This window comes from Neltuma alba, unplaced genomic scaffold (genome assembly GCF_004799145.2).
Source record: "Neltuma alba isolate B1F8T4 unplaced genomic scaffold, ASM479914v2 tig00010146_pilon, whole genome shotgun sequence".
NCBI lineage: Eukaryota > Viridiplantae > Streptophyta > Magnoliopsida > Fabales > Fabaceae > Neltuma > Neltuma alba.
In genome coordinates this window covers 1-64,174 of record NW_021635093.1, presented here as the reverse complement: position 1 = coordinate 64,174, position 64,174 = coordinate 1, and the positions used below count along the sequence as shown (strand labels likewise).

Sequence of the window (64,174 nt, the reverse complement as noted above, 5' to 3'; positions counted from 1 at the left end):
AGCTGGAGGAATAAATAAAAGTAGGCTTTAAAGAAATGAAACGCATCAAAGTTCCAAAAATATATTGGGACTATACACGTACTACTGTGCTGACAATGGAGTGGATAGATGGAATTAAGCTTACTGATGAAACACGCCTAAAGAGAATGTTTCCTTGAACAAAAGAGAACTCATTGACCAGGTATAAAGGACAAAATTGATCTTGGATACATGCTTTGTCTCTTTACATATATGATATATCTATTACATGCCATTTCTTTATGTAAACACTTAAAACTAAAGATGCCAATTGTTGTGCCCTCCGTCTTCCATGGGTTTTGTAGGGATTGTACTGCTCTTTGATGCAACTGCTTGAGGTTGGATATTTCCATGCTGATCCACATCCAGGAAACCTGGTGGCAATCGATGATGGGTCACTGGCATATTTTGACTTTGGAATGATGGGGGATATTCCTAGGCATTACCGGATTGGACTTATTCAAATGGTGAGAAATATTTGTTTGATGGTTGATGGATGATATTTACTTTGTGTAGGACTTAAATTGATTGGTCCTTAATAAATTTTAGCTTATTCTTGCCAATAAATATGGTTGAAGAGGTTCAATTGCATTCATATTAGACATTTTCAGTTGACACAGCTTTCTATTATCTCTCCGTGAGATGTGTTAAATTATGTTACTCTGGGGTTTTAGTGTTAGATTCTGCAAAAGAGAGAATAAGAATGGGGAGATAGAAGGGAAGAGAGGGGAGAGAAGAGATGAGAAGGTAGGAGAGAGATGTGTGTTATAGAGAGAGAGAGAGAGAGAGAGAGAGCCTAGAATCAGTATCTGAAATCCTAGGAGAGAAGAAGATGGAAATTCCTGAATAATTCCTGAATAATATACTTCATTCACACCTAATGTCATCGTACAATAGATTTAAATAGGCTGAAAACATAACTGAGAATAACTGACTAGTAACTTCCTAATAACCTCCTACATTCTAGGATAAGGATTATCAATAACTGACAATAACTAATATTTAAATAATCCCACTGTAATAGTCTCAAAGGATAACTGAATATAACCACCTAAAATTGAAGATTACAAATAACTGAAAATAACTAATTTGTAAACTGCCCCTGATATTGGACTCTATCATTACTCTCCCCTAGGAAATACGCCTTGTCCTCAAGGCAAAATGTGGGAAATTGGGTAGCTTTTAATGATGGGTTCGAATCTGGGGCTCTTAGATGAGGGTCTTCCACTTCCTCGGTAATCTCCATGAGTTTGAGAGAAGCAGGTTGGCACTTATGCCCAGGGACAAATTTATCTCCACACTTAAAACACAGCCTTTTGTCTCTAAAAAACTTCCTATCATGGTCTGAAATTGTTGCGTTGTGGGTCATTCTTTGGGAAGTTCCAGTAGTAGTTGGTAATAGTTGCTTTTGGGTGTTGAAACTTGACATAACAACTGGTGCGTTCACAAGAGCAGAGTTTGAACACAGCCTGGGAATGTTGGCGTCTTTATCTTCCTTGAAATTGACACTGCTCTCACTGCCACATGTAACTCCAGATCGCTGTCCATAACGACTCACATTCTGATTTTGTAACTTGGCTTCAAATTCAAGAGCCAAGCTTGCAGCCTTGTAAACAGTTCGGGGTTTCTGAATTTTAACATCTGACTGCAGTTCTTCCTTTAAACCATTGATGAAAACACTAATAAGCAATGCTCAGGCCATCCATGCACTCTTGAAGACCTTCTAACAAATTCCTGCCTATATTCTTGCACGGAACCCAATTTTTGATGCTACAAAGGTACACATCAGGATTCTGAAATTCAGCAGGGCCAAAGTGCTCTTGAAAAATTTGAATCAAGTCATCCCAATAATTGATAGATCTTCCAGAAGAAACCCATGTGTAAAAACATCTAGTGCATCACCTTCTAAGTTCATGGCTGCCACATCAACTTTAAGGTCTTCAGGTGTTTGATAATACCTGAAATATTTTTCTGCCTTCATAACCCAGCCTCTAGGATCACCTCCTTCAAACTTAGGAAATTCTACTTTAGAGTGTGGGCGTTTAGAAGGATTCTTTTTCCACCAAAGGTTGTCATGTTCTTCATCATCAACTTCATGAATCTGTTTCCCACTATGGCTTTGGTTTCCTTTAGGTGCTTGAAATGACTTCTGTTGCTTCAAAGTAGTCATTTCTGTATCTAAATTATTTAATTTGGCCATAATGGCTGATAGTTGTTGGGAAAGCAGTTCTGTAGAGGGAAGGTCAGAAGAATTGGTGGGTGTAGACACACTGTGAGAGGGGTTAGGATTTGGCAGGAGAGGCACATTGTTAGTGTTTGATTGGCGTGTGTTCACCATAATATCCAACAGGTCCAGAAAGTTTGGGCTCTGATACCAAAATGTTAGATTCTGCAAAAGAGAGAATAAGAATGGGGAGATAGAAGGGAAGAGAGGGGGAGAAGAGATGAGAAGGTAGGAGAGAGATGTGTGTTATAGAGAGAGAGAGAGAGAGAGAGAGCCTAGAATCAGTATCTGAAATCCTAGGAGAGAAGAAGATGGAAATTCCTGAATAATTCCTGAATAATATACTTCATTCACACCTAATGTCATCGTACAATAGATTTAAATAGGCTGAAAACATAACTGAGAATAACTGACTAGTAACTTCCTAATAACCTCCTACATTCTAGGATAAGGATTATCAATAACTGACAATAACTAATATTTAAATAATCCCACTGTAATAGTCTCAAAGGATAACTGAATATAACCACCTAAAATTGAAGATTACAAATAACTGAAAATAACTAATTTGTAAACTGCCCCTGATATTGGACTCTATCATTTAGCCTTTTATGTTTTAACGTGGATGGTTTATGTGAGATTTCAACGTTGTCTTGATGTATGCGGTGGTGATCAAGAAGACTCTGAAGAACGAGTTAGATATTGACTGTTTTGTGAGCTCTTGTGTGTAATTGAAAAACTACATATTTAGCATCACTTTTTCATGGAAGATATCGATCTCTTATTTCTTAAGTCATAGTTTCTGAAATATGATTTTTTTTTTTCTCACTGGAATTTGATCATCTAGTAAATCATATTCTCTTGGATGGAATTTTCTTCGGTATGCTTTTTTTTTTTCCAATCTTTTTTCCTCTGTCATTTGTTTTGTATGCATTTTCTTAACCTTTAGTGGGATAAGACTTGTTTTCCTTCAGTTTCTCATCATTATTTGCCCTCACCCCGCCACAGATGAGAGAATTTTTCTGGCAATTTCCTGCTTTAATAAGATTTTCTTTCTTTCAGCTTGTGCACTTTGTTAATCGTGATTCTCTGGGTTTGGCAAATGACTTTCTTTCTTTGGGATTCATTCCTGAAGCAGTTGATGTATACGCAGTTTCTGATACTTTGAAAGCATCCTTTGCTGATCGAACCAGTCAATCACGAGATTTCCAGGTTCTTCCCTGTGCTTTTCCTTCCTCCTCCTCCTTCTGGGGTTTGTGGTGATTTCTTCCTGAAAATGCAAAACGTAAATTGTCACCTTAGCCTTGTCATTTCATTTCGTTTAATCTTGTTGCTGATGAGATATAATAATGTAACTATCACATATTTAATATTTTGGTTTGGTTCCTCTACGAAGCTCAAGTATCGGAATTGTGGTACTCAATTTCTCAATTTTCATTCTCACCTTGGATTTCAGGGAATTATGAACCAACTTTATGATGTTATGTATGAATTTAACTTCTCCCTCCCACCAGACTATGCTCTAGTGATAAGAGCATTGGGATCACTTGAGGGCACAGCAAAAGTTCTGGATCCTGATTTCAAAGTCATTGAGAGCGCATATCCATTTGTCATTGGGAGACTGATTGCAGACCCAAGTCCTGATATGAGAAGAATTTTGAGGCAACTTCTCATTTGTAACAATGGAGCTATTCGGTGGAATCGACTAGAGCGCTTGGTATATCTCTTTCCCTCTCTCTGTCTGTGCGTGCACGTGCGTGTGTCTACCTCTCTAGATTGCGCTACTTGCTATTTGCTTCATCATAATCTAATCATCTCATGTAACACTACTCTTTTAAGTTTTACATCTTGATGAACCCTTTTTTTCACTTGCCCTTGGATTTGGAAGTTTGGAACCCTACATGGGTGGCATAACCAAATCTGTGTGGTTGCCTTTACGCTGCTCTGGTTTTCCTTGGGTATATGAATGACTATATCTCTTAAATTGCATGGTCTGATCAGCAATCATTTAGCTGAATTTGCTTTTCTGCAATCAGTCCTCCCTCCCCACCCTCCCCTGCCTTACCTTTTCTGCAGGGGTTTGTGGTTAAGATGTTGCATGGGCAATGGTCTATATTTTCTTTAGAGCTACTTATAGAACCTGTGCACAATGAGCTTAATGTTCACTTGTTACATGCTGCCTAGTTAAAATCAGATAAAAATTTTGCACGTTGATTATGTCACGCTCCCTCAAGAATGTGTAAGCATGACTTCTTGAGGCTGAAAGCGCAGGCCCATGCTAGTAATGTTTTGGGAGGATCGCAAATTTTGCACCCATCTATTGCTCCACTCAAGTTTAAATACTCTCGGGCATAGTTTTCATGTTATGTAATATTGGTCTAAATTTTGTGCGGATTCAATTTTCAGATAGCAGCAATATCTGAGCAGGCTTCTGAGTCAACTGAAGACCCTAGTTCTGAGAAGTCTTCAAGTCCTTTTGGTTGGAAATACTTTGACATGCATTCTGTTGTTGATGCCACTGAAGATCTTTTATTGTTCCTTTTATCGGACAAGGGTCTGAGAGTGCGTCTTTTCCTTCTTCGAGACATAATAGAAGCGGCTGATTTATTCCTGCAAGATGAGATCATTGATCATTTGTTAAAGGAGACGCCTCAGGGCAAAAGCAGATTGCTATTTGAGGTAATATTGAAGTTTGTCTCGCTGAACACATCAATCATGGATTTTTTTTTTTTTTTTTTTTTAACTACAGCATTGCTTGATGCCCTGCTTAAAATGACTTTTATAGTAGTAATCACTAAAGGAAGGCTTCTGGCATAAGCTTTAAAGGTTGAATTGTACGCTGCTAGATGTAAAACACATGTAAATCTATGAATACGTTAATCAATATCTTATAGAGGGGTAAAGCATTTTACAGTAGAGAAAATCTTAAAAGGAAGAATGAGACTATGACGGCCCTTATGTTTATCTGCCTTTGAGCGTATTTGTGCCATAGATGTTTGCACTTTCCGTCCGACTTTGCAAGTGAGGTGTCAATATGTTGGAATGTAACATTCTTGTCCATGCAGGAGCGAATTGTTCTCAATAGGATTGGAAAAGGCTTTCAGTACTTTAATGAGGTGATTAGGCTGGCGCCAGATGAGTGGACAGCCATGCTTCTACGGATGGCTGTGAAACCTGATGTCCACAAATTTACTTTTGACATTATTTCAGCTCTAGTTTATCATTTTAACCACAGACTGCAAGAAGCGTCTTGGCTTTGTTTATCAAAACTTCTCCACAAATGGAAATAGAGGTACAGCTGTTAGCATGTGGCAGTTAAAAGTGAGCGGACTTGGTCTCAAAATCTCCTTCTTGTAGCTGCTTTAAAAGCTCATGAAGGAAATAAAACTCAAGTTAATCTTACCAATTGACCAAAATGGCTTGTGAAAGGGAGTCATTCTTTTGTACCTATTGGATTCTTTTTCAAATATTTTTTTTTTTCAGTTATATGTTTTTTTAATATATTGATGTATCGTTATGTTAAAATTTATTGACTATTGATAGTTATTCGGGGAATAAATGGATTGATAGAGATGTTGAGTTTATTATTTATAAATGCAAGGAACGTATATGTAGTGCTTACGTTATCTTTTGTTGATTAATGTTTCATAAAACACATTTTGGATAAACATGTTGAACGAGATGGTTTCCTAAAATAGAGTTTCTGGCGGGTGTATTTTATTTGTGTATATATATATATATTTATACATACCTCTCTCACTGTTTGCCACTTGGCTACCATTGCATATGTTCCCGTCTTGGGAGGGCACTAAACGCCAACCAGACGAATTTAAGAATTTGCAATAAGCCGATCACATATTTATTCGTTAATTTAGGTGACAATCATTCTTGGGGGTATTTTCGGCCAAATTTATTACGTGGGCTTGATGCTATGTGAATTTCCTTCCCCACACTGCCCTTTTAAGCATCATTTTTCCTTCTGCTTCGTTCAGATTCGATTTATCTAGCGATGTCGGAAAAGAATTTTTAAGTTGTTACGCGATGTAGCTAGTTACAATCGAATCACACGTCTTTGATCCTCACAAACAACTTCAAACAATAATTTAATCAAAGGACGCAGGAAAAAAACGTCTCAATATTAATATAACATGCTGGTCAACATTAATACATCGTAGTCGCACGCAGGGGCGGTGGTGTATACTTCGAGTGTAGAGGATAATTTCGTTGAGTATAGGCAATCAACAAGCCCCACAATTTTCTGTGAGGAATATAGAAACAAGGTTGACGCCTATCCCACCCAATTTCAAAATAATTTCTCTTATATAATATTTGGCAGAAAAGCCAATCAAGCGGTCGCAATTGATGCTTTCACGTACCTGTCTTGATATCTAAATTGTACTCGATAAATCAAGCAATCTAGTCTCATTGGCTTCTGCAGGTCCCAAGATCCAATCATGATATAATCAGAATTAGACACGAGCGGTATTAAAAGAAGTTGGTACCCAAGCAACAAGCACTATACGATGAAAGACAAAAGTGCCATTAGAGATTGAAAGAATACTAATTGCCCAAGATTTCTGAAAATGCTATTTAACTGTTCGACAACCAAAATGCATGCGAGTATGAATCGTCGAAGCTTAGGTGAACATCCTAGCCGGAACTCCTAATTGAGAGGTTTTAAGTTTCTAATTCTCCATTGCATGATGGATCGCGAAAAAACGGATCTTTGTTTATTCGCAGCTGATTTCAAGGTACCGACAATTAATTAATTCCTTAATGAGTCTGCTTAATGCTTTAACACTAATTTTTACTCTCTCCATTCCTTATTATAAAATCCTTTTAACTAAATTAAGTGGTTTAAAAAAACAGTTAAAATTAGTTAAAAATAATTAATATGTGGTAAAAATAATTTTTTTAAAATATACCCCTATATATAAATAGATATATGTGAGAGAATAATAGTGAGGTAAATGAAGAAAGAGAATGTATTAAATATATTAGATTAAGGGTAAAATAAGTAATAATGCATTAAATGTTCAGACAAATTTAAAAAAGATCTTACAAAAAAGAACAGACCCATTCAAAAAATTAGACCTTATAATCATGGTATGAAAAACCCAGCCGAAAACAGGTGAACCGGCCAGGAAATTGATTTGGTTAAACTTATAAACAGGGGTCACTTTGACTCAGTGTGACCCGGACTGAACCGGGACAAACCAGTAATGACACCATTAACCCATCCAGTTTGATGGGTTAACCTAGTGTCCTTTTTAAAAATATATTTTTTTAAATTTTTTTAAAGCTATTGATAGTTAGGACTTAGTTATTGAATAGTTATAAGGAGAAATATTTTATTATCATATATCTATTTTGATATTTTATTGAGATGAATATTTAGTGATTTTAATAGTATGATATTATAAGAAATTGTGAGTACATAATTATTTTACTAGTAATTCAAGATATTAAATTGATATTTAGTTTCTAGTGAAATTTTAAATTATTTTTTATTTTTTTATTCTCACAGGTTTGACTCCCGGTTTGATTCCAGTCTGATTTACTGACCTTTGACTCATTATTTTGACCAGTTTAATTATCGGCTTGGTTTTTAGTTGCCTTGCTTATAATACGAAATGAAAGGAGCATTGATTTTAGTTGGACTCGTAGGATCCAGTGGTGGTGGTGGTCGGTGGATTCTTTCTTATAACCAAAAGGCCAAAATTCATCGTTGGAGCTTTTAGCAGTAAAAGAAGGGAATCATTTGCCGGACACAATTACACCGTACACACATTAGGCTACGATGTCGATAAAGTCCAACCTACGATGACTTGTCACCCTTCAATGATGTAAAATTTAAATAACTGCCGAAGGGGCAGTTAAAACGTGAGTCATCACCAGGAAGAGGCCCGTGTCTCCTTCTGCATGTAAACCTACATGTGTCAGCTCCACCGAATTAGATGATTTTTTTTAATGGATGGATAGAGTTCTATTTTCGCCTTGACTCTGTCCCACCTTAAGCCACCACATCCTCCGGCGACGCGTATGCGAGGCACCGTACTATTTTTAGCATTTGAAGAAACGGCCATTGAGCTCAATTAAAGAACAATGATCAAATAAAATGGCAAAATTAATGAGAGAATAATAATAATAATAATCGTCAAAGTAAAAAATTTTCCTTATTTTCGGTTGATGATACTGTTTGTTTTTTTCTAAAAAAAGATTGAATTGGTTTTGTCCTAATTCTCAACTCTATTGTTGAACAAACAATAAGCTAATTTGACCAACAAATTTAGTCTTCATGGTAAATATATGAGGATTTAATTTGGAGGTAATTTGGAGGTTCCGAGCTGTGCACCAAGAAAAACCATAAGCTAATTTGAACCCGATTGAAACAGAATACCCCCGGTTTTCTTCCTCTTTCTTCCTTTTCTCCTCTATCGTCTAAAACTCTCTGTCCCTCCATGTCATGGCATTTCGGCTCTATTCTTCTTCCTCAGGTACCTTCTGTGCCTAATAATGATTACCCTCTTTCCTTGTGCAATAATTCCTACAAATTATTAACCTTCCTGCTTTAGATTTAGCATCTTTTGCTTGGTAGCTGTAAAATACAAGATCAATGCACGAAGTTCGCATCTTTGCGCAATTTATCGCGTCTTGTGAAATTATTTACAATTTCTCCCCTGTGGGTTTTCTGTGAAGGTTAAACTTGACAGCTATTAAGTTCTGAGTGACCCCACTCATGTCATGATAACTTGGAATCATTGGCACGCAAGAATCAGCTATACATACGCAATACAGCTTTTGTTTCTTCACTTTCTCATATTGGTCAAGGAAAGAGTATCTGGGTACCCAGAATATTCAAGCTATAATATGGGCTATCTCAATTCAGTTTTGTCCTCTTCAAGCCAGGTTCATGCTGCTGAAGATGCCCCTGTGAGCGGCGGAGGCCTCAGGTTAACTTCTTTGAGCATATCGATCCTTTTCTTAGATCTAGAACGGGATAAAAATGGTAGCTTTTTCTGTGTGTTTAATAGTCAATGTTGCAGATTGATTTCATCCATTGTTGGCCGTTGTATTAAATCTTTGTCATTTATATCCGCCGCGTTATATTACTCCTTATTGCGTTAAGTTGCATATTCATGACTTTGCTCTGTGCGATTCATGAATGAGCTTGAAAATCACGGAGCGAATATTTTGGAATTATAATGTATTTATCATTAATGAAATTTCCGATTAGGCATCTATAGATCCTATTCAGCCTTTGAAGTGTTTACTGCTAAATAATGGTTCTGTATTGTGGCTTGCCCATTGGGTATATCTCTACCATGGTTACTTGATAATATGTAAAGTTGGATAAATGCCTTATACCACTATAAGGATTCCTCTTTGTATAATTGTAGTTCGTATAACTTGTATTCTTGTTCAGTTGGGTTGATTTTTCTCTATGGTTCATATACGCTTTTGGTTCATCCTTATAATGGAATGAGCGGAGAAAATTCAAGCTCTGTTCCGATGACTATAGGGGAACTTTTCAAGTGATTCATTCGTTCTCCCTAAACGGCCTTGTCAGTTAGATTCAGTCTAGTTGGGTAATTTAACCCAAAGTCACCAAGCTAACATTAAACTTTTCCCCTGCCGCTCCCTTTTCCTGCGAGATTTTGTTTATCTATTTGCATATTGCTAGGTTAGAAGGCTTTAACATGTGTTCCTTTTGGGTTTTCTGTCCTCTGGTCGGTTTCAGTTGATCTCTCATGGGAAGCAGCTAAAGTCTAGTGTCCATGAAAAGCACATGTAGGCAAGTGTCGATAAATGTCAGCTAAGTTGGCCAAAGTGCCTCTCATGTTTTGTGGCAGTTTTTTGTTTTCGCATTTGTCATGTTTTGGCTCAATGTTTCTGACATCTAGTCGAGTTCCATGCCTTGCTTGTTTGCTGGACATAGTTCTCCCCACCCTTGCCAAGAGCTAGAGCAAGACAAAGCAACCAAACTAAATTATCGAACCATACACAATTTCAAGCCGAGTATATTATGATGAAATACTACCTATCATAATTATGCTGATAATTAATTAATTATTGTAGCTTTTGGTTATTATATAGATTATGCTAATGGATGGTTTGTTTAAATCGGTTTTTATGAATTATAAGTTGAGCCTAACGCATAACCCAATATATAGTAGACATTTTTCCTGTTCTTTCAGGAGAATATCTCTAGAAACAAAAAGGTTTAATTAACATTTATGGTGAAAACAATATTAACTAAATTGTATTTTGACTTATGAGGTCACAGAAAATTAATGTTATCAGAGGGCACTGGATGTGCATTAAAAATACCTAAAATATGTCATTAGATTGCCGATATAGCAAGTTCCCCGGGACATATAAATTCAACCATGGTATTTTCCCTGTTTTTCCTAACTATTTCTGTGTTATTCTCCCCTGTTATTAGACTGAGATTATTCTTGGTTTTTTATCCCTTGAGCAAATATAGAGGAGGTTGCCATAGTATCGAATTGAATGTTCCAAATCTGAGTTGGGTCTTAGCTTGTTGCATCTCCATGCTCAATACTGATTAGAACAAATAATCATGTATATTTTATACTGCTTTACAATTTTATGGCTTGACAAAATTTCAAATTCTCTGGAATTTTCTTTCATTGCAATGTACAAGAATGAGACTTTGCGAGATAATTTTGACACTTACTTCCATTTTGTGTCAACAGTCAGAACGGAAAGTTCAGTTATGGATATGCTAGCTCTCCTGGCAAGAGATCTTCAATGGAAGACTTTTATGAGACGAGAATTGATGGTGTTGATGGTGAAATTGTTGGCCTCTTTGGAGTTTTTGATGGTATATTTGCAAATACCTTTCCTTTTCCCCCTCCTTGTACATGGCAAAACTTGATTTCCCCCCCCCCCTCCTCTCTTTATCAATATATTCCTATCCATTTCCATTTTAAAAATAATGAGAAAGCAATTCTTCCAAGTGATCGATAATGCCATTTGCTTATTTTACTCATATATATATATAACTACATCGCAAAAGGGTCCCCACTTTCAGGCTAGAATTACTGATACGTAGATCATTCTATATGGCTAAAGTATTGTTTTCGTCACAGCAGGGTGAAAATGTGTCTGGAGTTTGGCCATCTAGGAAAAAAATATTGTATGGGAATAGCATTCCGATGCCTCAACCTCTTCTTAAACTCAAATTTTTCTGCTGATAAGGATTACATGCTATTTTCTGTTGTTTCTTATGAGTACTTTACAACCTTCATTTAGGTGCGTAGTGTTTCTTGTTTGGTGTGAGAAACTATATGTTGTTTTCTTTCTTGTTTGACATGGAAAGTCTTGTTCTCTTTATCTAACGAAATAGGAATGATTATTTATTGACCGGATCCAAATTTTCATTTATTTAGCATATGCGTGATGGCCTCCCCCCCCCCCCCCCAAAAAAAAATTTCGGTCCACTCCAAAATGTATAATGTAGCTGTAAGCGCATTGGTTATAAGATTTTAATTCTTTCAGGTCATGGTGGCGCACGGGCTGCTGAGTATGTCAAGCAAAACCTCTTCAGTAATTTGATCAGACATCCAAAGTTTATTTCTGACACCAAATCAGCTATTGGTTTGCCATCTCCTACCTTCAGCTTTACCATCCTTTTGTTTGATGCTTTCTGATATGCTAAGTCCAGAAGATAAGATTGTTTTTCCTTCCAAATTTTTCTTGTCTCCAGCTGATGCATATAGCCATACCGATTCTGAATTTCTCAAATCAGAAAACACTCAAAACAGAGATGCTGGATCAACTGCTTCTACTGCAATTCTGGTCGGTGACCGTTTGCTTGTTGCAAATGTTGGGGACTCCAGAGCTGTTATATGCAGGGGTGGTAATGGTAAGGCTAGTGGCTTTGTCTGCAGTTATATACATTCGTAGAAAGTTTTCACATGAATTTTAGTTTTGTCGTATATCAGGTTCATAACAATTCATTCTGTCAGAAGTTCCTTTTCTGTGTGGTTCCCATTACAGTTGCCTCTGCTTGTCAAGTTCTAGACTCGTCTGTTTTGAAGCATGAACAGCATAGTTAAGGTTATTTATTGTCTCAAGAGATCAAATTTACTGTCTTTTTCTGCCTTGCATATATTATGTATGTCGTAGTTTCTTCACTTGTTTATGAATTCCTTTCATTTCTGACATGCTAGTGTGAGGAAATATCAAATTTGTGAGAAAACTAAGTATATATAAGATGAAATAGTCTGCTGACCATTTATTTCTAGTTTATCTGCTGATACTGTCACATTTGCAAATTCTAGATGATACATTCATAATTTTTATACCAGCCTTTCCTCTTATCATGTATCACTTTTGAGAAATTTGTCCTACGACCTAGTGTCTGATGAAAGGCATTTTTGTGGAAGCTCCACTTATACTCCTGAGAAGCCTATATTTATGTATTGGTAAGATATTATACCTTGGATGCATTAGGTTTTAATATTGTACTCTTGGTGCATAAGAGTGTGAGTGTCTACATGTATTTATGAATGTTTCTTATGCATTCATTTAAAGATAATTGAATTGGTTTAACCTTCCCCAATCAAAATAGTGACATAAATGCTTCCTTTTGTGGTTTCCTCTAGCCATTGCTGTCTCTCGAGATCATAAGCCAGACCAAACTGATGAGAGGCAAAGGATTGAAGATGCCGGGGGCTTTGTCATGTGGGCTGGTAAGTTAATCTCCTAGTTATCTTTCTTGGTTTAATTTTGTGATCTAGCTGGCTTATGGCCATTCAAAAACTTAAAATCATGTTCACAGGAACTTGGAGAGTTGGTGGTGTTCTTGCTGTTTCTCGGGCATTTGGTGATAGACTCCTGAAGCAGTATGTTGTTGCTGATCCAGAAATCCAGGTGTGTTTCTGTGATGGTGACATCCTTTTTTTTTTTACATAATTTATAGATTTATCACAAACAGGGGGTGGTATAAAGTCTCCATTGAAAAGCATTCTATTAGTTGTTGGAAGATTGGATATTGTGCCTGAAAGGACAATTCTTATAAACTGCCTAACATAAATGCATTTGGTCTTGCAGGAAGAAAAAGTTGACAGCTCTCTTGAGTTTCTCATATTGGCCAGTGATGGGCTATGGGATGTTGTCACTAATGAGGTCTGGAGTTTTTTGTTTTGTTTTGTTTTTTTTTTAATTTCTTCTCCTTTCTTTTCTTTCATAACCATTCTGCATCTCCATCATTAAAATATAAGCACGTTGAAATGAATCAGGTTCTGCTGAAAATAGTTGGAATGTTACTATTTTTTTCCACCTATATTTAGTTGCACAGAATCATGTGTTGGTTAGGCAAAGTTGATAAATTAGTTTCTGGAAAGTATGAGTGAAACATTGCCTGCAGGCCTTGCACTAACATATTGAAAGAGGGGAGTTTTATCCTTCTTCAAAACAAGCCAAGAGCTGACGTGATGTTGGTTTCAAAAAATCAAATATCTTTTGTTTGGTAGAGAACTCGTTTTCCGTAAAACACCCGTTAGCTAAAACAAACAAACTCAATTGTTAACTCTCGATATTGTCCTTCAGGAAGCTGTTTCTATGATAAAACCAATTGCGGATGCAGAGGAGGCTGCAAAGAGGCTGATGAATGAAGCATACCAAAGAGGCAGTTCTGACAATATAACTTGTGTCGTTGTTCGTTTCTTGACGAACCAAAACGGCGGCGCTTCTCGAAGTAGCATGCGTCCTTCAGTAGAAGGATAGAAAGAAGATCAAAATCCCTGCTTGGCTATGCGGTTTGTGGCGGATTGAAAGATGGGATGTGTCAAAATTATGCTTTATATAGTTCATCATAGGTATTTCATATAGTCATGTATTATGTTGCACGAATAGAAAAACAATAATTAAAACTCATAATGATCATCTAGAATGGAGCTGTGCGTGCGTAACCAGTGGGGGAATATGTGTAAAGAGTTTGTGGCCAAAGTTTCCCCACCCAGAAAGGGTCATGCCTTGGTTGTTGTTGAAGTTCTCTTTTAACTTGTTCCTGTACTGTGTAACTTTATTTTACATGATTCATGGTTTGTATCAAGTGTAGTATTTATAATCCTATGAAAGACGTCGTGTGAATGGTAGCTATGTCGAAAGTATACTATTGATTCAGTGAGCTAAATGCATCTGGGCGGTGAAGTTGCGAAGTCGAACAATTAGGGTATGTTTGGCTCAATAAGAGGAAAGGGAGGGGAGGGATTTTAATGGAGGGAAGGGGAGGGGAAGGGAGTGGAAGGATTTTAATATTATCTTATTTAGATTTATAAAAAAAGAGGGGAGGGGAGGGAAAAATATTTTAATATGAACAATTTTGCTCTTATTTTATTTAAGACGTGGGTATAATGGTAACAACATGATAAAATATAGACATAATGGTCATAACATGATAAAATATGGGCATAATGGTCATAATATGACAAAATATTACCCTTTTCCTCCAAATCCTCCCAATTTTGGAGGGGAGGTTGAAGAGGGGAAGGGAGGGGAAATTTTAAAAAATTTTCCCTCCCCTCCTAAAATTTGTGTGTTGCCAAACAAGGGGAAATGATTAAAATCCCTCCCCTTCCCTCCCAAATCCCTCATGCCAAACACACCCTTAGGATCTGGAGTGGATGAGGAATTGAAGAGTCCAAATCGATTCGAACACAGAAGACACCATGATGCTTTCTTTCAAGTTTTGATCACGGATTTGATCCGTTTATAATCCTAAGTCGTTAGTGCATATATTTTTAATTTTTTTAAAGAGAGAGAGAGAGAGAGAGAGAGAGAGACAAAAGGATGGCAAATGAAGGTAGGAGAATGGAAGGGGACGCAGTCCAATAATGGGTGTCAATTTTCATTCAACCTCAAATCGTGACAATGCGAGCTTACTAGAGAAACCGTGCATCACCATCCATCTCCGAGGATAATGGCCAATAAAATGACTCCAAGTGGATGTTCCAGAAGCATCTAATACATGCTTATGCGTAGGCACCACAGCCGCTTGAGAAAGGAAATATTAATATTTTATTGGAAAATAAAAAATTCTCCAGAATGCCATTCTCAAGCTATAGCCTATAGGTGCTCCATGCATTTTCAGGCATGTTATTTGAAATCTTGTCTCTTACTAATTCGTAAGATATTTTACGGGGTCCGTATAAAAAGTTAATTTTAATCCTAAATATAAAATCTATTTTTTATATTTATCAATGTTTTCTAAATTACTTTTATAGATATTTTCTCAATCATAATTAAGTAAATAAGGAATGGAGAATATTAAGAAAGATGATTATAAACTTATAGTGTTTTAGAAAAAACATGTCATATTTCTTATAATTAACTAACTTACTTAACTTCTTTAATCTAATCAAATTAGTTATTAAAAATTAGAGGAGTAACTTTATTTAAACTATCCGCAGGAGAATATTAGTTATTACTTACCTCATTTTACTATACCTAACAATAATTGGTTGTCCTAAAAAATGGAATATTAACTACTCCGCTTATCGTATTTAGACCAAGAAAAATCTTAAATTTTATTAACTCTTGTTTAAAATTCAACAACTTTTTAACTTTATAATAAATGAAGGGTGGAATTATATATCCACACAAAAAATTCCTCTTGTTGCCCTATAAATAGATCAAAAAATATCTTCTCCCTCTACCGTAAAACTAAGACCGGAAGAGTACCTATCTGTTTTACTGATTTATATGTGTTAATTAAAAATAGACTAAAACATACATTTGGCCTTTTAATTTTATATAACATTTTAATTTAATCTATTAATTTTAAAAAGTATATATATATAATTTTTTATTTTTAAAACTAATCTTAAGCGATATTTTTTATAACAGTTGTTTTAAAAAACTAAATTTAATATTCAAAATTTCAATATCACAATTTTTCATTAAAAGCATACTTTAGCAATAAAAATATCTTATAAATAGTATTAAGAAAATACTCCTCGGGTCCTAAATATAAGACCATTATACAGGTAATGGTCTTATATTTAGGACCGAAGGAGTAATTAGTAGTACTAAAAAATGAAATAATAACTTTTTTTCGCTTTTTGCTAGCTTCCTGTAAAAATACACGTGTTCACATTAATAATTGACAATAAAATGGCAAAGATAGTTAACTAAATATGACTGCAAAATGCAATTTACTCCTCTGGTCTTGTTGGGAAAAGAAATTTTTTGATTTTATTTATAAAATATTAAAAAAATTTATATAAATGTATAATTTTATTTCTTATGTATTATTGTATTGATTTTATTTACATATAAGATATAATATATATTAAATAAAATTAAAATTAAAAAATTATTAAATTTAAAATTCTTCTTGATCTGAAATATGCTAAAAATACTTATAAATGGAAGCAGTGAATATATGGATAAGAACGCACCGTTGGCAACCAAAAAACGAAAGAAGAAGAACGGGCCAACTGAAAATTGACTTTCTTATATGCAATAGTTGAAAATTGATGTCGGCCACATAAAAAGAAGTTGAAAATTGACGCCACAGCGTGCATAATTTAATGCCATCATTCACTGGAGAGCCTCCCACAAAATGATGACCAAAAAGGATGCCGAGCCTGAATTATTTATTATTTCCATTCACGGACACAACAAAATCTCAGAATCATCCCTTCCTCATCCATATTACTACTTGGTTACAAATTAATTATTATAATCTCAGTTGAAAATAATAATTAAATCACTAAGAAGCCAATAGGATCCCAGATTTTGATACGCTTCACCTTCTTGTGCCTCCCTTGCGGCCGTCACCATGCGTTGCTTTTCAATTTTAATATAATATCTCATTCCATGTTTCCTCAAATCAAAAGCCAAACGAGGAGCTATCGATTCGGTGATTCCAATACTATATCATCAACCACCAAAATTCATAGCTACATATTTATAATCACACTCACAGATAAGAAGTTCAAATTCAAGAACAGAAAACAACCACAACAAAAAATATATACACGATTGACTGCTTGATGATATGCAGTCACCGGAAAGCTCAACAGCTTGGTACGACGCCGTATCCTCCGAAGCGGTCCACCTCCGATCGTTTTGCGAATCTGCCTTTGATTCTGGGTCTTGTTTCCGCGTACGCTTTTCTGGAAGCGTACCGAATGGTCTTCTCGAACTTTCTGTTCTTCCTCTTCTCTCTGTACCTCAATACCCTCGCTTCCCTGTCTGCAGCTGATATCTGCACCGGCTGATTATCACTCCCTATAATCGTCTTGCTGTAACCGTTTGATATCGCATTCCCATCAGGAACCACCCCGACATCCATGGAAGACGACGACACCTGAAACCCGCTGATGTTAGTTAAAAGTCTAAGGTTCAAATGTAATGAATTATAAAATTCCAGAAAGAAGGTCTTACACTCTGGCTCAGGCACTGGCTGCCGTTGTAGCCGCAGGTGAAATTCTTGGACCCAGTCAATTCCATGTCGTAGTAGTGGTCGTTGAGGGATGGAATCTGTGCACTCTTGCTCCGTACCGGCACAACACCGTCTGTGCCGGAACTGTTCTGCTCCTGAGATTCCACCTTCGGATCCACCGGCCCGAAATCCAGATCTAGGCATGGCTCCATTTCGGGAAACACGTACTCACCAGAGTTCAGATCTGGGCTCTCCACGGCCTTCGGGTTGGAAGGGTTAGGCAGCAACCAGGAAGCCGCTTCCGCCTCTTCCCTGCTGACATCAGCGTCTGCATCGGCGTCGGAGAAGTAACGGTCATTGAGGAAGTTGATGGCAGCGCCAGACGGGACACCAACGGAGTGGACGGGATCATAGAAGGGAGTTACGGGGACGCGCTCGTGACGACGAGCGAGTGGATTAGCAGAGTGGATGTCATGGTCGCAGGTGATGCAGAGAGCAGCAGCGTCTGCCTTGCAGGTGACGTGAGCAGGGGCTTGCTCACAGACCTCGCAGACCCAGACACGCGCGTGGCGGGAAGCGAGCTTGTTGGCGGCATGGACCTTGGAGTCACAGCCGACGCAGAGGAAGGCGGAGTCGGCGCGGCAGAAGAGGGTGGCGGTGGCGGACTTGCAGGAGTCACAGAGCTTGGAAGCCATGGGAGGATGTTAAGTTTGAAAGTTGGGTCCTCCCTCACAGAGAGCAATTGTATGAACTCAACGAGGAAGTGTTGAGCACGAGTGGTTGAGGAGGAGGCGTGATTATTCGAAACAAGTCTGTCTATCTATCTGGTGGGGTCAGAGATATCTGGGCAACCACCAATTAGGGAGTGACAGGTGGGCAAGGCTTAGCCAAAAATACTACGGAGCAAAATATGGGGGTGGGGATGAAGCAGCAGAAAACAGTCGTCCTGGTAGAAAGTGGACCCCACCTGGCGTCCTTAGAGGTAGGGGGGTGTTACGGTGCGGCCCGCCAGGCTTTTGGCATCTTATGTCCCTTTGTCACCTTCATTTTCATATCACAAATTCACAATACAGAGTGTTATCCCCCCCCCCCCAATTTTGTCTCCTTTTTCACATGAGGTTTGCTCATATGGACTCGTTCTAAACTTCTAATCTCGCTAGGACGGAATATATCTCCGACTGACTAGTTTTGAGGGTTTTGAATTGAATATCGAGTTTATGTAGTCACGAATTCTCTAGGATATACCTTTTTGTCTTTGTCTCGCAATTATTCACTTTTATCAGCTGAGCAATTCCAATTTTCTTGTCCGGCTCGAACTATCGTTTACATGTGGGCTGTAATTGGTTTGCCGACTTGAGAACAATAAATTGCAGTAGATAAAATAATGGCCACGTTGGTAATTTCCTTCATCAATCAATTGCAATTCAAGGAACTATTTGCTTCGTCCTTTTTAGGTCAAGTCCAGCGCTCCAATCTCCGACAAAAAGCTGCCCACAAAATGTCAAAACGGTCATTTTCTTGGATAGCGACTGACGGCTTGGGCTCGTGTTATGTGGCTCGCTTCAATAAACATTTCTGTATTGTTGCAGCTCTGAACCATGAAGGCCTCAAATATGGGCTCAGCTGAACAACCCAGCGTTTTTCAGAAGCCCTACTTGGCCTTTTTCTTCGAACCTCTCCCTCACTAAGGCTTTGAATTCCCACTAAAAAAAATATTCACATTTAATGTTTGATAATACTTCAAATAAAATTATCTCTAATAAAAGAATACTTATATATGGACAAGAAAAAAAACCTTCCTTGTGGAGACTAAAAAAAGCTGGGTCTAATAAAACAGGTTAGTCCCTGAAAAACCAACATTCAAATCTTCACTGAAAGATATGATAACGTTTGGTGGTTAACAATATTTCGAACATAATTGTCTCTAATAAGTGAGTCTTTATACAAAACATGAAAAAAAAATACTACCTAATAAGAGAGAAAACAAACCCCATTAAAGGCTACCCATCCCAGACTAGAACCCGGGGCTTCCTTTTTTTGAGAGGCTGCCACTAGACCAAGATGCCTTTAGCACCCTACTTCGCCTTTCAAGGCTTCTTCTTGCATTACTCTTTACATGATTTCGTGAATTATACAAATTGTATGGGAAGAAAACATATTGTCCTTTAAATAAATGGTTAGGGTTTGATTTCTGACCTTTGTACATAAAGCAAACATAATTATGAAAGTTCTCATCTTTTCCTTCTGTGCTTCACGGGAAATGACTTTTGCAGTAGGTAAAAAATGTTACCGGACTCATAAAAAACAAAGAAAATAAAATATAAAAGCGCTCGTAATCACAGCTGATGCTCCCAGTTTGTTTCGTCAGTGCTTTAGGGAATAGCCACCACCAATGCTAATAATTACGTGGCGTTTCTATTTTTCTCGCTGACCGGTCACTTGAATTTCTTCGTATTGATAAGCCACTGGTTAAATTAAAAACAAGCCACTCTACCGATTCCTTGCATTATAAATTGAAAAGAGTAAAAAATTGCGGTAGAAAATAGGGGGAAAAATACTATGTACTTCTCCATTCCTTAATATAGGACATAATTATTAAGTTAATTTTGATCCTAAATATAAAAATTATTTTTTATATTTATCAATTTTTTTTAAATTATCTCTACGGATACTCCCTCAACTATAATCAAGTAGAAGAGAGGGAGAGGATATTAAAGAAGATGATTATGATGTTTTAAGAAAAACACATCATATTTTTTATAATTAACTAATTTATCTAACTTTCATAATCTAATTAAATTAATTAAATAAGTTTTATATTAAAAATAGGAAGAGTAATATAAATAGCACCAATATATGACATAAAGTTTACAGTAACGCTTCTGATAACTTATCAAACACTGACACACTGATATTGTATTGTTCAGTTGTTCTCATCACTAGACCGAAGGCAGAAGGTGGCTAAGCTTGAAAAGAATTTAACGGGCCAGCACAATGATCAAAGGGTATTGTTTTCGTTTTAATTGATTTAAATCTTAAATTCAAAATTTGAAAACCCATCAAGAGTATTTAATTATTTATTCTCCTGCCAATACTAGATTTGGTCCGTATCCAATGGGAAGAAAATAGGATCAGGCTTGAGCATCACGAAAACCAGTGTTCTCATACTTAACACTGATGATGTCTGCGCATCATGCTTGCCAAATTTTATTAACAAAGTAACTAATGAATGCCGCTTCAATGCTCTCTGCCCCAGCTAATATTCACATCCAATGATTTAGATCTTTTGCTTTTCCCACACGCATACACGTCATATACAAATCCTGAACTTGCCTTCCTCGTCAGAATTTAGCTGTGAGCAGAATCCTCCTCTTACATATGAATAGGATCCCATTACACAGCCAGCAACTGGAATGCTTTCTGTTCACGATGACCTCAGATTTGACAGAACAGTACCACTGTTTGTTTATTACTGTGAAAATTTATACAGTGAGAGCTAATTTACAGTTGGTATCTTCTCGCCGTCCGCCGTCACAAACATCAGATCGCCAGTAATGCCGCTGCAAGCTTGTACGTGGGTTTGCTGGAGCCCATTTCGTCGTCTGGGCGCGCGCTCTCTTATGTCCATTGAAGACTTCCCACCGATCTTTTTAATACATATTAATACGGATTGCATTTTATCTTTTAAAATAAAACAATATATAAATGGGCTTACACGAATATGTAAATAATAATGAATTAAAATAAAAAAGAAATTTGTTTGTGGTGAACTTATATTTGTGCGCCTTGAAAAAGGGTTAAGCTATCAGGAGAAGATAAAAGAAGGCGTAAATTAGGGAGGGGATGCGGCATTTAGTAGCCGCGTTACGTAGCAAGGTGTGGTGTTAAGCGGGAAAACGATGAAGGGAAGGAAGACACGTGTCACCCATCTTGCTCCACGTCATCTCTCACCCCATAAGCTCGCGCTTCCCAGTGTTGTCGTCTTGTGTCGTGCCCCAGACGCCACGCCTCCGCCGCTTCCCCAACCACCTCCTCCCTCCTCTCTTTTATCGGGAATTCAGTCTTCCCTCCATTTCCTCCGACCGCTTCTCTTCCCAACGCCTCCTCCATATACACATACATGAAACTCAGGATGTGTAGTACCCTAGTGCTATTTTTCTCCTACCAATGTCCATTTCCACCCCTCGTGCCTGTGACTATGCAGCCATACAAAATGATTTTTGCTATATAAAACCACTGAATGGCGTTCCTCGATAATATATCTGTATATAGATCGATATTGAAACTAGAATTCTAATTAAGAATCTCGGCTTAAACTTACACTTGTCGAATCATCATCATAAGCCATGAATAAGATCAAGAGAATCCGGAAAACAGGCCGATTTATAAGCTAGAAAGAAGACAAAAAACTCTTCCAGTGCGGAGGAGAAATACCCAGCCACGTTTCTCATCACGGGTTGTGTTGACGGCTTGCGGGAGCACCTCCATTTTCCGGCTGAGCTGTGCTCGAACTTGCGACATGATCGAACGCCTGCTTGTCGGTTTTCTGGGAACTTTCGTGATTCTCCTCTCCTTTCTCAAAACCCTCCTCATCAGAACCTTCGGCAAGAGACGAGCACGTGGCACAGACGGGAGTGGCTAAATAAGTGGGATGCTCATCGCCGGCCATAATGACCAGAATCTTCGGCTCGGAAGCGTGAACTGATTCTGCCACACCAGATTCAATTTGTTTCTGAGCTTCAATACCACCATGTGAGCCCGATTGCCTTCTGTAGGAGAAGGCTAGCATGAGGAGCGAGAACATGATGATGCAGAGGACGGCGGCGAGTCCTCCGAACAAATAAGGGACGGGAGATTGCCATGGAGATGTATGAGGCTGAACACTTGGGGACGACACAGTTGATGAACTGGCGGTGGCATCATCTGAGGCCGAGACGCTTCCCATTTTGCTCTTAACGGAGTCTACGCCAACACTGTGAACTAGCAAGAAGGTGAAACGAATATCGCTATTTATAGAAAACCAAAACCACGAGTATTGTTACCTTGATACGCCTCCTTAAACGTGTTTCGGTTTTGTTAAATGCATTGAGTCATTGGGATGATTTAAATTTTAAACGTTGTTTATTTTGACCATTTTTATGGCTAGTGGTGTGTACGTCTCCTTTTTAACCAGGCTTTTTGGAAGCTGATCGCGGACTCGCCACTGTGGTACAGGCGCATTTCGAATAACAGTTCTTCAGTTATAATTTTCAGAATAACTAATAAATACGGCAGAAAAATTTTATCTCAATTTATATAAATTTCTAAATAATTTTAAAAAGAATTTTCAAAGAGTCATGTATTGTTTTATAGGCTAAGTATAAACAGGAGAATTATAATCAAATCTTAGAGAGGAGATTTAATTACCTTATCGATAGGTAATAACAAATTTCAAAATGAAAATGACAACACGTTGAAACTGATCATTGGTTATTAGATTTTTTTAATAATTAATTTTTTTGGGAGAATTTTTTGGTAATTCTCCCTAAGTGTAACATGACTGGTCCCTGCGTAGTTAAAAATTGGATCATCCTCTTCGACTTGGTCGTCGAGTTCTTTTAATTTGGAATTTGGACACAACTCAACACTCATGGTAGGGCCTCGGTGTTAAAAGACCGGCCGGTTCTTTCTTTCAGCTCACCACAATTATGCTAATATATTGTGGAGAAAAATAGAAAGACCAATAAAATAAGTGAATAATCTTGGAAAAAAAAAAAACCTAAGAGAGGACGTATTTCCTGGATTTTGAAGATATTATTGGAAAGACTTTACATATTATGAGCAAGAAAGAAATTATTGCAGCACAAGGTCTACAGTAGAGGAAAAGGGTGTGAGTGTGGATTCTGGAGTCCCTATCCGAGGGCACTGCAAAAAGTGAATAATGCAGGGGGGAACTTGATATTTGTATATTGTGGAAGAAGCCACAATCATCAGACAATGTGATAAGAACGAATAACAAATGTGACCCAGGGTGGAAACAACAGCCACCTCTTCCAGTCTACCCCCTTTTTGTTTCGCTGTTTGGATTATTCCTATTTCTTTAATATGAGTTTTTGTTTACTTGTTCAGTTTTATGGCTGGCTCCTCAGTTTACCATTCACTCTCATCTCATATATAGTTGCGAATGAATCTTTGTCTGGTAAGATGTAATTGACCGTATCTAACCTCCCTCATTACATATTCCTGGTCGGGCACGTGGTATTATTTTATTGTTTCTCCTGCCCAATTTGTCTTACAATATTATCCTCGTTCCTTAATCGTCATTATCAGATTCCCTTTCAACTCATTATGTGCATTTATATATTACCACTTGGATTTATATTTCTCCTGCTTCTGTGCATGTATCCATGTTTGCACACCATATATTCTCTCCCCTCTTGCACCTTTCTAGCTTGTAACAGGCGGCTGCAGGACTTTAGTTGGATTCCTCATGCCTGATTAAAATAATAAGTATACAGTGTATATTCAAAAATTGAAACGATGAAATGATTTTTTATACTACTTATTTGTTTACTTTACCTGTCTGTTTGGGGACATCACTCCGGATTCGATAACTGGGGGAAGAAGAATCCGGGGAAAAAATATCTGAGGCTAGAAAGTACTTGAAAATATTGATATATTTTGTCCTAATACTCCAAATTAGATGGACATTTTTTTCCAATTTTTCTTTGTATAAATTGTTATTTTTTAGATTAAAAAGTTTAAAGAGGTGTTTGGTTGGAAACCAAACTATGATTTTAAAAATATTTTTACAGTTTATAAAATAAATATATAAAACAGTTTGACTCGTTTTATAAAAAAATGTTTCTGAAAAATATAAGGGTTGTACAACACCTCCTAAATGCCTGTGATATGATGTGCACCACTAGCTGACAATTTTTATTTGGAGGTAAAAGGTAGTCAGAATTAACAGCTGCCCTCACTCGCAACTCGTGAAATTTGGTTGTCCCTCACTTATTGAGGCCACCCACCCCCACCTTTTCCCAGTTCACATATCCATCCTTGGCCTTGCACTTCCATTTATTATTATTAATTTTTTTTTGGCCGAACCTACTCATTATTTTATCACGCTCTAACCTTCGACTAATTAAATTGGGCTAACTACGTGAGATTGCTTTATAAAACATCATTTGCCAAAAGCTGCAATTAATCATGCAGCGTGGTCACTGAAACCACCTCCTTCTTTGCTTTTGCCCAAGTCAATCCCACGGTTAATCGTTTCCGATATCATGTTCGTCCTTTTACCAATCATATTTTTCACGGAAAACTTTGTTATAGTCACGCTGGCCAAAATAATGCTTATGGTTCTCTTTTTACGTACTTTTTTTTTTTTTAACTTTCCTGATGGTAAAGTCAACCATATATATTTATATGTCATGTTCATTTAGGTCGATCTTGAAATTAAAATAACTTCAGTACGTACCATTCCCCCTCCTAATATCATCAAAGAACTTGTAAATACCGTCCACTCTTGCCCCTAATCGGCATCAATATCAGTAATATCAACTTATTCGCTGCCCCTTCCCCTAGGTTGAAATGCCTCCTAATAACTTTTGATTCTTCCAATTCTCAAGGGTCGCTTCTCTTTACACATAAATATGACACAGAACAATAAGAATCTCGTTGTGTGGCAGTATGAAACCCGGGGTGGGCGGACGAGCTGAAGACAATATACAGTGAATCCATTATTAATTCACACACGTAATACTCAATGTCTAGTATGGATGTGGCTGATGTAATTCACACACGAGTTCGGTAACAGGAAATACGTAACGACAGAAACCACATCATGTGCTTAACAAACTTCTTCAATCAACTCAAATTAGTTAGCTAGTTTTCATATTAAACACCAGACGCTGTACCTAGTGACTTCCAGCCTCTACTTTCTCCGATGTTTAACAGTTATCCGCTTTCATCTGTGAATAGTAGTGATATAAGATTTTACGCATGAACGATGATTTTGTAACTGCTGATAATGATTAACACGCTCGTTATCACCACAAGCGAGGTTCAGATATTCGATATGTAACTACTACTGCAAGCTATCATGACGATCGACAAGCACCCAGATTAAACAAGGAGACAGATCACAGCATGTGTTGTTCCAAAGGAACCCAATTAGCAATTAGTGTAAAAATTTATCACAGGGGAAAGGGGTTTCTCTTTCTCCGGTCTCCCCTAATAAAACTTAGTCAAAGGCACATCAATTATCATAGGGCATGGCATCTGCTATGAAATATGTTCATGGTGGAAGTGACCTCAACAACAAAAAGGCACACCTGAAGGATCTTATATATATATATATATGGCATGTTTCAAACTTCAACCACAGCCTGTTGAACTGTTGCTATCAGAGCAATATGTACACACTGCTGGCTGTTTCGGAATTCGCCAAAGGTCAGAGAATCTAATTAGATTTCCGAGCCTCCATCTCTTGCTTTTCATAATATGGCATCGGAATCTTCCTCACCATGGAAAACCACGTATGCTCAGCCCAACCTGCGTAGGGCCACTCCCAAATACATATGCAAAGATGTGTACGTGCCTGCTTTAATTTCAAGTCTCGAATGAAATAGAAACGTGATGAATTTCGACTTCTATCTCCGTTAATTTCACAGTTATATATGAAGCTCGCTCTTTCCAGCTGGTAATTTTCAGGTATGAATAATTTAACTACTCTCAGAAAAGTTCCTGATCGTCTGTGCACCAAATGTTCATAACGGTCCATCGTCATCTTCAAGAATATAGCACATGCTTTTAACAGTCTTCTTCCCCACCATTAAAAACCTTCCATGCCTGCTTCGTGAATATTCTTTTCCCTTTTTAATTCCTTACATGCAAAGCAAGGGCACCCAGCCAGAACATTCCATGATACTACTTCTAATCCTCAATATAAAACTAGTTAGAGGTTGAATTTGATTTTAAATATAAAATTTTAATTCACTCTGTCTCTCTTTTTTTCAAAAAAAAATCCCTGTTAATTGTAAGGGTTCTTATCAAAAGAATCAGCCAATGTAGGAAGATAGTTTTAAAAAAACCAATACACATTTGTGACAAGTAATCAACTTAATTAATTTTTTTAATATTATTAAATTAGTTATTTAATTTTTATATTGAGAAAAAGGAGTAATATGTAATTAGCTCTTTAGGTGCCCAAAGGGAAAATCCGGAGTTACATGGATGATGGCACAATGTGTGGATAAGAAAGAGCATAAAGGGTAAAACTGGCAAAAAAAATTGAAACATCTAAATCCTTGTTAAGTGGACTATTGTGGCCCAAACTCGTAAAGATAATTGGTTATGGGCATTTGAAAATGTATTAGGGGGTGTTTGGTAGTCATCCAAACCGGTTTGGGAAAAATTTGCCTAAACACCCATAAGAAATCAATAACCATGGTTTTGGGTCAAAACCATTATTTTGACCCAAAAACCATGGTTTTGTGAGAAGCATTTTTTATCTGCTTCTGGAAAAAGAAATGGGAGAGTGTCAGCTGGTTCTAGGGAGAAGGATTTTGACCAGACATATATACCGTTCGGTCCTTTACTGTTCAGAGGTAGTATATTGTCTTCGATCCTTCACTGTTCAGAGATAGTATTTGGTCTTCGGTCCTTCACTGTTCGAGGTAGCATATTGTTTTTTTTTTTGGACCAAAAAAGAGGTAGTAAATTGTTATTTATTGTTTTTTCAGCTTTTTTTACCAGAAAATATTCAAAGCAAATTAATATTTTTCTGTTAAAAAAATAATCATTTTTTATAAAACATATTTAATCTTATAATTTATAAATATATACACATATTAATTATTTATTAATTATATTATCTTATATATTATTAATTATGTTAGTAAAAATTATTTTATTAACAATTTTATTCCTTCAAATTAAAATATATTATAAAATCTATCCATTGTATAATTATCATATTAACTTATGCCCTTTTTAGTAATTTGCACATGTAAAAAGTGCTTCTGGTAACAACTATCTAAACACTCTCACTTCTCAGAATCACTTTTTTACAAAATCTATTTTTCTCAAAATCTATTATCCAGAAGCTATTTTTCAAATCATGGTTTGGTTTTATTCAAACACCCCCTTAACTTATAATTTAGGAATTTGGGCCGAATAGTCAAGACCAGGCCCATATTCACATTCATGTAGTCAGTAGTTTTTAGCTTTTGTTTATTTTTGGCCATTTTCAAGAAAAGGAAACACCTCTGTTACTTTGCGTCCGCATGGCAGCGTAGAATTTCCCGGACTGGTGCTTTCTCCAGGCCTCCATTGAGCCACATACGCCATGAAAGGTGTCACCGGGATTAGGCGCCATGTGTTCACCCTTCTTTTTATTCCGCCTCCCCAGTGCTCATGCCCAACCAAAAATCCAAGTCCCCGTTCCCGCAGAGAATCATACGTCCCCCGTAACCGGTTCGCTCTCATTTGTAGAGAATTCAGTTAGCGTCGTGCCAGACCACAGCTGAAGAGGGATCCGACGAAGCCAACTATCAAATGAGGACAGTCGTCTCACGATTGATCCATTCCAGAACTTCCGTTTCCAAACTCAAGTAAGGTTTTTTTCTCCTTGTGTTCTGCCGAAATTTCGGACTCCTGGCTATATAATTCACATTGCATTCTGCTTTCGGGTTATTTTGGCGGCTCAATACTATTTCTTAACGGCGTTCAATTTGATGTCTGCATGATGGTTTAGGGAAAGAGTGTATATACCAATGGCATTTGATAATTTGCGCACTGTTCTATTGTCCGACCTCGTATGTGAAATTGAAGCCATAACTGCATCCTGGATTTCTGACTACGTTGGCATGAAACTGGATATTTTAAAGGCGCGCTTTTTTTTCTTTTTTCTTTTGGAGGGGAGGGGTTTGAAAGTGTTTGTGCAATTTACAAATCTACGTCGAGTGGATAGAGGTTTGCTGGTGCAAATTAAGTGTATTCTGAACCTATCAATGGATTCCATGGAATGGGAACCGCAGCTAATGTGGTGGGGGTGTTGTGCTCAATTGGGGTATTGGGTCGCTACTTTCATGATTTGTGTCTGGACAATACTTACATTTCTTTATATCTTTGCCATCAAGTTTTTCATTAAAAGATCCAATCATATTCTTATCATATTTTTATCGAAGAATCTTATGTTATCGTCAAGATACAAGAACTATACCCAAGTCATTAAACCGTGTTTACCTGGAATTATGATGAAGTGCGATTACTATAGCCAAGAATGGGAGATATCTCTGCACAGACACTAATAAGGTTGACGAGCCCTTCAAAGTCGAGGAAGCTGAGACCATAAATACTCCTCCACCTCCGACAGAGAAGGTACGCTACAATGATAATGATATCTGAATATTTGCTTCTGTACTCATTCTGTGTGCGTGATTTTAACTTTTATTTTAATATGTATGCACATTCTAGTTGCTTGTGTTGGGTGGCAATGGATTTGTCGGCTCGCACGTCTGCAGAGAAGCCTTAGATCGTGGTTTGTCTGTTGCAAGTCTTAGCAGGTTCGACACTTCTTCTCACACACACATATATATGTATGTATGTATATGTTTATGACTACTAGTCTATCAAACTTTAAGTATTGCCATTTGGTACTTGGTAGTTTTTATTTGCTGCACTTTGGATATCCAATAATTGGGGGATATTGGTGCGAAGTTGTAGATGATGCTATAGTTTGCTGTGAGCTGCTTGGAGTATGCTAGTAGCGAGAGTTTTGGGTTGTATGCGGGAGAATGTAGGCTCAAACTTATTGTTAGTAGTGGCCAAAAAAGTGTTTTTGAACCATTTGTGTAGGTTTGGGTGCCTCCTTTAAATAGTTAATATATTTCAACATTTTCTTCGGAGTATGTCCTCCCGATGCTTCATTCTGTCTATTACTCCAGGTCTGGTAGGTCATCTCTGCGTGATTCCTGGGCTAACAGTGTAACCTGGCATCAAGGTCTGCTTTCTTTTATGACAGTTTTCCTTGAAGACAATATTGATGTGGGATTCTGTGATGTCTCTAAGTAAATGTGTCATACTGTAATCAGGGAACCTTCTTTCGACTGACTCTTGGAAGGAAGCTCTGAATGGGGTCACTGCTGTTGTAAGTTAAATTTGTTTGAAAGAATGTTTGACATATATTTGGCTCGATGGAAGCCAGGGGATAATAAGAAAGATTCATGCTAATCTATTATCATTTTAAAATTCATTATTCATTCATTTTCTTCTTTCAATTATTTAAACTCTCACCATCTCCCCCCCCCCCCCGACGCGAGGTTCATCACGATGTATATTTAAATACTCTGTTTTCTTTTGTTATTGTATGTTGTTGCCTTTGGTTTTTTACTCAATTGGTTTGGTAAGAATCCCCATTAATGCATTCGTCCAAATTGTGTTTATTTTTTCTTAGATTTCCTGTGTCGGTGGCTTTGGCTCCAACTCATACATGTACAAGATTAACGGGACTGCTAACATCAATGCAGTTAGAGCAGCTTCAGAACAAGGTGATTAGATGTTGAGGACATTTGGTCCCCTTATGTTTCTCAGATGATTCTCAGTTAAGCTTTTGCTTTTCAACTTGAATAAAGCAAAAGATGAATTGTTGTCTTCTATTTAACTTATTGCAAAATATTGAACTTTGCTTGGGTTGCCATAGTGGATTTGGCAATCTCTACAGATTGTTTATGAAAACTCTCTTCCCTTTCTTTCAGTCAGAAATATGTGCTTGTCATGCTTCGTTGGGAGAAGATTATTTTCTTTCTACAGTTATAGTGTATAGATGGTCCTTTCTAGCCATGCTTTTCCTATGCCCTGTTAGAGTTCCTGTAATCTAGTCATTCTTTATGGTGTTATACTGTATTGCTTGTTTTTGTTGATTCGAACGGTATATCAGGCTTGATTTCTGTATACTTCATTTCCAGCTGTGGACATTCTTGCTTCTACTATTCTATATAGATATAACGAATTAGCTGCAAATCCTCTTCAGATGTACAATGTCACATGCTGTTGTCTGCTGCAGGTGTCAAAAGATTTGTCTACATCTCTGCTGCTGACTTTGGTGTAGTAAATTTCTTACTGCAGGGTTATTATGAAGGAAAGGTAATTTTCTAATTTGTAAATGTTGAGAACATCTTTAGAGTAATGAATCATCAGTATGGGTTTTACTGCACAGCCCTATTGCAAAGTACTGAGACTCTGTTAGGGTCTTAGTGCACGCAATAGAGAAGTATTCATTTTTTTCCTTCATGTGGTTTTGAATGCAAGTCTATTAGAATTTACAGTTTAGAAATATGGAGATATCTGTGGTTGGCCTTTTTTTATGTATTGATGCTTATAGTTATTGTTGATTTTTTCGATTATGATGTTTCAAGTACTCTTTCTTGGACCTTTTACCTTGTGCAGACGTGATGCTGAAGCTTTTAAATTCTTCATATTTTTAATATGTTTTTACTTTTTCTGATGTTGATGTAGAGAGCTGCAGAAACAGAGGTTCTGACTAGATACCCTTACGGAGGTTAGTGCTCTGTCTGTTTAAACTATTCTTGGGATGTCCTATACCATAAATGATCAATGATCAACGCAGTGGATATGTTCATATGTAGGCTTAAAAAACCTAGTACTGCCTAAACTGTCCATCTTATAACGTGATAATAGTTAGACATTAGCAAAGATATTTGCGTAGGACATGAAAGTTAAAGCTACTGGCGGTTCCTAGTGTGGCTCCGCGTTCATGTATGATGGGACTTTTTCCCCCCCTTTTTAACCTTTTGCAGGGGTCATTCTGAGACCGGGATTCATTTATGGTACCCGAAGTGTTGGGAGTATGAAGATACCCCTGGGAGCAATTGGTTCGCCAATGGAGATGGTAATTTCCTGTGCTTCTAAATCAGCATAGTTACCCCGTCTTTTTTCTCTTCCCTGTTTAATTCCATGTAGCTACCTGCCGTTATTCTTTATTTGCAGTCTCTGCCAATTAATTGCCCCTGAACCCCCTTCTCTTCTTCTTGTTTCATTTGTTCGTATGATATGTTTTTGGTAGCTTAACGCTCAACTGAAACTACTGTAGATTCTGCAACATGCGGGGCCGTTGAATCGGATCCCACTTGTGGGGCCTCTCTTCACTCCTCCTGTAAATGTTACTGCGGTGGCGAACGTTGCTGTAAGAGCTGCTACTGATCCTGTTTTCCCCCCAGGGATCATAGATGTTCATGGAATCCAACGTTATAGTCAGCATAAATCTAAGTAGAATTGTCTTGTTTTCTACCTACTTTCGGGGCAAAACATCATTCCTTTTTTTTGTTTTTTAATCCTCGGTTGCTGAATATAACACGGGGAAATTCCCCTTCAAGTTGTTGGCTGTTATTTTTTGAACTGAAGAGTATTGCTCCACGCCACGGTATTACCAACTGAATAAGATTACGGGTGACAATTGTGCCACGTTTCAAGGTTTTCTGTTTCATTGCCAGCTGAATAAGACTTAAGACCGGCCCAGCTTGTTATACAAAACTAGTCGTTACTCAACTAGTAAATTAATGACGTCAACATCACATTATGTGACCAATGGTAAAAAAGAGAAAGAAACTGATTCTGTTCAGCCATTTTCAAGGCACAAGAAAAATGGAAATCGCGACGTGGTCCATTGTTTGAAATTCAGGATCTAAGAAGTACAAATGACAAGCACGAAATATGGAGAGGGTGGCACCACGACCAAACCAATGTTGGGTCTGATGATGATGTTGTGTTGTGCATTTTTTGTTCCTTTCTTGTCGGATGGTATAGAATTGAGAAAAATATCACCATCACCTTTGTAAGGGATTGTGTCTAGCAAGGCCTATTTGAATTAGTGTTTAAAAATATTTACAAGCACGTTTTACATAAGTTGAGACAAAACTCTTTTCATATATTTATGTCATATTTCGTAAATTATGATTGAAAAGCTACTTATAAGTTATTCCAAACGGGCTCTTGGTCTTTTGGAAGTTTCTTTCTAGTGACTAGGCCATAAGTTTCTGTGGCATATTAACACTTTAAAGGAAATGCTTCAGTAACTTGACATTCCCATTCCATTTGCGCCTATTCCAAACTATAGTGTAGAGTATCCTGTTCTTCCGTCTGAATTATTTAAACTATGAAGTGATAAAAGAAAATATTGCACTTCTATACACTTTTCTGTAGACATTCATGATGCTGTAGAACTTGATGTGTTCGTTACAAAACTTTCCTAGGCTATTATTCTTTTATGCACAGGCAAAAATTTACAAGGATGTCACTGTAGGTACTGTTTAATACATTCTTTCAATTTTTGGAAAGTCACAGGTTTTGATACAAATGAATCCATACCATTTTCAAAACACTCTTCAGCACTCTCTGACAAAGCATTTGCTGTCATCTGCATTAATATGAGAAAGACGAAGTCAATGGTTAATTACCATTTCAAAGATTCCGTTGGTATAAGAGGCAAATCGTTCCAATCATAAAAATGACTTTCTACGAACAACTGCTTACCGCAATAATGGGGATGTGGCTCGACTTGGCGGCAGGTAAACAAATTTCATTATTATGCAAACATGAAGCTGGTGGATTTAGCTCAATTCCAACTTCTCTTGCAGCATCCCAGTTACCCGTTTCTTCAAAAGAACGAATCAGTTTTGTTGCTTGCAGACCATTCATAACTGGCATGCACACATCCTGCAATGTGCAAGCGAGCATTATTGGCAGAAAATAACAAAATTATGCAGAACCTGACCCAAAAGATTATCAACGTGAAGATCAATATAGCTTACGCTTCTTAACTCTTTTGTCAAGAAGCGTAAGCTACCAGTGGAATCAATTGTTCGGATGTCCATAAATTACGTATTGGGATGGGCAAATAGAGTGGTAGGCATGTCTGTGTGACTTATTTGCATTGCATGAATAAGGTGAGATAGATTAATTTTAGGACTGAGCAATAACTCAAACATGCAGGGCACAGATCCAAGAACAAGTTAAGACTAATGCATCCTGAAGTAAGCAAGCGACTTTCTTGACAGTAAAAGCATTAAGTGAAAATGCACGAGGGAGTATGAGATTGTACCATAAGAATTAGGTCATAACTCTGGCGCTGAACTGCACGTACAGCTTCCACTCCATTATTCACAACATCCATGCTATGACCTAATTGCTTCATCATTGACTGTGTCACCATGACATTGATCTTGTTATCCTCAACGAGAAGGATCTTAGGTGTTAAATTTGGTTTTGCTACTTCTGAACTGCTGCCAGTGACGCATTGCGAGACAATCTCTGCTCTTTCTTGACTCTGATGTGCTTGTTCTCTTGACATTGTTGCTATAGTTGCCCGACCTTGATCAACTTCCGTGTGATAGGAAGAATGCGCACTGTCATTCCCTGATTTGTTTCTTGTATTTACATTTTCGTCCTCTATCTCTGGGCCATGACCCGATGAACATGCACATTCAGATATATCCGGGCAATCAGTTATTGAGGATACACCCTCAACTGAAGTTATTTCCTTCGATTTGACATCATTAGAGGAAACTGAGTATGAATTCTCTGAAAATCCATTGAATTTATGCGAGGTTGCACACCCAATTTTTTGAGGTAATAACGTCTGGGTCCTGCTAGATCCATAGGAGGAGAACAGAGAGCCCGAAGTGGCTGGTTGAAATTGGAAGAAGCCCTCTGTTGTATCATCGGATGCAGCATCATCATCATCCTCTGTATCTGAGGGCTCGTCAGAATGATCACAAATCGTTGAAATCTTGTATGGCAATATGAAGGTAAATGTAGAACCACTGTGTTCTTTGCTAGTCACAGTAAGACGACCACCCATTAACTCAACCTAGTATCGCAAGTACAATGAAAAGAACACTGTGAAGATCAAATGAAACATAACGTCCATTGATAGAAGGAGAAACACAGCTTACCAGTTGTTTACATATTGCTAGTCCCAGCCCTGTCCCACCATACTTTCTTGCATGGTCTGCACTGACTTGCATGTACCTTTTAAATAAAGTAGGTAGAGCCTTCTCTGTCCAATTACAAATTGAAGCAAAATTTAGACATGTCTCGTGATAATCATTCGTATCATACTTATGTAAAGAAGTTTCAAAAGATACCTGGTATTCCAATTCCTGTGTCATAGACATCACAACGTATCCACACTGTTGTTTCAGTTGAGCGAGGCTGCTCCTCAGTACCTCCATTCATTAAGCATTCGCTTTTAACTGAAGATCTATCTTCATCACTCGATGCATGATTTTGGTTACTGCTATTTTGAGGTGTTGAGAGAAACTTATCTTCTACTCCATTCCCGCGAATACTAGACTGGTCTATACTAGTCTTCTGGAGGCTTGCTTCTGCTTTAGAAAAAGATGGCTCTGGCACAACGTAAAGATTTATACCAACCTTGCCTTCATGAGTAAACTTGACGGCGTTGCTGCAAAGAATAAAAACTGTGAATGCAAAGTAGCAAAGATAAATTCATCCAGTACATCTTGCATTGTCCCTGGCAAACCATGAGTCTGACAATCTCACAAAGCTTAATACCTGACTAAATTTGTGAGGATTTGCCGAATCCTTAAAACATCTCCAATCACCTGCAATACCCAGTAGTTTAACACCAAAGACAGAAGGAAATATTTGACAGAAAAACATTGAATTTATAAATATCTTCTCACCTCAGCAGGTACATCATCTGCTACATGTCCTTCTAATGTTAATTTTTTCCGCAGTGAAGCTGCAGCAGTCTGGAGTACATGCTTTACTACCTCTCTTGGCCGGAACTTGGTTGCTTCTAACTTCATAACTCCTACATAGAAAAGATTAAATGATCAGTACCTAACAAGTTTATCTTTGATTACAGTTGGTATTAACATGATTTTAAGGTTTAGATATCAAATATGAGGCATGGATAAAGGATGGTGTTCAAACCTGACTCAACCTTGGAAAGATCAAGTATGTCATTTATAAGTTGAAGAACCAAATCTCCTGAAGATAGCATGACACCCAAGAGTTGTCTTTGCTCGCGATCAAGTTTTGTCCTAGAAAGAATTTCAGCCATGCTAACAACCCCAGACAATGGGGATCTTATCTCATGAGACATGGTTGCCAACATTTGTTTTGCTCTCATAGTCTCCTCTGTTAGAATGTTTTGGGGGGAAAAGGAAGAAAAAGGGATAAGATTTCTTTGCTGCCGTAGCAGAAAGGAATAAAATTCACAACTAGTGCTTGACTAAGTGGTTATACCTGTAATGTGGATGGTTTTATTCAGTTCTGTCTCCTTGGCTTTCTGAACCGCGATTTCTTCCCGGATCTTCATCATCCTTTCTCTTTTTCTCACCTATAGTTTGCCCGCCAAATTAATTTCCTCTTTACATTTAAAAGGATGAAATTGTGACTAGATGCAAAATTCATTTACCTGATCGGTGACATCCATTCCCATATAGTTTATTCCTAGCGTCTCCCCCGTCTTGCTGAAGACAGGTTCTACATAAATCAAGAATGTCTTTGACCCAAATAATTCTGTCTCGAAAGTAATTTCCCTTTTCGCAGGCAAGCCTTTTTCTAGAACTTCTCTCTTAAAATCTTGAGATTCTTTAACGCCAGATCCTGTAAAAATTTCAACATCTGTTTTTCCAATGATGTCCTGAAAAAATGAGTAAATTTAAAAGTTCAGGTATTCAAGGTAACTTGCTGCAGAAACCCCTCATGGAAAGAAGAAAAAGGCATTAAGAACAAGTTAACATTTCGAAAGAAAACAAATGCAACGCAGTAACTAAAACTATTGCTCATATAACCTTCAAATAAGATCTTCAACAGCAATTCATTACCTCCTCGTGCAAACTTGGAAAATGATTATAGATAAATCGATATCGCAGCTCTTTGTCCTGGAAAAACTCACAAGTCACCAAAAAAAAAAAAAATCAACATCCTCGTGAATTTTGATGTCACGTACTTGTACCAGCTTAGTACTAATTGTAATGTACCTGATGACCAATAACCACAGGTGCATTCTGGAGTACAAAATGTAAGAAATTATCTGCTCTTTTCAGAATCTGGGACAGTTCTTCTACAGGTGAGGACTGCTTTTCAAGATTCTTTATACTTTCTTGCAACTTCTCTGCAAGTATCTGCTCCCTTTGTACACTTTCCTCCAGCATTTTTTCCAAATGCAGAGCCCGCTGTTTCCAATACACAGTTGTATCATACTCAGCATTTATTTCAATTATCTTGTTTTGAACAACAACGTTGCATTTCCTACGTGGTACATCTTGCCATATATCATATATGTCATCCAAAATAGAAACTGTACGTTTGTCCCCATACGCTCCTTCTTCAAATCGATGCTCCTCCAATATCTCCAACTTCCTTAGTTCAACCTCTCGCCTCTGTTTGCTTAGGTTGTCAAGTTCTTCTCTAAGAAGGCGCACAGCATTGGCCTGCTTATACTCCAAGTGTTTCACAAGGTGGGACAGTTGAGAAGAGCCCTTATCTGTATAATTTGTGAGCTCCATGAGACGCTTGAAATCAACTATGGTTGACTCCTCCATGATTATAATCTCTTCCAACATGTCTTCGTCCTTTCCAGGCTTTTCTATATTAAATTTTTTTCCAACATCGGTTTCAATATCTTCAGGCCACATTGAATGGAGGATTTCAATGTCCATGTCCTCGATATGGTCATTCTCCATCTCACAAACCATGGTAGCCCACTGTTTGCATCCAATTCCCAAGCCAATCTGTTATTTTTTTATGATATGCAACTTGAATTTTCAATTAATTCTTCCCTCTTTGCCATCACAACAGCATTTTTAGATCTCTGGCTTAACTCAAGGCCTTCTACATCTACACGATGGCTCTGACTGAACAATAGGAGAGAAGTCAAAGCACTACCGCCTGGTGCAATCTGTTTGGCCATGATTAGTCAAGTTAGGCACTGCATCAAAAAAATAATTTCATCCAGATTGTATTTTGTAATTAGTGTAACAAATACACAGAGACAAATATGCAATAGAGACTAGCAAGCAAAAAAGTATGAGAAACTGAAACAGATGTGAATGCATAACTTGGAGAACACTGAGACTAGCTCTAAGAGTATGAAATAGTTGCAAGTTCAATGATCAGTCACATCCCAGTATGAGAAATAATAAGAGAGGAATGGGCTTCTTTTTGATAAAAGTAGGAGGAAAGAGATTTAAAAAAAAAAAAAAAAAGGCTCGTGAATTGCAGAGCTGACACAAACGGATTTGATGTTCGTACAAACACTTGCAGAGTGGAAAACAAAGTTGGAAGACGTTTTCAAAAGAAGCAGGAAAGCTGGAGCGAATAAGTGAATCCCAATGGCCAAAAATCTATAACAACGAAATGAAGAGCTCAAAAGTAAGCAAACCTTTTTGGATTCAATGAAAGGCAGACAGAGACCAGGAAGGACCCAGAAAGAAGAAGAATTGAGGTTGACAATGTCCAAAAAGAGTGTGTTGTAGATCTGAGGAATCTCTTCAAGAGTCAAAACTCAAAAGCCTTCAACGATGCATCATAAAACGTAGCGATACACTTGGGGGGGGGGAGGAAGGGGGAGAGAGAGAGGCGGTCCGCTTAAGTAGATGACAGCATGTGCCAAGGAAAGCAAAAGAAAAACAAGATTAAAAATGAAGAGAGAAGAAACCCAAGAGGGCAAAACAGAAGCCATGTGCATTAGGAGCTCAAGAACCATAGAAAATTAATCAGCGCCATTTGTTTTTGGCTTTCTTTAATTTAAGTCATCTTTCTTGGTTGTGAGGGTTTGTTTTTAAGAGACAACAGCATTCAGAGCTCCCTTGCTCCGTAGATTTCGATCAACCCATCATCTTTATATTGTTTTCTTGCACCACTGCTTCTCTCTCTCCCCCGTCAGAAGCAGGTTCAGAAAAAAGATGGAGGGGGTGTTTGGGAAACCCAAAACCATGATTTCAGAAGCACTTTTCCGCAAAACGAGGTAATCTCCTCCACATATTTACTTCGTAATCCGTAAAAGCACTTCTGAAACCATGGTTTGGTTTCTATCCAAACACCCCCGGAGTTTTTAAATCCCCGCCCTTGCGCAGGGTGACGTTGTGATGAGGCGCGTTCAATGACGCGCTACATGCTAGAGAGTCCACGTGGTAGATCTCCCATCTCTTAAGTGTGTGTTTTACAGGCTTAATTATATTTTAGTGATGCAATATGTATTGACTATTACGACTTTCAGATTAAGTATTAATTAAAAAAAAGTTCCGGACAAGCTGTGAGTGGGGCATTTGCCCTTAATCTTAATTAAGGGTTCCAATCTTAGCATTAATAAAAAAAAAGAAAATTAATTAGGTTTAACGTTTTAACACAACAACAAATAATAACGATGAATGGCATGTTTCGTACGAATTGATGTTGATAAACAGTTTTTAGACTTGTTTATCGGAACATGTTTCTTATTAACGGGCTAATCTAAAGTAAGAAAGGCCAGGTCAAAGCTTGGTTTGATTAATAAGTTTACCCGGCTCCCCGTGAAGCGAAATTAAGCCACGTATGCTTCCCTGGAAGATAATAAAATATAATCAGATAAATTTATAAAAAAAATTATGCGCCACGTGACTGTCCCTCTATTTATATATACACACACATATAAATATATATATATCCCTAATATTACTATTTTCCTAAAAGGGATTTTCATTTGTTTTTCTTAAAGACTGCGACACATTAAATAAATAAGATATAATTATAATTTGAGTACTTTAATTTGTAAACTATTACCTCCGGTCCTTAATACGACAGCTAGTTGACTAATTTGAATAGATTAAAAAAATAAATTAAATTAATTATTTATAGTGAATAAGTGTTATCTTTTATAAAATATTATTACTAATTAAGTGTATTGGTTAAAATTACTATTACTACAAGAACTATATTGAAAAAAATAGATAAATATACGAGATAAAATAGATTGAGTTCTTATATTTAGAATTAAATAAAAGCCAAACTAACTCTTATATTAAAAATTAGAGATATTATTAAAAACACACTACTTACGAAGTTGGGAGCCGTGCAGCGGTTCATGAAATTCCCAGGACATGAGATTTATTAGTTGTTTGACGAAAAAAGAGGGGTTCATTCTCAATATTTAATTAAGACTCTCTCCGATCTAACACGAATAAATTAAACATTAATAAGCTTTTGAAAGTATTCTTCCAATCCTAGATATAAGATTTTTTTACGGGAGGAGTATATATATACTATGTTCACTTTCTTATATGCGTTCCATGTGATTCGCTTGTTTTTGTTTCTTCAATAAAGCTTTCAGTTTGTTAATTATGTTAGTAGTTTCCTATATATGCAAGCTAAGCAAAATGTACTAAATAATTTTATTACAAAAAAAAATGTACTAAATAATTTCAAAGTTAAACGTGGCCAAGGAAAAAAAAAAAAAACTAGAAAGAAAGACACTATGAGCGCAATGTTTTTGAGAGGGGTGGTTCCAATTAAATTTAGCAGTGCTCGAATCTGACCATATAAAAAGAAAAATCCCTGGTCCCGACCCTGTGTCATTGTTTTTTTTTTATACAAGACCCTATGTCATTGTTAATTACTAGTATTTCCGGTATTAAATGGATGGAGAGAGCCACGATTACTTGTGAAAATTATAATGCCAACGGTATCATGGAATACGACCCCTATATCTAATTTACTAATATGAATAGATTAAAAAAGTTTGTTAAGTTAGTTATCTGTAACAAATATAAATTGAATCATCTAAAATATCCTTGCTAATCATATATATTAACTATAACTACAATTTAATAAAATTTTTAATATGTGCAACTACTATAATGTTTACTCTGAAAAAAAATTTGCTAAATATGAGAGACAGTAAATTAAATTCTTATATTTAAAATCAAATTAAAAATTAAACTAGCTCTTATATTAAAAACACGAGGCAATACATTATTCATTAATTAGTGCCAATGCCCAGTGGTTATCTTATGTTTTAGTCTAAATGCCGGTGAGCACGAAATCATATTTCTGAACAGTGAATTACACATTTGTTGTCGTCAGATTCTGAGTTATTATAGCCTCTTCGGTTCATCCATTATGGATATTGATATTTGATCACCATTTAATACTACTATACTGTAAAAAAAAAAAAAAAAAGGACCTTTTTATGTATATAAAGTTTAAAATAAATTATATATTATTTATAATTGATCAGCAACTATTTATAAGCTTCACACAAACATTCAAACTCTTAACTTATTATGCGTTTTTTTGGGTCCACTTTACTAAACTGATGTGCTAATGGGTGTGTGTTTATGTCTATAATCATTGGAAAATGCCGTGCACATAACAATAAATAATGAATTTCCCATATTGTGCACATTATATATTATTGTTTTATACACACACACACATATATATTAAACTGATTGGCTATATAATGATGTTATCTTGAATCATGACGGAGCATGCCGCTTCAACGTGCCTCGTCCATGCAGCTGTCAGTTAAATGCTTTTACTGAGCAATGAGTTCTAGATCACATAATCTCCACCTCGACGTCGGGGGGCTCGGATGGTCAGGTTAATTAATTGGCAGCAATAATAAATTGTTTAAAACGAAAATATATAAGAGAATAAAATTGGTTTTTAATATTAAAACTAGTTTAATTTTTAATTTGATTCTAAATATAAGACCCTAATTTATCTTGTTTCTCAAAATTTTTTTATTTTTTTCAAAGTAATATTGCAATAGTTACACGTGTTAAATGTTTCATTAAATGATAGTTTTAATTAATACACATGATCAGCAATGATATTCTAGGAAAGACAACACTTATTTATTATAAATAACTAGTTTAAGATTTCTTTAAGGGTTAATATAATTTTTTGTCCTTTTGGGTCTTATTTTGGTTTTGGTTTCTTAAGAGGCAAAATTATTCAAGTTTTTAGTGGATTATAAGGACCACTGTTATAAATAAAAAGAAACTTAGAGGATTAAAACTTATCGTTTGAAATTTGATAGACCAAAACTAAAATGAAAAAGAATTTGAGAGACCAAAATTTGTATTAGTTAATTTTTTTTAATCTACTCAAATTAGTAAACTGGTTTTTATATTAAGTACCGGAAGTAATAAAATGGTAAGAAAATAAACCTACAATTTTAAGTTAGACCAGGTGCAACGCCAAAGGAATCCGTCCGGGGTTTCAGAATTAGAACTTTAAGAACAAGAAGTTAGAGTCAATGACAATGCGCTGGTGCGTAATTTAAACGTAACAATGAGGTTAAGAACATAATATTTAATACGGCGATGTGTCGACGCAAAAAGACAAAAGTGCCCAGCTATATCCAAAACCCAAAAGAGAACGAAGGGACAGATATATATAATAAAAAGGAAAGTGGTGGAGAGTGGGGGGCGAACCAAGAGGGAAGAACAAAAGAACGGACAGGAAAAGATGATGGGGAAGGCAAACACAATGGGCGGACCCCGCCAACAATTTCTTTCATTTCCATTTCCATTTCCATTCCATACAAGTCCTCTTAAATCTGTATTCATGACATCCGTGCTTCCACTAAAAGACCATTCTCATGGAGGGAACTAGATATTAAAAATCAAGCGAAATGCTATGACGTGCTGCTCTTCTTTTAACTTTAAGCCTGTACATCCCCATGATTCCTTCCCCTCCGAATATTCCATCTTGATTCATAAATTATCATGTTAAAGTGTCAAAAACATGTACGACACTTGCTGGGTTTATATATGGTAGGTTTCCTACGTCCGGATGAATGGAGGTGTGAATGGACAACACCACTCCGGGATTTCTTCAATGCCTTCCTTATTTGCGTCTTTATTTTGTTTCTTTCCTTTTCTCTCACCTTTCCTAAGGGTATGTTTGGCTCAATGAGAGGAAGAGGAGGGGAGGGATTTTAATGGAAGGAAGGGGAGGGAAGGGGAGTGGAAGGATTTTAATATTATCTTGTTTGGATTTATAAAAAAAAAAGAGAGGGGAGGGAAAAATATTTTAATATGGATAATTTTGTTCTTATTTTATTTAAGGTGTGGGCATAATGGTTACAACATAACAAAATATAGACATAATGGTCACAACATGATAAAATATGAGCATAATGGTCATAATATGACAAAATATTGTCCTTTCCCTCCAAATCCTCCTAATTTTGGAGGGGAGATTGAGGAGGGAAGGGAGGGGAAATTTTAAAAAATTTTCCCTCCCCTCCTAAAATTTGTATGTTACCAAACAAGGGGAAATGATTAAAATCCCTTCCCTTCCCTCCCCTTCCTCCCAAATCCCTCATACCAAACACACCCTAAGGCTCACTGACCGCCTACCGTCCAGCTCCACCGTCTACTAGGATTTATAATAGTTTCCGAGGTCAAATATAAAAACTACTTCAACATTTAATTTAACTTTAAATCTCATTTTATTTTATTTTTTCAAAATATTCTTAATACTAATTGTATATGTTAAATATTTTTATTTTAATACACCTGATTAATAAGAATGTTTTATAGAGACGGCACATCCAGTTATTACAGATAAATAATTTAACTAATTTTCAATAACGTCTGCTTTGCTGCTCATTTCGTGGGCTCCACTGCTCTTTGAATTTCACGAAAGAAGACAGCCTCAGCTAATGGTCCCGCCCCTATCTCTCGCGTCTTTCTCCTCTGTCCTCTAATAAAACGACAACTCACTTGCTCTCGGCATCTGTTTAGGCTGTTGCGTTTTCTTATTCAGGAAGCAACAACGCTTTCTTTGTGGGTGGGCCGAACGTCCACATATTGGGCCCAGGCCGTACCTCCGCTTTTTCGGTCCACCCTGACCGATGAAGTTAATCTCGCAATTTGATGAATCAAGCTTGGAAACTTGTCCTTCATTTCTTGCTATTGAATCAGGTTGAAATGTTCGAAATATTCAACTCTAAAAACGTCAGTACTTTTTTATTATTATTATTATTTCGACAATTTAAACCCCCTCTCTTATAAGGGAGAAGGCACACGAAACCACATTTCACACACATTCACCTACTTTGGTCCTTTCAAATATAAAACCCCCGACCTTTTCTACGAGAGGAGGTGTGCCATTAAACCAAGAGCTTCTTGTCATCAACTATCAGTCTAATGGTGCCATTACTACTATAAATAGCTCTTTTTAATACTCATTATAAACTTCAAATAATTAATTCACAGATAACAAACAATTAGTTAAAAACAATAAATATGTTGGAAATATAATTTTGTTTCTAAATATACTTCATAATAAACAAGATAAAAGATAAAAGAGAATGTGTCCGGACATGTAATAAGAGACAGATAATTAGAGAATATTGAAAGAAAAACTCAAATTAAAATTTATAAAATAAACCACACATTTTATTTTAAGATTTGAAACTTATAAATAAAACTAAAAGTAATGCAACACAAGAGAAACGAAACAAGAAAGGAAGAAGCTTCGTTCTTGAATAATATTTTTTCTTATTGTCTAGAGTATTCTTCCACTCGAATGGTGAGAGACTAATATCTAGGAATACTATCAGACGCCGTAGCCGAAACCCCTCTCAACAGTGTTTGTTCCATATATATCTTTCTAAGAATCAAACTCAGGACATAATATTTAAAGTTCCTGAGTTCCTTTTACTTGGACCAACACTTTGTTGGTGTTCTCATAGAGGTAATTTAAAAAAAAGTAATAAATATGATAAATAAATTTTATATTTAGGAATAAAATCAACTCAATAATTAGGTAATATATTAAGAAACAGAAGAGTAGTGCGTAACTGGTCATCAATAAAAGGGTCACAGGGAGTGAAACTTAATATTGGGAAAGAATGAGTTAACTTTATTATTGATCAGAAGAAGTGTATATATACAAGTGAGTTAGTGGGTCTGAGAGTGTTTACATAACAAACTGTAACTACTTCTTAACAATATAAATTATCTAACAAAATATCTATGTTACACTTGACACCCCCCGCAAGCTTGAGCATGGATATTTTTCATGCCAAACTTGGAAATGAGTTCATGGAAGCATGTGGGATGCAGTGGCTTAGTAAAAACATTGGCTAATTGATCAGTAGATTTGATTGGGAGGAGATGGATGACTTTGGCTTGTAATTTTTCTCTGACTAGATGACAATCAAATTCAATGTGCTTGGTTCTCTCATGGAATGTAGGATTAGCTGCAATCTGGAGGGTAGATTGATTGTCACAGTATAGAGGAGTAGCAGCGAGATGTGAAACATGAAAGTCATTCAAAAGGTACAATAACCACTAGAACTCACATGTAGTGGAAGCTAGAGCACGGTACTCTGTCTCAGAAGAAGAGTGAGACACTGTCACTTGCTTTTTAGCTTTCCAGGAGATAAGAGAAGAACCAAGGAATATAGCAAAACCAATCACAGATCTCCTGGAATCTATATAGCTAGCCCAGTTAGAATCACTGAACCTTTCAACTTTAAATCAGAATCTGAGGGAAGCAATAAACCAGCACCAGGAGAAACTTTTATATATCATAGAACCCTATAGGCAGCTTGAAGATGAAGATCTTTAGGGTTGGACATGTACTGGCTGAGCTGTTGAGTGACAAAGCTAAGGTTGAGATGTGTGGTGGGGAGGTATTGCAAATGCCCAATTAGCTTCTGGTATATTTGAGGATTTTCTAGTGGTACTCCCTTGTCTTTGGATAACTTGAGATGAGGATCCATTGGAGTTGAAGCTGGTTTGGATGCCAAATAGCCTGTATCTTGAAGAAGTTCTAGAGCAAATTTTGTTTAGGAGAGGAAAATGCCCTGCTTAGAACGTGCCAGCTCAAGGCCAAGGAAGTACCAGAGCTCACCAGGGTCTTTTATAGTGAAAGCCTGATCAAGCTGCAACTTAGTGGAGTTGATCTCATTCATATCATTTCCAGCTAAAATAAGATCATCAACATAGACTAAGATAACTGTACATGAAGAAGCAGTGGCAGCTTTGTAAAAGAGAGAGTGATCAGAAGAGGATTGATGATATCCATAAGACAATAAGGCAGAAGAGAGTTTTGAATATCACTGGCGGCTTGCTTGTTTTAGGCAATATAATGATTTCTACAACTTACAAACCATATCAGGTTTAGGGGCTATGAATCCTTTTGGAAGGTCCATGTACACCTATTCATGGAGATCACCATGAAAAAATTCATTATTCACATCTCACTAGTGAAGGAACTAGTTTTTGGCAGAAGCAATAGCAAGTAGCATGTGTAAAGTAGTCATTTTAGCAACTGGAGAAAAAGTATCAAAATAGTCTTAACCTTTAGTTTGTGTATAACCTTTTGTAGCAAGGCGAGCCTTATGTCGTTCTATATCACTATTGGCCTTATACTTGGTTTTAAAAACCCATTTACAACCGATTGACTTCTTACTGGGTGGTAGAGATGTAAGAACCCAAGTTTGGTTCTGTTCAAGTGCTTTGATTTCTGCTTTCATTGCATCCCTCCACTGAGAATGTTTTACTGCTTGATGATAGGTTGTTGGATCAGGTGTGGTGGAGACAGCCAAGACAACACATTTATAGGCAGGAGTAAGACAAGAATATGATAAGACAGATGATAAAGGATAATGGATAGTAGCCTCTGATGATGATTGATTAGTAGTAGAAATAAGGGCACAGTGATAGTCATGCAAATATGTAGGTGGGTGATAAAGCCTAGTAGAACGTCTTATTGGCTGAGAGACAAAAGAATGAGATGATGTTAGATCAGATGAAGAGGAAGAAGAAGGAGAAGCATGATTTTGAAAGAAGGATGGAGGGTCTTGTGAGGACATAGTAGAGGATGACAGGTGAGGGGCTGAATGTGAGATAGAAGTTGATGAAATAGGGCAATCATCAACTAAGGGAGATAAAGAGGGTTGAATAGAGGGTAAAATAGGTGGAGAAAGGGGAGAAGTAACAGAATCTGGTTTGAAAGGAAAGACAAGCTCATGGAAAATGACATCCCTAAATTGAAAATTTTGGTTCGTGTGTAAATCAAGTAAAATAAAAGTCTTGGAATTTGATGGAAATCCAAGAAAGATGCATTTCTGTGCTCTAGAATCAAATTTTAAACGATGAGGAGATACAGTGGAAGTAAAACAGAGTGATCCAAACACTTTGAAATGAGAGTAAGACGGAGGTGCATTGAATAGCTTATCAAAGGGTGTGAAGTTGTGAAGAACAGGGGAAAGGAGGCGATTAATGATGTAGGTAGCATGTAAAACAGCAAAAGACCAGTATGCTAAAGGAATATTTGATTGAAATACTAAAGCTCTAGCAACATTTAAGATGTGTTGGTGTTTTTGCTCAACAATGCCATTTTGTTGTGGTGTGCAAACACAGGAAGTTTGGTGAATGACACCCTTTGATGTATAAAAATCAGTTATACAGAATTCAGCACCATTGTCAGAATGAAGTCTTTTAATAGAAGTGGAAAATTGATTCTGAATCAAAGCAAAGAAGTTAATGATGATACTATGAGTCTTAGACCTAGTTTTCATTAAGAATATCCAGGTATATTGTGAAAAATCATCTACAAGAGTAAGAAAATATTTATAACCTTGAACAGAAAGAATAGAAAATGGTCCCTAAATGTCAGCATGGACTAAATCAAAAATCTTATTAGTGGAGCTTGTGCTTACAAGAAATGAAAGATGTTTTTGCTTGGCAAAATGACAAGTATCACATAGAAGGGGATGGGGAATACAAGAAATATCACCGTATTATTTATGTAAAATGGAAAGAGCAAAATGAGAAATATGTCCTAAATGCAAACGCCAAAGAGGATTATCTAAAATAGAGGAAGCAGTGGTTGCATGAATCTGAGATGGAAAACGAGAGTGGGAATGAGACATATTTGCGTATAGTAAGTATAACCCTTCAAATTGTTTAGCTAAACCAATCATCAGAAAAGAATTAAGTAAGAGTATCTGGCACCAAGAAGATGAAAAAAAGAAGAAACAGTTAATGGAGGTGGTTAAACGAGAAACAGAGAGTATGTTAAATGAAAAATTAGGAAGAAAAAGAACATTATGTAGAACCAAAGCTGAAGAAATTGTAATAGTGCTAGATATGGTGGAAGTAGCATGAGAACCGATAGGCAGACTAACTTGGATAGGGGAAACAAAATGATAAGATGTGAAAAAATCTAAAGAACAACAAACATAGTTAGTAGCACCCAAATCAATGATCCAAGTAACTATGGATGTAGAAGAAAAAGAATTGCATTTACTTGTAGTCGGTGGGAGAGAGGAAGTGGAGAGATGATTTATGGAAGTAGTCTGAGGAGAAGCAAGTAAAGCAAGAAGGCGTTGATATTGCTCGGAGAACAAATGAGGCAAGACAAAAGCCGTATTAAGAGTAGGTAGCGGGAAGGCTTAGCAGAATTGGCATCTTGAATAGTGCCAGAATCTTGAGATGAAATATTATTCGCCATAGTAGGAGAGCTGGATCAAAATTTGAAGCCCGGAGGGAAATCATGTTTCCTGTAACATGTCTCTTTCGTATGACGTGGTCTTCCACAATAAGAACATTGTTTGGCAGATCCTCCAGAAGGCTTGGTCGAAGGACACTGTAGTCCCTTAGCTAACAGAACTTTGGAATCAACAGGCATCGATAGAGAAGGATGAAGCTCTCTTTCTTATTGCAGAACTAAAGAGAAAACCCGATTAATGGACAAAAGTGGATCTAAAAGCATAATTTGTGACTTAACACCACCGTACTACTCATTGAGACCTTTCAAGAAGCGGATTACATAGTCCTGCTCTCGATGAGTTTGGGCATTCTCATTGGATCCACAAGTGCAGGATTTAATCAGTCGTATATTAGAGAGTTCATCCTAGAGAATTTTGAGGTGAGTGTAGTATTCACTTATAGTAAGGGTCCCTTGTTTGAGATTGAAAATTTCTTCCTAAAGCTCTGCAATTCTGAATATATCAGACTGAGTGTAACATCCTGAGTTTTATCGGGTTTTAATAGCCTCTTTTGGTTGATTTTGAGGATAGATTAGTGATTTAATCTTGATCTTGGTGTTTGGGTTGGATTTGAGGTATGTTGGAGAAATAGGTGAACGTACCCCTCTCAGGGTATGTTCGCCGCGGCGCACCGGGAGTTCCAGGGAAGAGTATCCTTTCGGGAATGTTTCGCCGTGGCGAAGGTGAGGGCATGCCGCAACGAAGTTTTTCTGGGCGAGCGAGAGTTTCCTTGTAACAACGAAACTACTACACTTATAAAGTAATCAATATCAAAAAGTTAACCATGATAGAAAAGAAACTTTGTAAAAATATTTAGAAATACTATCATGGTTATATAAATATCCTAAATCATATGAGATTAACCATGATAGAAAAAGAGTTAAACCAATCTATAAATATGTCTATCATGGTTAAAAGAACTTTCCTAAATTAACTGCGTGCAAAAAGATATTCATAATGGATAGGGCTTTGGGTATTATAAATCTAGAATATCATTTTCAACCATAAGCCCATAACACGATTTTACTAAATAGTACCTTTCATAACTTTCAACAAAATCAAAAGTCATTTCATGTCAAAGATCACTGTGGATTCACCACTCATATCAAACAAAAGAAATCACATGCAAATGCCTAAAGGCCTCCGGCCTTCTACCAGCATACAGTCCAGTAACAGTTCTCAAAAGTACACTGTCAAAATAATCAATCTCAAACATATCAGAGTATGTGGAATGGGCCCTATCATGGCAATATACATCTATCCAACACAATCAAAAGAGTGGAAGCGCTACAATTTTGCAATAGCAGCTCAAGCTTCCGGAGCCTTCCCTGACTGACCCGAACGGGAACTATCACCTGGAAAAGTGTTAAATCAACGGGGTGAGACAAAAGTCTCAGTAACCAGCAATCCTACTTATCAAGCATACAAGTAAGTGCTCGTGACGTGTCAAGTGAGACAAAAGCAAATTCATAGTATTCCAACAAATTTCATATTGTCAAAGCATATAAAAAGTATAATCAATAATCTTTTCACCTCCCTTATATCCACCCACCTTATATCCTCTGACTAAACCCATGGGCTAAATCCTCATCCATGTGACTGGTAATTAGACAAGCTCACCGATCAAGTGATATGGACCGGCCAAAATCCACAGAGCACCAGACCGGACCATGGGTTCCCCCTCTAGTCTACTAGTAGGGTGTCAATGCCCTATAATGAATAATTGGGCCAAAGGACCAATCAGTGTACACCTGATGGCCCTACCACCTTATATCCTCAAATGTACATAATTCACCCCCTTATATCCTCTTTGTTATAGTACCCATCATCAACATCCGCCACCCCTCATATATCAACACTCAAAATATTGCATTCATAAACAATCATCAACATGTAAAAATCAATTGGGATTTTCCATTTTTCAATTGACTCATAATACCTAAGATCATCATAATAGTAAACATATATCTTTTGCAACAAAAGTCTCACAAGACAATTTCAATAACAACATACTTTCATAGCTCACATCGTAATTCAATAATATTTCATAAATTCCTTATAATTCAAAATCAATCACAAACAACCTACGAGCATGAATAATAAGTGGAAAGTGGTTACCTCTTGTCTAGAACAAGTATTACCACAAGGTTAACCCCGTGCTCATACCAATAGCCCAATAATTTAATCTACACAACCAATACATTTACATATCAATACACAAGCTATTTAATTAATTACTTAAACTAAAACATATATATATAAGTTAAAGTTTCTAATTCTATGCTAAACCCAAACCTCTCATAACCCATAATTAAGTCTTTTAGCACAAAATTTATATATCCTCACAATCCAAAATTTTCATTTAAACATTTCAAGGTATTTACTTTAATACAGATTTTTCTCAAATTTTTAAATCTGAAATTATCATATTTAAAATTCAAAAATCCTATTTTAACTTTAAATCTCAAAAACCAACCATTAGAAATTCACTATACATCAAATGCATCTAAGTAAATAATTTAATCAACAGTTTCATGGTATAAATATCATATTTTTCATAAATAAATATCTGTTTAACTAAAATAATTCATTTAAAAATATTAGGTCAGTCAATAAATAAAACTAAACTGATAGAAATGATCTACTAAAATAGCTCTACAATATTATGCTTACCTATCATCAAAACTCAACACTTGCTTCAAACCCTAAACCCAAAAATTATCTCTAAACAGTATAAAACTACCATCATTAGATAGATTTAGATGAGTGGAAAAACTTTCATGAAGAGAGTTTAATGAAAAGAAGTCATTTGGCTTACCAAAATGATCTGCAAAGTTGAAACCCTACTGGAAAAATGAGAGGAGGCGCCGGAGAAGGTGAAAAAGAAAAACGTCGAAATGTTTCTCTCTGGCCCCCAACGGTTAAAATAATATTTTGGCAAAAATTCCAGTTAAAGACCCCATATTAAAATGGGACAAAATTATAGTTTGGTACCCCTTTTTTTTCCCATTTTTTTTTAATCCGTTTTATTATTATTATTATTCAGAAATTTCCTTATACATATTTTATAATCTTATTTTCAATAATTCTCTTTTCTTAAATAAATAGAGAATAAAACTCATTTATCAAGCATTAAACTCCTTCTAAACTTAACTAAACACTAGGAATAATAATAAATAAAAAAAATTGGGATGTTACAACTCTCCCCACCTAAAAGGAATTTTGTCCCCAAAATTCAAACAAACACACACAACAACCAAGAAAAACACCTACCAAGAAAACAAGTACGGGTACTCGCACCGCATTCGCTCCTCGGTTTCCCAAGTAGCATCACCGGGACTCATTCCTTTTCAAAAGACTTTTACGAGCCGAATAGTCTTATTCCGTAATTGCTTGTCCTTCACATCCAAAATCCGCTCTGGTTCTGCCTTATAAGTCAAGTTCTCACGTAACTCAACTTCTTCAGGCTCGATTATGTGAGATGGATCTGGATGATACTTCTTCAATTGTGACACATGAAACACATCGTGAATGTTGGACAAATGTGGCGGCAAGGCAACACGGTAGGCAACAGGTCCAATTCTCTCCAAGATCTCATATGGGCCTATGAACCTGGGTGTCAACTTTTTGGCTTTGATAGATCTTCCAATACCCGTGAGTGGAGAAACTTTCAAAAACACATGATCACCTACATCGAATTCCAAAGGTCTCCGACGACGATCTGCATAACTCTTCTGACGGCTTTGAGCTGTCAATAACCTTTGTTTAATCAGATCAATCTTTCTGGTAGTGATGTCTACTAAGTCAGGACCAATGATAGTTCTCTCACTCAATTCTGTCCAACAGAGTGGAGATCGGCACTTTCTCCCATATAAGGCTTCATAAGGAGCCATCTGAATGCTAGCGTGGTAGCTATTGTTGTAGGCAAATTCTGCTAGCGACAAATGACTGTCCCAACTACCCTTGAACTCAATAGCACAAGCTCTCAGCATGTCCTCGAGAGTTTGAATCGTCCTCTCGGTTTGTCCATCTGTTTGGGGGTGGTAAGCAGTACTGTACTTCAACTTAGTGCCCATGGCTTTTTGCAATGACCTCCAAAAGTTTGATGTAAACCGCGGATCTCGATCAGATATGATTGACTCCGGTACTCCATGAAGTCGAACTATCTCATCAATGTACAATTGTGTCAGTCGCTCTAAAGAGTAAGTGGCTCTGATAGGTAAGAAGTGCGCTGACTTAGTCAATCTGTCAACAATCACCCAAATTGCATCGTAACCAGCTGGGGTCCTTGGCAAACTAGTGATGAAATCCATGGAAATGCTATCCCACTTCCATTGAGGAATATCTAAATTTTGAAGTAGTCCTGGGGGCCTTTGGTGCTCTATCTTGACCTTTTGACAAGTCAAACACTTCATTACAAATTCTGTCACATCTCTCTTCATCTTTGGCCACCAATAGTTTCTCTTCAAGTCATTGTACATCTTTGTTATCCCTGGGTGCATCGAATAGTTACTCCGATGAGCCTCTTCCAAAATTGTCTTCTTAATTTCATCATCATTAGGGACACAAATTCTCTTTTTGTACCTCAGAATCCCTTCTTCTCCAACATCATAGTCAGGAACATCTCCACTTTCCAATGCCTCTCGAATACTCAATAGTCGAGCGTCTTCCATTTGTGCTGCCTTTAAATCTCTAAAGAATTCATAATCACCCAAAATTGACTGTAGGGAAGCTGTTGTCTCAGGCACCACCTGGAGATCCCTTAAACCCTCCAAACAGTAGTGCTCCTTCAAGCTCATATGGAACACATGCACTGTCTTCCTACTCAAGGCATCAGCTACCACATTAGCTTTACCCGGGTGATACTTAAGTTCGAAGTCATAATCTTTAAGGAATTCCATCCACCTACGTTGTCTGTTATTTAATTCCTTCTGGTCTACCAAGTACTTCAAACTCTTATGATCACTGAAAACTTCAAACTGAGACCCATATAAGTAATGCCTCCATATCTTTAGTGCAAACACAACGGCAGCTAATTCTAAGTCATGAGTGGGGTAATTCTCCTCATGGGGCCTCAATTGCCTTGATGCATAAGCTACCACTTTGCCTCCCTGCATCAGGACACAACCCAAGCCCTTAAGTGAAGCATCTGTATATAACGTGTATGGACGATTAGGGTCTGGGATAGTAAGCACTGGAGCAGTGGTTAATCTCGCCTTCAACTCTTGGAAGGCTGCCTCACACTTATCACTCCAAATGAACGGTTGATCCTTCTTAGTCAACTTAGTCAATGGCATAGCAATTTGAGAGAATCCTTCAATAAATCTTCGGTAGTAACCAGCTAAACCGACAAAACTCCTCACCTCCGTCACAGACTTCGGGGATTCCCACTTCAGTACAGCATCCACTTTACTAGGATCAACAGCTACTCCTTCCGCAGACACCACATGACCAAGAAATTTTACTTCTTTAAGCCAAAACTCACACTTAGACAACTTGGCATACAACTGGTGGTCTTTTAGTATTTGCAATGCAATACGAAGATGCCCTCGATGATCCTCCTCATTTTTTGAGTAGATAAGGATGTCGTCGATGAAAACCACTATAAACTGATCTAGATAAGGCCGAAAGATTCGATTCATATAATCCATGAAGACGGCAGGGGCATTTGTTAAACCAAAAGGCATGACCAAGTACTCATAGTGACCATATCTTGTGCGAAAAGCAGTCTTTGGAATATCCTCTGCTCTGACCCTAAGCTGATGGTACCCTGATCTCAAGTCAATCTTAGAGAAGACAGACGATCCAACAAGCTGATCTAAGAGATCATCTATTCGTGGTAATGGATACTTATTCTTGATAGTTACTTTATTCAACTGACGGTAGTCAATACACAAACGCAAGCTACCATCCTTCTTTCTCACAAATAGTACCGGTGAACCCCATGGTGAAACACTTGGTCGAATGAATCCTTTCTCAAGTAGTTCTTCTATCTGCTTCTTTAACTCAGCCAGCTCTGAAGGAGACATCCGATAGGGTGCCTTTGAAATGGGAGCTATGCCAGGTACAGATCAATGGAGAATTCAACCTCTCTCTCTGGGGGTAACCCGGATACCTCCTCTGGAAATACCTCTGGGAACTCTTTTACCACTTCAATCTGATCAACACTAACTTCCTTATCCACATTAGTAGAGAAGAACACTGCATATGTCTGGCAACCTCCCCGAATACACTTGTTCACTTGAGTAGCCGATAACAACATAGGACTCATAATAGCCTCAACAGACATAGCATGAAGAGAAAAAGTCACAAGTTTCCTCTTACAATCAAGGATGGCATCATTAGCTGATAACCAATCCATGCCAATAATCACATCAATGCCTTTAAGCGGCAAACAAATCAAATCAATTACAGAATCACGATTCTCAAATTGAAGGGCAATGTTTAAGCATGCTTGAGAAGTCATGACTGTAGCCCCAGCAGGTGTAGAAACTCTCAAATTATAAGGTAAGTCAATTACATGAAAATCAAACTTCTTAGCACATCCAATAGATATGAAAGAATGTGTAGCACCAGAATCAAATAAAACAGGAATAATATGTCCTTGGAGTGAAACTGTACCTCGAATCATATTAGGAGACGCACCAGCCTCCTCCTGTGTCATAGCATAGACTCGACCTGGAATCGTAGAACGACCGCTCTGAGGTGGTTGCTGGCCTTCTGGGCAAAAGCGAGCTATGTGCCCTAACCTGTGGCATCGGAAGCACTCTATACATGTCCCTGAATGACTCCTCCCACATCTCGAACAAGGCCCTCTAACACTGGGCATAGATAAAGCTGACTCTCTGTGGGAGTTTTGACTCCCTCCAACATGGCTCTTCAATGCCTGAGACCTCTGCTGTGGAACCCTCTGATCTGGACGCCTCTGGTTCTGCCCTTTGTTCTTGCTAGAGCTTCCAGAACCATAACCAGATTTCTTTCCAATTCCACCAATCGGCTTCATAAAATTGGAAAACCTGCCTTGATTGTCCCGACGTCTGGCCTCCTCAGTATCCCTAGCCCTTCGTGCAGCCACTCTCAGCTTGTTGCATGTATCCTCAAAACTCTCGAAAGGAAGTAAGGCTAACTGTTGCCTCAACTCTGGCCTGGCCTTTTCTATCAACTGTGAGGCCATCCATTTAGGGTTATCCTCACTTTTCAAATAAGTGACATATTTGGACAAATCAATAAACTCAGCAATAAAATCATCCTCATGCTTATTGTCCTGACGAAGAGCAAAGAACTCAGTCTCCTTTTCCTGTTGCAAGGCCATAGGAAAGTAGTGATCCAAAAATTTTTCCTTGAACTCTTCAAAGGTGACGCCCAAATCATCACGACCACCAGCACTTTTCCACCATCTCTTGGCACGGTCTTCTAATAAGAAAATGGCTACTCGTGCCTGCTCATAGGTGGTACAAGGAACAATCTTAAAAATCGTCTCAAGCTTATCAATCCAAGCTTCAGCTTTCAAAGGATCCATGCTTCCATTGAATGTGGGTGGTTTATGTCTGCTCACATCTTTCATGACCTGCCTCATGGATTCATCAATATAGGGCCGTTGCTCACGTTGTGCTGAACTCTCCTCCCTTGATCCTCCAGTAAGGTTGACACGCTTCTCTAAATTACCCACACTTGGATCCTCAAGTCCATTCTCTTTTGGGCTCTCATTAATCTGCTTCCCGTCCTCCCGTCTCTTCAGAACCTCTTCCTCAAACTTTTTCAACCTCTCATCCATAGCTGTCATCAGTAAGTCCGTCATCCGTTGCAAGAAAGCCTCATTGTTTTGTTGAGGTTGGTTAGGTGGATTTGGAGGTTGGTTGTCTCCAGGGTCAGTCTGCCGTGATCGAGTCCGTACCATCTCCTCCCCACCTAAGGGTCCAACCCACCATAGGAAGTGAGTACTTAGACACAACAAACCAAATAAGATAGGGAAGGATGTGTGTGAATATTGTATATTGCCACTACATGCAATGCATGACAGATCACAGAATCTTAGAATCTGATACCAAATTTGTAACAACGAAACTACTACACTTATAAAGTAATCAATATCAAAAAGTTAACCATGATAGAAAAGAAACTTTGTAAAAATATTTAGAAATACTATCATGGTTATATAAATATCCTAAATCATATGAGATTAACCATGATAGAAAAAGAGTTAAACCAATCCATAAATATGTCTATCATGGTTAAAAGAACTTTCCTAAATTAACTGCGTGCAAAAAGATATTCATAATGGATAGGGCTTTGGGTATTATAAATCTAGAATATCATTTTCAACCATAAGCCCATAACACGATTTTACTAAATAGTACCTTTCATAACTTTCAACAAAATCAAAAGTCATTTCATGTCAAAGATCACTGTGGATTCACCACTCATATCAAACAAAAGAAATCACATGCAAATGCCTAAAGGCCTCCGGCCTTCTACCAGCATACAGTCCAGTAACAGTTCTCAAAAGTACACTGTCAAAATAATCAATCTCAAACATATCAGAGTATGTGGAATGGGCCCTATCATGGCAATATACATCTATCCAACACAATCAAAAGAGTGGAAGCGCTACAATTTTGCAATAGCAGCTCAAGCTTCCGGAGCCTTCCCTGACTGACCCGAACGGGAACTATCACCTGGAAAAGTGTTAAATCAACGGGGTGAGACAAAAGTCTCAGTAACCAGCAATCCTACTTATCAAGCATACAAGTAAGTGCTCGTGACGTGTCAAGTGAGACAAAAGCAAATTCATAGTATTCCAACAAATTTCATATTGTCAAAGCATATAAAAAGTATAATCAATAATCTTTTCACCTCCCTTATATCCACCCACCTTATATCCTCTGACTAAACCCATGGGCTAAATCCTCATCCATGTGACTGGTAATTAGACAAGCTCACCGATCAAGTGATATGGACCGGCCAAAATCCACAGAGCACCAGACCGGACCATGGGTTCCCCCTCTAGTCTACTAGTAGGGTGTCAATGCCCTATAATGAATAATTGGGCCAAAGGACCAATCAGTGTACACCTGATGGCCCTACCACCTTATATCCTCAAATGTACATAATTCACCCCCTTATATCCTCTTTGTTATAGTACCCATCATCAACATCCGCCACCCCTCATATATCAACACTCAAAATATTGCATTCATAAACAATCATCAACATGTAAAAATCAATTGGGATTTTCCATTTTTCAATTGACTCATAATACCTAAGATCATCATAATAGTAAACATATATCTTTTGCAACAAAAGTCTCACAAGACAATTTCAATAACAACATACTTTCATAGCTCACATCGTAATTCAATAATATTTCATAAATTCCTTATAATTCAAAATCAATCACAAACAACCTACGAGCATGAATAATAAGTGGAAAGTGGTTACCTCTTGTCTAGAACAAGTATTACCACAAGGTTAACCCCGTGCTCATACCAATAGCCCAATAATTTAATCTACACAACCAATACATTTACATATCAATACACAAGCTATTTAATTAATTACTTAAACTAAAACATATATATATAAGTTAAAGTTTCTAATTCTATGCTAAACCCAAACCTCTCATAACCCATAATTAAGTCTTTTAGCACAAAATTTATATATCCTCACAATCCAAAATTTTCATTTAAACCTTTCAAAGTATTTACTTTAATACAGATTTTTCTCAAATTTTAAATCTGAAATTATCATATTTAAAATTCAAAAATCCTATTTTAACTTTAAATCTCAAAAACCAACCATTAGAAATTCACTATACATCAAATGCATCTAAGTAAATAATTTAATCAACAGTTTCATGGTATAAATATCATATTTTTCATAAATAAATATCTGTTTAACTAAAATAATTCATTTAAAAATATTAGGTCAGTCAATAAATAAAACTAAACTGATAGAAATGATCTACTAAAATAGCTCTACAATATTATGCTTACCTATCATCAAAACTCAACACTTGCTTCAAACCCTAAATCCAAAAATTATCTCTAAACAGTATAAAACTACCATCATTAGATAGATTTAGATGAGTGGAAAAACTTTCATGAAGAGAGTTTAATGAAAAGAAGTCATTTGGCTTACCAAAATGATCTGCAAAGTTGAAACCCTACTGGAAAAATGAGAGAAGGCGCCGGAGAAGGTGAAAAAGAAAAACGTCGAAATGTTTCTCTGGCCCCCAACGGTTAAAATAATATTTTGGCAAAAATTCCAGTTAAAGACCCCATATTAAAATGGGACAAAATTATAGTTTGGTACCCCGTTTTTTTCCCATTTTTTTTTAATCCGTTTTATTATTATTATTATTCAGAAATTTCCTTATACATATTTTATAAATCTTATTTTCAATAATTCTCTTTTCTTAAATAAATAGAGAATAAAACTCATTTATCAAGCATTAAACTCCTTCTAAACTTAACTAAACACTAGGAATAATAATAAATAAAAAAAATTGGGATGTTACAACTCTCCCCACCTAAAAGGAATTTTTTCCCCAAAATTCAACAAACACACCAACAACCAAGAAAAACCCTACCAAGAAAACAAGTACGGGTACTCGCACCGCATTCGCTCCTCGGTTTCCCAAGTAGCATCACCGGGACTCATTCCTTTTCAAAAGACTTTTACGAGCCGAATAGTCTTATTCCGTAATTGCTTGTCCTTCACATCCAAAATCCGCTCTGGTTCTGCCTTATAAGTCAAGTTCTCACGTAACTCAACTTCTTCAGGCTCGATTATGTGAGATGGATCTGGATGATACTTCTTCAATTGTGACACATGAAACACATCGTGAATGTTGGACAATGTGGCGGCAAGGCAACACGGTAGGCAACAGGTCCAATTCTCTCCAAGATCTCATATGGGCCTATGAACCTGGGTGTCAACTTTTTGGCTTTGATAGATCTTCCAATACCCGTGAGTGGAGAAACTTTCAAAAACACATGATCACCTACATCGAATTCCAAAGGTCTCCGACGACGATCTGCATAACTCTTCTGACGGCTTTGAGCTGTCAATAACCTTTGTTTAATCAGATCAATCTTTCTGGTAGTGATGTCTACTAAGTCAGGACCAATGATAGTTCTCTCACTCAATTCTGTCCAACAGAGTGGAGATCGGCACTTTCTCCCATATAAGGCTTCATAAGGAGCCATCTGAATGCTAGCGTGGTAGCTATTGTTGTAGGCAAATTCTGCTAGCGACAAATGACTGTCCCAAACTACCCTTGAACTCAATAGCACAAGCTCTCAGCATGTCCTCGAGAGTTTGAATCGTCCTCTCGGTTTGTCCATCTGTTTGGGGGTGGTAAGCAGTACTGTACTTCAACTTAGTGCCCATGGCTTTTTGCAATGACCTCCAAAAGTTTGATGTAAACCGCGGATCTCGATCAGATATGATTGACTCCGGTACTCCATGAAGTCGAACTATCTCATCAATGTACAATTGTGTCAGTCGCTCTAAAGAGTAAGTGGCTCTGATAGGTAAGAAGTGCGCTGACTTAGTCAATCTGTCAACAATCACCCAAATTGCATCGTAACCAGCTGGGGTCCTTGGCAAACTAGTGATGAAATCCATGGAAATGCTATCCCACTTCCATTGAGGAATATCTAAATTTTGAAGTAGTCCTGGGGGCCTTTGGTGCTCTATCTTGACCTTTTGACAAGTCAAACACTTCATTACAAATTCTGTCACATCTCTCTTCATCTTTGGCCACCAATAGTTTCTCTTCAAGTCATTGTACATCTTGTTATCCCTGGGTGCATCGAATAGTTACTCCGATGAGCCTCTTCCAAAATTGTCTTCTTAATTTCATCATCATTAGGGACACAAATTCTCTTTTTGTACCTCAGAATCCCTTCTTCTCCAACATCATAGTCAGGAACATCTCCACTTTCCAATGCCTCTCGAATACTCAATAGTCGAGCGTCTTCCATTTGTGCTGCCTTTAAATCTCTAAAGAATTCATAATCAACCAAAAATTGACTGTAGGGAAGCTGTTGTCTCAGGCACCACCTGGAGATCCCTTAAACCCTCCAAACAGTAGTGCTCCTTCAAGCTCATATGGAACACATGCACTGTCTTCCTACTCAAGGCATCAGCTACCACATTAGCTTTACCCGGGTGATACTTAAGTTCGAAGTCATAATCTTTAAGGAATTCCATCCACCTACGTTGTCTGTTATTAATTCCTTCTGGTCTACCAAGTACTTCAAACTCTTATGATCACTGAAAACTTCAAACTGAGACCCATATAAGTAATGCCTCCATATCTTTAGTGCAACACACGGCAAACTAATTCTAAGTCATGAGTGGGGTAATTCTCCTCATGGGGCCTCAATTGCCTTGATGCATAAGCTACCACTTTGCCCTCCCTGCATCAGGACACAACCCAAGCCCTTAAGTGAAGCATCTGTATATAACGTGTATGGACGATTAGGGTTTGGGATAGTAAGCACTGGAGCAGTGGTTAATCTCGCCTTCAACTCTTGGAAGGCTGCCTCACACTTATCACTCCAAATGAACGGTTGATCCTTCTTAGTCAACTTAGTCAATGGCATAGCAATTTGAGAGAATCCTTCAATAAATCTTCGGTAGTAACCAGCTAAACCGACAAAACTCCTCACCTCCGTCACAGACTTCGGGATTCCCACTTCAGTACAGCATCCACTTTACTAGGATCAACAGCTACTCCTTCCGCAGACACCACATGACCAAGAAATTTTACTTCTTTAAGCCAAAACTCACACTTAGACAACTTGGCATACAACTGGTGGTCTTTTAGTATTTGCAATGCAATACGAAGATGCCCTCGATGATCCTCCTCATTTTTTGAGTAGATAAGGATGTCGTCGATGAAAACCACTATAAACTGATCTAGATAGGCCGAAAGATTCGATTCATATAATCCATGAAGACGGCAGGGGCATTTGTTAAACCAAAAGGCATGACCAAGTACTCATAGTGACCATATCTTGTGCGAAAAGCAGTCTTTGGAATATCCTCTACTGCTCTGACCCTAAGCTGATGGTACCCTGATCTCAAGTCAATCTTAGAGAAGACAGACGATCCAACAAGCTGATCTAAGAGATCATCTATTCGTGGGTAATGGATACTTATTCTTGATAGTTACTTTATTCAACTGACGGTAGTCAATACACAAACGCAAGCTACCATCCTTCTTTCTCACAAATAGTACCGTGAACCCCATGGTGAAACACTTGGTCGAATGAATCCTTTCTCAAGTAGTTCTTCTATCTGCTTCTTTAACTCAGCCAGCTCTGAAGGAGACATCCGATAGGGTGCCTTTGAAATGGGAGCTATGCCAGGTACCAGATCAATGGAGAATTCAACCTCTCTCTCTGGGGGTAACCCGGATACCTCCTCTGGAAATACCTCTGGGAACTCTTTTACCACTTCAATCTGATCAACACTAACTTCCTTATCCACATTAGTAGAGAAGAACACTGCATATGTCTGGCAACCTCCCCGAATACACTTGTTCACTTGAGTAGCCGATAACAACATAGGACTCATAATAGCCTCAACAGACATAGCATGAAGAAAAAAGTCACAAGTTTCCTCTTACAATCAAGGATGGCATCATTAGCTGATAACCAATCCATGCCAATAATCACATCAATGCCTTTAAGCGGCAAAAATCAAATCAATTACAGAATCACGATCTCAAATTGAAGGGCAATGTTTAAGCATGCTTGAGAAGTCATGACTGTAGCCCCAGCAGGTGTAGAAACTCTCAAATTATAAGGTAAGTCAATTACATGAAAATCAAACTTCTTAGCACATCCAATAGATATGAAAGAATGTGTAGCACCAGAATCAAATAAAACAGGAATAATATGTCCTTGGAGTGAAACTGTACCTCGAATCATATTAGGAGACGCACCAGCCTCCTCCTGTGTCATAGCATAGACTCGACCTGGAATCGTAGAACGACCGCTCTGAGGTGGTTGCTGGCCTTCTGGGCAAAAGCGAGCTATGTGCCCTAACCTGTGGCATCGGAAGCACTCTATACATGTCCCTGAATGACTCCTCCCACATCTCGAACAAGGCCCTCTAACACTGGGCATAGATAAAGCTGACTCTCTGTGGGAGTTTTGACTCCCTCCAACATGGCTCTTCAATGCCTGAGACCTCTGCTGTGGAACCCTCTGATCTGGACGCCTCTGGTTCTGCCCTTTGTTCTTGCTAGAGCTTCCGGAACCATAACCAGATTTCTTTCCAATTCCACCAATCGGCTTCATAAAATTGGAAAACCTGCCTTGATTGTCCCGACGTCTGGCCTCCTCAGTATCCCTAGCCCTTCGTGCAGCCACTCTCAGCTTGTTGCATGTATCCTCAAAACTCTCGAAAGGAAGTAAGGCTAACTGTTGCCTCAACTCTGGCCTGGCCTTTTCTATCAACTGTGAGGCCATCCATTTAGGGTTATCCTCACTTTTCAAATAAGTGACATATTTGGACAAATCAATAAACTCAGCAATAAAATCATCCTCATGCTTATTGTCCTGACGAAGAGCAAAGAACTCAGTCTCCTTTTCCTGTTGCAAGGCCATAGGAAAGTAGTGATCTAAAATTTTTCCTTGAACTCTTCAAAGGTGACGCCCAATCATCACGACCACCAGCACTTTTCCACCATCTCTTGGCACGGTCTTCTAATAAGAAAATGGCTACTCGTGCCTGCTCATAGGTGGTACAAGGAACAATCTTAAAAATCGTCTCAAGCTTATCAATCCAAGCTTCAGCTTTCAAAGGATCCATGCTTCCATTGAATGTGGGTGGTTTATGTCTGCTCACATCTTTCATGACCTGCCTCATGGATTCATCAATATAGGGCCGTTGCTCACGTTGTGCTGAACTCTCCTCCCTTGATCCTCCAGTAAGGTTGACACGCTTCTCTAAATTACCCACACTTGGATCCTCAAGTCCATTCTCTTTTGGGCTCTCATTATCTGCTTCCTCCCCTTTCCTTCCCGTCCTCCCGTCTCTTCAGAACCTCTTCCTCAAACTTTTTCAACCTCTCATCCATAGCTGTCATCAGTAAGTCCGTCATCCGTTGCAAGAAAGCCTCATTGTTTTGTTGAGGTTGGTTAGGTGGATTTGGAGGTGGTTTGTCTCCAGGGTCAGTCTGCCGTGATCGAGTCCGTACCATCTCCTCCCCACCTAAGGGTCCAACCACCATAGGAAGTGAGTACTTAGACACAACAAACCAATAAGATAGGGAAGGATGTGGTGAATATTGTATATTGCCACTACATGCAATGCATGACAGATCACAGAATCTTAGAAGATGATACCAAATTGTAACACGAAACTACTACACTTATAAAGTAATCAATATCAAAAAGTTAACCATGATAGAAAAGAAACTTTGTAAAATATTTAGAAATACTATCATGGTTATATAATATCCTAAATCATATGAGATTAACCATGATAGAAAAGAGTTAAAACCAATCTAATAAATATGTCTATCATGGTTAAAAGAACTTTCTAAATTAACTGCGTGCAAAAAGATATTCATAATGGATAGGGCTTTGGGTATTATAAATCTAGAATATCATTTTCAACCATAAGCCCATAACACGATTTTACTAAATAGTACCTTTCATAACTTTCAACAAAATCAAAAGTCATTTCATGTCAAAGATCCTGGGATTCACCACTCATATCAAACAAAAAATTCACATGCAAATGCCTAAAGGCCTCCGGCCTTCTACCAGCAGCTACAGTCCAGTAACAGTTCTCAAAAAGTACACTGTCAAAATAATCAATCTCAAACATATCAGAGTATGTTGAATGGGCCCTATCATGGCAATATACATCTATCCAACACATCAAAAGAGTGGAAGCGCTACAATTTTGCAATAGCAGCTCAAGCTTCCGGAGCCTTCCCTGACTGACC

The 64,174-nt window shown here is 37.5% G+C and overlaps 7 protein-coding genes, 3 long non-coding RNA genes and 1 pseudogene across 10 annotated transcripts; 3 read left to right on the top strand and 8 right to left on the bottom strand.

Moving 5' to 3' along the window:
* Positions 1–28: 28 nt before the first annotated feature.
* On the top strand, positions 29–5,868 carry LOC114754453 (uncharacterized protein sll0005-like; annotated as a pseudogene).
* A 2,769-nt stretch (positions 5,869–8,637) lies between these two features.
* Positions 8,638–14,370, top strand: LOC114754463 (probable protein phosphatase 2C 59). The gene is made up of 9 exons (XM_028943217.1): positions 8,638–8,739; positions 8,942–9,195; positions 10,963–11,090; positions 11,768–11,866; positions 11,976–12,134; positions 12,877–12,963; positions 13,053–13,144; positions 13,325–13,399; positions 13,823–14,370. Exons 2-9 carry the CDS (start codon positions 8,987–8,989, stop codon positions 13,997–13,999), a joined length of 1,026 nt encoding a protein of 341 aa, XP_028799050.1. The 5' UTR covers positions 8,638–8,739; positions 8,942–8,986; the 3' UTR covers positions 14,000–14,370.
* A 2,696-nt stretch (positions 14,371–17,066) lies between these two features.
* LOC114754458 (zinc finger protein CONSTANS-LIKE 4) lies at positions 17,067–18,433 on the bottom strand. Its single transcript, XM_028943211.1, has 2 exons — positions 17,666–18,433; positions 17,067–17,588 (listed from the first exon to the last, which is right to left on the bottom strand). Exons 1-2 carry the CDS (start codon positions 18,356–18,358, stop codon positions 17,295–17,297), a joined length of 987 nt encoding a protein of 328 aa, XP_028799044.1. The 5' UTR covers positions 18,359–18,433; the 3' UTR covers positions 17,067–17,294.
* Positions 18,434–20,969: 2,536 nt separating this feature from the next.
* Positions 20,970–22,684, bottom strand: LOC114754460 (protein GLUTAMINE DUMPER 5-like). Its single transcript, XM_028943213.1, has one exon. The coding sequence runs from the start codon at positions 22,606–22,608 to the stop codon at positions 22,114–22,116; it is 495 nt and encodes a 164-aa protein (XP_028799046.1). The 5' UTR covers positions 22,609–22,684; the 3' UTR covers positions 20,970–22,113.
* A 5,315-nt stretch (positions 22,685–27,999) lies between these two features.
* Positions 28,000–32,141, top strand: LOC114754459 (uncharacterized protein At1g32220, chloroplastic). The gene is made up of 10 exons (XM_028943212.1): positions 28,000–28,261; positions 28,913–29,030; positions 29,127–29,215; positions 29,597–29,652; positions 29,744–29,799; positions 30,106–30,199; positions 30,715–30,794; positions 31,167–31,209; positions 31,469–31,560; positions 31,762–32,141. Exons 1-10 carry the CDS (start codon positions 28,206–28,208, stop codon positions 31,939–31,941), a joined length of 864 nt encoding a protein of 287 aa, XP_028799045.1. The 5' UTR covers positions 28,000–28,205; the 3' UTR covers positions 31,942–32,141.
* Positions 32,142–32,860: 719 nt separating this feature from the next.
* On the bottom strand, positions 32,861–37,842 carry LOC114754456 (histidine kinase 5). Its single transcript, XM_028943210.1, has 12 exons — positions 36,683–37,842; positions 36,527–36,583; positions 36,115–36,342; positions 35,943–36,036; positions 35,628–35,834; positions 35,375–35,505; positions 35,244–35,293; positions 34,814–35,133; positions 34,622–34,725; positions 33,769–34,536; positions 33,201–33,383; positions 32,861–33,084 (listed from the first exon to the last, which is right to left on the bottom strand). Exons 1-12 carry the CDS (start codon positions 37,397–37,399, stop codon positions 32,962–32,964), a joined length of 2,982 nt encoding a protein of 993 aa, XP_028799043.1. The 5' UTR covers positions 37,400–37,842; the 3' UTR covers positions 32,861–32,961.
* Positions 37,843–44,534: 6,692 nt separating this feature from the next.
* Positions 44,535–48,673, bottom strand: LOC114754464 (uncharacterized). The gene is made up of 2 exons (XR_003741186.1): positions 47,961–48,673; positions 44,535–45,588 (listed from the first exon to the last, which is right to left on the bottom strand). It is a non-coding gene; the product is annotated as an uncharacterized LOC114754464 (long non-coding RNA).
* Positions 48,674–49,371: 698 nt separating this feature from the next.
* LOC114754455 (uncharacterized) lies at positions 49,372–51,054 on the bottom strand. The gene is made up of 3 exons (XR_003741185.1): positions 51,020–51,054; positions 50,320–50,387; positions 49,372–49,556 (listed from the first exon to the last, which is right to left on the bottom strand). It is a non-coding gene; the product is annotated as an uncharacterized LOC114754455 (long non-coding RNA).
* Positions 51,055–54,256: 3,202 nt separating this feature from the next.
* On the bottom strand, positions 54,257–56,098 carry LOC114754462 (uncharacterized). Its single transcript, XM_028943216.1, has one exon. It carries the CDS (start codon positions 56,096–56,098, stop codon positions 54,257–54,259), a length of 1,842 nt encoding a protein of 613 aa, XP_028799049.1.
* Positions 56,099–56,691: 593 nt separating this feature from the next.
* Positions 56,692–58,394, bottom strand: LOC114754454 (uncharacterized). The gene is made up of 3 exons (XR_003741184.1): positions 58,339–58,394; positions 57,640–57,707; positions 56,692–56,876 (listed from the first exon to the last, which is right to left on the bottom strand). It is a non-coding gene; the product is annotated as an uncharacterized LOC114754454 (long non-coding RNA).
* A 3,528-nt stretch (positions 58,395–61,922) lies between these two features.
* LOC114754461 (uncharacterized) lies at positions 61,923–63,087 on the bottom strand. Its single transcript, XM_028943215.1, has 2 exons — positions 62,950–63,087; positions 61,923–62,810 (listed from the first exon to the last, which is right to left on the bottom strand). Exons 1-2 carry the CDS (start codon positions 63,085–63,087, stop codon positions 61,923–61,925), a joined length of 1,026 nt encoding a protein of 341 aa, XP_028799048.1.
* Positions 63,088–64,174: the final 1,087 nt, after the last annotated feature.

Coding starts and splice junctions, on each gene's coding strand:
- LOC114754458 (XM_028943211.1), bottom strand. CDS start 18,358: ATGGCTTCCAAGCTCTGTGACTCCTGCAAGTCCGCCACCGCCACCCTC. Junction 17,589..17,665: donor GCCAGTGCCTGAGCCAGAGT/GTAAGACCTTCT, acceptor AGCGGGTTTCAG/GTGTCGTCGTCTTCCATGGA.
- LOC114754456 (XM_028943210.1), bottom strand. CDS start 37,399: ATGGTTTGTGAGATGGAGAATGACCATATCGAGGACATGGACATTGAA. Junction 36,584..36,682: donor CTGTGGTTATTGGTCATCAG/GTACATTACAAT, acceptor GAGTTTTTCCAG/GACAAAGAGCTGCGATATCG. Junction 36,343..36,526: donor TTCCAAGTTTGCACGAGGAG/GTAATGAATTGC, acceptor TCATTTTTTCAG/GACATCATTGGAAAAACAGA.
- LOC114754463 (XM_028943217.1), top strand. CDS start 8,987: ATGATAACTTGGAATCATTGGCACGCAAGAATCAGCTATACATACGCA. Junction 13,145..13,324: donor TTGCTGATCCAGAAATCCAG/GTGTGTTTCTGT, acceptor TTGGTCTTGCAG/GAAGAAAAAGTTGACAGCTC. Junction 13,400..13,822: donor GGGATGTTGTCACTAATGAG/GTCTGGAGTTTT, acceptor ATTGTCCTTCAG/GAAGCTGTTTCTATGATAAA.
- LOC114754461 (XM_028943215.1), bottom strand. CDS start 63,087: ATGAGGCAGGTCATGAAAGATGTGAGCAGACATAAACCACCCACATTC. Junction 62,811..62,949: donor CTTGTACCACCTATGAGCAG/GCACGAGTAGCC, acceptor GCCTTGCAACAG/GAAAAGGAGACTGAGTTCTT.
- LOC114754460 (XM_028943213.1), bottom strand. CDS start 22,608: ATGGGAAGCGTCTCGGCCTCAGATGATGCCACCGCCAGTTCATCAACT.
- LOC114754462 (XM_028943216.1), bottom strand. CDS start 56,098: ATGGTACGGACTCGATCACGGCAGACTGACCCTGGAGACAACCAACCT.
- LOC114754459 (XM_028943212.1), top strand. CDS start 28,206: ATGAGGACAGTCGTCTCACGATTGATCCATTCCAGAACTTCCGTTTCC. Junction 31,210..31,468: donor GACTAGATACCCTTACGGAG/GTTAGTGCTCTG, acceptor AACCTTTTGCAG/GGGTCATTCTGAGACCGGGA. Junction 31,561..31,761: donor TTGGTTCGCCAATGGAGATG/GTAATTTCCTGT, acceptor AAACTACTGTAG/ATTCTGCAACATGCGGGGCC.